The 59,096-nt window shown below is 33.4% G+C and overlaps 3 protein-coding genes across 3 annotated transcripts in view; 1 reads left to right on the forward strand and 2 right to left on the reverse strand.

Moving 5' to 3' along the window:
* LOC104887304 (replication factor C subunit 2) overlaps nt 1-8,232 on the reverse strand; it is a 15,783-nt gene extending 7,551 nt beyond the window's left edge. Inside the window, exons 1-8 of the mRNA XM_010671917.3 lie at nt 8,074-8,232; nt 7,887-7,965; nt 7,654-7,733; nt 6,939-7,061; nt 6,737-6,806; nt 6,582-6,655; nt 1,537-1,657; nt 1,390-1,452 (exon numbers count right to left, since the gene is read on the reverse strand). Coding sequence (XP_010670219.1) covers nt 1,390-1,452; nt 1,537-1,657; nt 6,582-6,655; nt 6,737-6,806; nt 6,939-7,061; nt 7,654-7,733; nt 7,887-7,965; nt 8,074-8,117 — 654 coding nt within the window. The 5' untranslated portion in view covers nt 8,118-8,232. The remainder of the gene's footprint in view (nt 1-1,389; nt 1,453-1,536; nt 1,658-6,581; nt 6,656-6,736; nt 6,807-6,938; nt 7,062-7,653; nt 7,734-7,886; nt 7,966-8,073) is intronic.
* A 10,466-nt stretch (nt 8,233-18,698) lies between these two features.
* LOC104887390 (uncharacterized) lies at nt 18,699-29,600 on the forward strand. Its single transcript, XM_010672006.3, has 3 exons — nt 18,699-19,180; nt 20,216-20,282; nt 29,022-29,600. The coding sequence occupies exons 1-3, from the start codon at nt 19,176-19,178 to the stop codon at nt 29,598-29,600; spliced, it is 651 nt and encodes a 216-aa protein (XP_010670308.2). The 5' UTR covers nt 18,699-19,175.
* Nucleotides 29,601-38,741: 9,141 nt separating this feature from the next.
* LOC104887303 (probable WRKY transcription factor 4) lies at nt 38,742-45,438 on the reverse strand. Its single transcript, XM_010671916.4, has 4 exons — nt 44,737-45,438; nt 43,303-43,937; nt 41,447-41,605; nt 38,742-39,371 (listed from the first exon to the last, which is right to left on the reverse strand). Exons 1-4 carry the CDS (start codon nt 45,175-45,177, stop codon nt 39,110-39,112), a joined length of 1,497 nt encoding a protein of 498 aa, XP_010670218.3. The 5' UTR covers nt 45,178-45,438; the 3' UTR covers nt 38,742-39,109.
* Between the last annotated feature and the right edge of the window lie 13,658 nt (nt 45,439-59,096).

Genomic DNA, 59,096 nt, shown 5'->3' on the forward strand with positions numbered 1-59,096 from the left:
CTATACCTGTAGGTGGCTTAGGATTATCCGCAAGTGCTACATAAACAAGTTAGATACTTGTGATGTCATCTTAAGTGAGCCTTGTTGTATATTAATGATTCCTTTCAAATTAACCTGGAGTCAGCACAGGCGAGGCCTTTGTTTTTCCTTCTTAGCAAAACAGTATTATGCCATATCTACCTGCTTACTGTTATTAACAAGATTCATAGAGCAATGATCCTATGATAGCATTTTTCACAATAAACTTATTATCCTGAATTTTATATTGTCACAATATATATAGGGCAATGATCTTGCTGCTGCTAGTCTCTAGTAGTAAAAGGGGTAGGTGAAGACTCTTTTGGAAAAAGAAGATACAACTTGGTCTTTCCTCAATCAAAGAGAAGAGCCTCTTTTCTTTCAGACCTTAAACTCTGAGTTGCCAGAGCGGAGAGGAATGGCAGAACTCTTCTCCTTACTTTACAAGGACACGCCCTAATTAGATTCAAATTCTTCATTCGAGGAAAGAAAGGTAAATTCAATCTTTTTGAATGAATACCAACTCGCTGTAGCAAAGGAATGAGTAGGAAAAAAAATCAGACTTGATAATTGCAATCACCGAATGGAGTATCATTTAAATATCTTAGGACATTCTTAATTTCTTATGCTCCACCTTATCTCTTTGGATTATGAGAGGATCATACAAACTGTTTCTGATTTCTTCTTCTATACATTAACAAGGATTAGTTGATTTTATTTGACTCCAGTAGTCAAACTCATAACTCATTAGTGGTCGGAGGTACTGCAACATACATCTACCTTTAATAACGAGATACATGCTAGGTGGAGGTGCTGGTGGTGGTGGTTAATGCTTGGTTGAAAATCTGAGAAAGCTTCTACAAGCTAACAAGCAGGGGAGAACCAGAAGCAACGGTCAAATATTATGCCACATCAACGAAATGCTAACTACTAATAGGTGTAATCATGATTCTCTAAGTGGAAACTTTAAAAATTGGAAACGGAAATAGACAAATCCACCTTCATGTGTAGTCAGATGCTGACATGGAGAGATGGTAATGGCACATCAAAAGCCATCAGAAATTTGGAATAGATTAACGCATTGATAGGCATCCATGTGAAAAACTCAAAGCAAAAGCAAATACAAGGAATCCAAGCTTTGTCTGATTGTTAGAATCTATGTTACTTGAACTTGGATACTCGTGTGGGACATGGGTACTTATCCAAGTCTCTAACTCTGGTTATTATATGAAACTTTCCATGAATTTGGCCTATAATGGAGTGTCAAAGTGTTCGTAACCATGTCAGAGTCTCGAGAACCAGATGTACTTAATGATAAGAAGAAGAGTCCAAGAAATGCAGAAACAAGCCGTTAGGTGAGCCTTAATTTACCTGCAAGTATGTAATGGCCCGACGAAGATCACCTTGTGAAATGGTACTCAAGGTTGAAAGCGCCTATATAAGTAGCAAGACATTTTAGTAGATGTTCAGTAATTGATAGCGAAGTCAAACCACAAACTGCAGGATACTGATTCTTACCTCAGAATCCAGATTGAGGCTTTCTTCTCTACATATATGCAGAATACGACTTTTCATTATCTCTTGCGGAAGTGGCTTAAATCTAAATTTGGCACACCTTGAAGCCAGTGGCTCTATGATCCTGCAATAACCACATCATGGTGTTGTAATTAGATTCCAAAAAATATATAACCATTCTTATAAATCCTCTACTTATACCACAAGAGCAAAAGACAATTGCTCCCTTCTAACTAACTTCACAACATATCATATATGAATAACTTTCACCTCAAGTTTATAAATCTTCACTGGTGCTTAAATACTCAACTAGTGTCAGAACCATACAAGCATTCTTCCTCCAGTCTTGTCAAATACAGAAGCTACTTAATTTTTGAGATCAAGAGCTAATTGTAGTTTTTTAAGATTATTAATGCATATTCAAGATATGGTGATATATGAACAAAGGAAAGCTATTTCTATCAGAGTTGCGAAAATCTGGAATTAAGCAAGACAGAAATAGCATCTCTCCAAATTTGTTTTGATCAGCAACATAAAAAGAATAGATACAAGAGAATACTGATCTATCTGCTGAACACCCTAGAAGAGAAAAACATGAAAGATCAATAATACACCCGTCTCCTCAAAGAAGGGGGAAAGGGTGACGCAATGACAACAAATATATCACAAACTAAGCCAACAACCAAAGACGTGGAAGCCTTCTATTGAAAGAATTAATTAGCAATAGAGAAAATATTATTACTTGGATCTGATAGATTCCCTTACAAAATAGATATTACTCGAGTCATGTTGTTTTATGCTCTGTAGGTTAGTTGGTACGCATTAAAGGTTTGTGGCATTAAAGATTGAAGCAACATGTTAAATAAATATTTCACCCATAAATGACTCCCTGAACCAGTTATTGAGCTTCCAACTTGTGGATGACACAGATTAAGATATATGTTAACTAGAGCTGTCAAAAGTTGACGCGACACGACAACACAACGTGAACCATATATGAAAGCTTTTTCGACACGTTTATATAAAACGGGTCAACACGTGTTTTACTGTTTAATATATGAGTTGGGTTAGTGTTGAGATTTTCAACACGAAACTGACACGACTGTACACGTTTAACTCTAACATATAGGAAAATCGAACATTTTAGCACATTTAAGGTATAAGTTAGCAAAACATTAATGCATTCTTTAAATCTTTCTAATACACCAGCAAGTTATTACCAAAATAAACATGGATTGATAAATATGGGACATAAATAACCAAATTATTGTTAAATTTTTTTAAGAATTTTGAATGAATAGGTTAAATGTGTGGACACGGATAACCACTTAATTAAACGGGTCAGGTTAGTGTTAAGGGGTTTCGACACGATTAGTTAAAAGGGTTGGGTTAGTGTCAAGACTTTTTGACACAAACATGGAGTAGACACGAAACGACCTATAATAATTGACAACTCTAATGTTAACGCTACACAACAACAATAATGTCAAGCCTTAATCCTAAAAGATGAAATCAATTGCATTAACCAAAAATTTATCTAAATTGATTGTCCATAAAGATTCTCTTTCTCCATTTACTACCATCTAGCGCTACTACTATATTTATTGTAAAACCAATTTCTTCATATCATTTAGCTCTCTACACCCAAGTCATTTTCAGCTTCCTTCAATTCTTCTAAGAACCCCATTATCCCAGCACTCCACTTTCTTTACCAGTGCATCTCTAATCGACATCACACAAGACCAAACCTACGTAACTCCTTTTTATCTACAGGGTAGATTATAGTAGAAATGACAAACTTGAAAGGGAATGGCGAGAGAACAGGTACTAAAAGGAAGCATCAGAATTTCCTAATTGAAAGAGAAGAAAGGGTTGACGTAATGAAGCGAGAGAGTGACCTTAACTCAAAAAAGAAATGATAATTACATATTTCTTTGGACACCACAAAAGTTAGATGGGAAGTCGAATATAGAAGTAAGAAACTACAAAGGTGCGCTAATCGTATTAAATTTAGCTAAGGCGTATGAGCACATTTAAGCACCAAAACATGTACAAGATAACTTACTATAGACATTTGTTAACTAGTCATATATAGACAAGTTGGTGCATCAATATTTAACACACGGAAACATACAAAAGAAACAAAAAGTAAACTCTTTAGCTGATTCAGACCAGCTCATTTGCTTCATATAAAGTATGCACTAGGGAGAAAGAGTCCAGGAAAAAACCACAAAATATCAAGAGAAGGGGGGATAAAACTCAACATCAGTGCCATCTCCATAAATAACATTATCACCCCACCACAACCCCCGCCAAACTAAAAATCAGGAAAAAAGAATCAGGAAAAAAGAATCAGGAAAAAGAAGAAATGAATAGAAAGCCGAAATGCAAACAAGCAGAAGCCATCATTAGAGAACATAGCTGCAGCAGCAATCAGCACCTAGTGATGACAGAAATGATCCATTCCACTATCCTGAAATTCCCCAATACTTGCGGCTTACATCATCAAAATTTTCACCTTCAACTAAAAGAATTATAGTTCACTCAAGATCTGCATCCAGGAACCACCTAAAGCAGAGCATTATCTTGGATAACAATTTTCAAGTCATGGACACGAAGCTACTTATGAATGTGGGCTACACTAGTACAAGAGTTATGAATAATGATATCAATCTGACACTGCAGTGAACTACAACCCAGTACCCACATACAGAAAGTTCTTTCCCAATGAGCTCTCACACAACAAACATATTTCCAGAAATTTGTTTATAGATAAAATCCAATCAGACTATGTGAGCACTAAAAAAGAACGAACCCTGAACGCCTTCCATATACACCACAACATATTAATAAAGGAAAGTGAAGCATTTCAGAAAAAGATTGTATGATATCCTTGAGTCCTGTCTACTTGGGCTCGTTTATAGGTACAGAAGATTACGCCTATAGAAACTTCAACAGCTAGGCTAACATGCAACAGTTACTATATCAGGGTCAAGTGCATTCAGTAAGTGACAAGCAAACTGCTGGTGAAAGAAAAAAAACCATTTATTTATGTTCCAACAAAGGGATCAACCGGTAAACATAGCTAAGTCTTACCAATTCCGTAGTCTAAAATACACAATCAAGTAAAATTTTTGTTGGTATCAATCCTAACTATATCTCTATATACTTACGATGTCAAAACAAGTGATTGATTGACAATTACAAAAGCCGATTGAATAACCAAAGCCATGAAAAAGATGGGGGCCTCCTCCTCAAGCTTCCCTATGGATTATTAATTAGATATATAGGAAAGGATACCACTAGGCATGAAAGAGGAAAAAAAAACAGGTTTAAACAAAATATAAAACATAAAACTCAAGTTATCCTTGCCTCTAAAGCTATGTCCTTTATATAGATGGGTCTATAACATATTTCAAAGAAAGACAAGAGAAAAATTTATAAAAGAAGTTTTGTAATCCACACCATTTGTACAAGGCATCAGCACGTGGATAATCTCACCTATTTTCGACCAATACACCCTTACTTGAGGGTTAAAAATGGTAGACTAGCTGGAAGTTATCCTAGATGGTGAGTCTAACAAAATAATCAATGATTTACAAGGACTTCAAATCCACGTACTAGCCAATAAACCATTGAAAGCCACCCATGTTCTTTAATGCTTAGCCTCCAATACAAGTGACCTTGGTCAAGGATATTAACATAAACAAAGTTTAAACTCTCCAAATTTAAGCTATTCACATTAAGATGTACTTCCTCCGTTCTGAAATAAGTAAACACTTCTTTCTCTTATGCGAGAGCTTTTTGAGAGAAGTGTTTCACTAATTCAAAATGGAGGGAGTATATAGCTTCTTTTGATAAAAAAAAGTTTGGGGAGAGGGGGTGATCAACCAATTCTTTTGTAAATCCATTATTCTTATGTGGAAGGATAAGTAGCTTACCTTTTGTATCCCTCACCCCCCAAAACTAAAAGGAGATACCTTAGTAAAAGAAGTAAAGAACACAAAGAGAGAGAATTAGAACCCACACCACCACCACCACCACCACCACCACCACCACCAGTCCACCACCACCCCCCCCCTAAAAAAAGAACATTTTCTCTAGTAGGCCATCTCTCTCTCTCGCCCCCCTCTTTCTCCCTCTCCCTCCCTCTCCCTCCCCCTCCCCCCCTCTCTCTCTCTCCATCCATCCATCCCTCCTCTCTTCCTCTCCCTCCCCCCCTCTCTCTCGCTCTCTCTCTCCCTCGCGCTCGCTCTCTCTCTCCCTCTCTCCCTATCTCTCTCCCTCTCCCTCTCCCTCTCTCTCCCTCTCCCCCTTTCTCTCCCTCTCCCCCTTTCTCTCCCTCCCCCTTCTCTCCCTCTCCCTCTCTCTCCCTCCCCTCTCCCCCTCTCCCTCTCCCTCTCCCTCTCCCTCCCTCTCCTCTCTCTCCCTCTTCCTTCCTTCCTCTCTCCCTCTCTCTCTCTCCCTTCCTTCTCTCTCTCCTCTCTCCTCTCCCTCTCTCTCTCCTCCTCTCCTCTTCTCCCTCTCTCCCTCTCTCTCTCCCTCTCCCTCTCCCCCTCTCTCTCTCTCACTCTCTCTAATTATGCATTTAATCCATAAAACCATCACACCATCTTTCATTATAAAACTTATATGGAGTTTTTGAATGTAAACATGAGATACCAAGTTTCCAACTCTCTCTACAAACCAAATAGGCCAAATAATAACATAAGGTTCTAAATTGAACATCTGTTTGAGAAAATAGCAAAGATTCAAATTCATATTGACTTCTATGTTCAATATGCACAGCGAGATGACACTCATTTTCGATGGTAATAATATTAATAGCACTGAAGTGAGTTTTGTGGTAACCATTTCCTTGAATTTTTTAAAATTCTGACCAACAAGTCAACGGTTTCCCTTACTTGGTCTGGAGCTTCATAATAAAAATCTTTGATACTACAAAGAGTCTGAACTATGAAAAGGAAAGGAAAAGTAAATATTTAAAAAGGTTCTACAAAATTTTCCAGAAGACATTATCATACAATGTATGCATTGATCCGAACTACCTGCTAATATAGTTGCAGATGAAAAAGAATCTTGTAACTTTAGAGGAAGTCTCCATTGTCCGACGCAGCGCATTCTGCAAACAGCAATAAGAGCAATGTCATGTGATCACTTCAGTAAACATGATAAAAGTTATAAAAAAAACAATTCATCATGCCTGAGCATCTTCAGTCATTGAATCTGCCTCATCTAGAATAATAATCTTGTAAGGTGGACAAGGATAGCCCCTGAAATATGTCAATTAGACGACTTAAGTAATCATACAGTATATATATAGATAGAGAGAATAAATTAAAAAAAAATAAAAAAACAAAACAAAGAAATAGGTGAGCTCATGGCAATATGGCCCATTTATCTACCCCTGTCTTTGAGCAGGACCTACAGCAACAGCAGCAAAACTTTTTATTTTTGTACGCACAACATTGATGCCACGGTCATCACTTGCATTCAACTCTAGAACCCTAGACTTGTATAGCTCGGGCCTGCAAAAGACAATGCAAACAATGTTCAAGCCAGAGACAAGGCATAGACCTGTTTACATAAATTAATCCGCGATATGTCACCTTTCATTTCAAATTATTCACTTTATTGTCTCAATGTTTCAAGAACCACATAAGCTCATACCCTTGTGATGATCATTGATTGAAAGAAGCAGATTATATATGTTCTATGTTCTCTACTTAAGCTCCTAAGCACATACTTCCTCGGTACTTTTTTTATTGCTACATATGAGTCTTTACCCTTGCTAATGCACAACTTTAATATCTTCAATTACATTTTAGTAAAAAAAAAATGACAAAAAGTTGATATTATAATAGTATATATCAAGATGAATCTAACAAGACCCCACATAACCATATTTTTCCTTAGGTAAAGGGTCATATGTGAATAGTGTAAATCCCATATGTTGCAATAGACTAAAAACGGAAGAAGAAAAATTACACATATAGAATTAATTTCCCGCCAATCATGTATATAATTAGTTTTAAAAAAAAGAGTACATGTTCTTACAAAATGCAATGAATTCTAGCTAAATCTCTACGTCAAATTCACAAAAGAAAAATTAAAACATACCCAAAAAGCTGATGAGCAATGGCAAGAGCCGTGGTAGTTTTTCCGGTTCCAGGTGGACCATAAAATAGCATATGAGGACACTACAATCATCAACCATGAAAAAAGGGGGGAAATTTTAGGGTTTTTGGAGTATAAAACCAAATTGAGCAATAAAAAATATAAACTACAATCGGAATAATAATAATTGAAAGTGGAACCAAAATTGTGAAATAGAAAGATTAGGTATAAATTACATTGGTAGTTTCGAGGGTGTTGGTGAGTACTCGAACGACTTCATCTTGGTGCGCGACGTCTTTCACTTGTTTCGGTCGACTGTACAAATTTTGTAGAAAGTGAATAGAGAATTCAAAAGAAAAAAAAAGAAGTAAGGAAAGCGAGTAAAAGTAAGGGAATTTGGTGTAAAGATTGAGGAATTTTAACTATTTTTCCACCCATTGTTGAGAGCTCTGCAACACTGGCGCCATTTTATGTGTCTGAATATTTTCTCTCTCTTCTTCTCGTTTCGCCTTCCCTCCTCTCTTTTCCCGCTTCTTCTCTATATGGTAACAGATGAAAATATGATATCAGTCAAGCGATGGCAAACGGGGCGGGCTAACCCAGCTCATCCAGTCCAACCCACCTCGTGGGCCGTGTGGGTCGGGCCCATAAAAAGTCTGATCCAGCCTAACTCAAATCGTGAAATTGGTGGGTACGTCGTGGGCCAGATTTCTTGAGCCCAGCCCACTAAAGCCCGTTATTAAAATTGCTCAGTCCAACCCCTGGATTGGACCAGCCCAGTCCAAGTAAATATTGAACCAAATCAATATATATATATATATATATATATATAAAAGAGGAACTTTTTGGAAGCATAGAGCGTGCAACAAAGGATAGTCATGTCATCAATTTTATTTTTTATTTTTTACAAAAATGGAGAGCTTTGGATAAGCGAAAATTAGAGCTTCGTGTTGAATGAACAACTTAAATTATCATATTATGTAATTTGTATATAACTTTTGTTACGTAATTCGGAATATTATAATTTTGTACCATTGGATAGTGCTCTAGATATGCTTCAAAATAAGATCTATATACAATATAGTTCTACAACTTATGAATAGAACGTGCCACGTAGGATTGTCATGTCACCAATTTTTATTTTTATTTTTATTTTCTTTACAAAAATAGAGTTCTACATAAATTTAAATACATATAAGTAGCTTTGAATAAGTGAAATAGAGTTTCATGTTGAATGAACAACTCAAATTATTATATATTATTTTATATATATTATTATATTATATATATATATATATATATTATATTATATATAATATATATATAATATATATATATATATATATATACAGAGGCGGATCTAGGATTTTAAATTTGGGGGGTCCTAATTAAACCAAAAAAATAGACAAATGATCACAATATACAAATGAGAAGTTCAATTTTAACGAGAAGAAAATATTATTTGAGTTATTTATTAAATATACTTTCATTATATCGATATCTCAACGCTATCTCATCTATAGTAAAATTCAACCGACTGACTTTTACAGTTATCAATAGACATGACTCTTACCTTTAATATCTTCAATTATCTATTCTTAAAGTTTTTTTTGAAGATATAATAAATTTAGCAAACATAAATAAAGACGAGTCAAAAAGCTTACATAGTAAAATTAATTTTAAGTATTTGCAAAAAGAATCTTGGTCATACTTAATATGACAATAGTATGCAAATTAAAAGTTAGATTGGTTAAAGTTAAAAAGATCGAAAGGAGAAAAGAAAAAAGAGAAAAGAAAAAAGAGAAGAAAAAAAACAAAAGAGTTGCAATTGATGAATTGAAGATCCAAAGGAGAAAAAAGAAGAAGAGAAAAATAAGAGTTGAAATTGGTATCCGCAGGAATCGAACCTGTGATACACAACACCGCATGGAATAAGATGTTGAAAACTCTGCCACTAGAGCAAAGTTGTACTCTATGAAATTATGGCACGGATATTGAACTTATCTAAGTATTAAATCTGCCTGACTTAAAATAAAAAAAGAAAACTGATTTTATTTTGGTGGGGCCTGGGCCACCCAGGCCCCTTAATAGATCCGCCTCTGTATATATATATATATATATATATATATATATATATATATATATATAATAGTTCTACAAATAGAGAGTACCATGTACGATTGTCATGTCATTAATTTTTATTTTAAATATAATAGAAAATTAGAGTTCTACTCATATTTAAATATATAAAAGGAGTTTTGAATAGGGAGAAATTTACGTTTAGTTTTGAATAAACAACCTAAATTATTACATTATGTAAATTGAATATAACTTTTGCTACCTAATTCAAAACATTATCATTTTTTATAATTGGAGAGTGCTTGAAATATGCTTCAAAATGAGAACCATCTACAATATAGTTTTACAACTCATGAAAATATATTTAATTAGATGAATGGTAAGACATTTTTTAGTCTTTCTTTTTTATAAATATAATAATAATTAAGCTATAAGTATAGTGTACAACATGTGATTATAGCGTTCTATAATAAGTCCAATTTACAGAATTAGACATATTATCTTTCAAAACTTCGGCCTTAGTTGCCCACTGAACCAAAATAATTTAGTATTGCAACAAAATTTATTAAGTAAAATGTATTGTTACAACAAAAACTAAAATCTATAGCGATAAAGTTACATATATATTAGAATTTTGGACAATGAAAAAATTATAAATACATATAAGGTTTTCCGGATAAGTGAACATTACATTCTAATTTTAGATAAACAACCTAAATTATTATACTCCCTCTGTTTTTTTTTATCGTTCTTACTTAGAATCTTGACACTATTCATACTTAGAGGGAATCTTCTCAATTTTTTTCAATCTATAAGAAAAAATATCATCATATGGGGTCTTGTTTGATTCGTCTAAATTAGTACATTATTAATATTTAATAGTTATAATTTTTACTAATATATAATGAAAGATATTTACGTTCAAATACGTGCATTGGGAGATGTCCATATGAAAGTGAGAAAGATAAAAAAAAAAACAGAGGGAGTACTATGTAAACTGAAACTTTTGATACAAATTCGCAATATTATAATTTTTTTTACCATTGGAGAGTTCTCAAAATATGTTCCGAAATAAGTTTCATATACAATATAGTTTTAAAACATATGAAAATATATTTCTTTTGATGAAAAATAATGTATTATTTATTCTTTATTTTAGTTACATGTAAAAATAACTATAAAAATAGTGTATTATATGTGGGACAAGATCAATTATATCTTTGAAAATCATATTTTTAAAACATTGAGTCATATAAAGATAAAAATACATATTTATACTTTTGAACCTATAGCATACCATGGTGGCATTACATGAATCAAATATAAGTTTGTCAACAACATTACAAAAGTATTATGCAATTCACTTATTATATCATTCATAGAAAATGTGCTCTTATTTAACTAACTTCAACAAAATATCAAATTTTCAAAACACATACTAGTATATTTTTAGATATATTAATAGTTGAAATTGTGTATTAATAAATGTGAAAAAGTTTTTTTTATTAGTAGAAACAGGGAGTTTTACATATTTCAGTAGAGGACCATATTTGGTGCAATATGCTACTTAAAATTTACAAGTGTGTTTGAGACTTTGATGAAGATGGAAAAGATATGAGAAAAAAAAGGAGAAAAGGGGAAAAATAACAGCAAAAGAACTTGGGTGATGGCCTGATGGGTTTTCATTAAAAGACATTTAACCACTTCAACACGCGAAACGTCAATATATATTATTAGTTGTTTGTTATATATCTGCTTTCCAAATATTTTTTTTCCCGGTCAATTTTTTTTAGGGGCAGCATATGCTACCCCTTATTACTTCATTTATCCGCCTCTGATTGTGTCTTTCGACCTTTAAGTTGGGGGTTCAATTTCCACTAAGGATACTTCGAGGGTAGGCATTTTCCGCTACCATCCCCCTTCTTTTAGAGTGTCTGACCCTTTAATTCTGGTTAGGTTGATCTGTGGAAAGTTTCGATCTGGAATTGTCTTACCAATCCAAAAAAAAATTGGCACCATTCATAGGCAGGTAAAGGAATAAAAAGTACTTAAATAGACCCTTTGTACACTAACTTAGTGTGCACCAAGTTAGTAATTAATATTAACTTCATATAGTTTAACATGCAGAAAGATATAGGATGTGTAGTATATATATCATGACAAGTGTTTTAATATATATAAAGATGTAGTTTCTGCATGATATAGTATGTTTCTCAGTAATATAGTGAATTTCTTCATGATATAGTGGGTTTCCGAATGATATAATAGATTGTTTAGAAATGATGTAGTTTTTGCATCATATGATATGTTTTCGAATGATATAGTGAGTTTCTGCATGATATAGTGGGTTTTTGCATGATAGTGAGTTTCTGCATGATATGATAGATTGTTTAGTTATGACGTATCTTGTTTGATTACATTGGGAAAATCAAAATATTATAGTTTTTACTAATATGTAACTAAAGATATTAACGATAGAAAACGTGCATTGGAGAATGAGACATCTATTAAGGGACAGAGGGAGTAAAGTATATACTTTAGTGGTGTCAAATAATTCTTTTGTTATAGAATCCATTTTATATCTTAAAGATACGCAATTGAAATACATTTTACACTTTGTTTTGTTAAGTTTATAGTTTGACTTTTTTGCCGTATACCCCTGCGTTTTACGAACATGCATGAGGTATACTCGCGGTTTAAAAAATGCACAAGGTGCTTGAGATTTTTGAATAATATATGATTTGACCCTGCCATCAACTTTCCACTAACTATCTTTACAAAATAATTGAAATCAACTTAATCAACCAAATAACCCCTACTTATGGTTAATTAAATCCTAATTAACGCTAGTACAACCCTAACTAATACTAGTTAATTGAATCCCAACACCAACCCCCCCCCCCTTTAGGATGCTTGGTGGCATCCATTTTAATAGAAAAATTGTTTGAAAGATCATAGTGTCGTTTAATATCACCTCAAAACACGTAAGAAAAATTAAAGTATTAGTTTCCATTTTGATTAATCTCTCAAAATTTTCACCCCTTAAGGACGCTTGGCTGCATCATTTTAAGAAAAAAGTCATTTCAAATGACAAAAGTACCATTTAAGATCGCTTGGAAACCCGTGGCTGAAAATTAAGGTATTGGCACTCAACCGCAGCGGTTTAGACCCAAAACCGCAGCAATTTATCATTTACCGCTGCGGTTTAGGATGAAAACCGCATCGGTAAATCATTTACAGATGCGATTTTGGACCACATCAGTAAATGTGCGGTTTTGGATTGCATCAGTAAATAAATGGGATCTACTGGGAGCCCACTTGATGCAGACCAAAACCGCATCAATAAGTCCGGTTTCGACTGCATCAAATGGGCTTTTTCCCACTAGTGTTTGCCTGTGATTGCAATTTATTTTTGCCTGTTGCTAATATATCAACATATTGCATGTCCGGCACCTAAAACTCGCGTCTGAAAAGATCATAACTATAGTCCGAACTTCCGCCAAATTTCAATATGTGTGCTACTGGCAGTGCGCCAAACACATTCATTTACGCCTGGCGCACGGCTCTTGCGACGCACCCATAGTCTACGCGCCGCACGCAATGGTTTACGTGGTGTGCAATGTATTTGTCTCAAGTTTATTGCCAATTTGGCTATTGTTTCAATTAAAAAAAATCTATCAATTCTCCAATTTGTCACGGTCTGCCAAAATTTGATGTCATTATGTTATGTTAGTCGTGGCATCCCAAAACTATGTAGATTAGCTAAAACATCGCCTAAATTGCCAACAAAATATGTCTAGGAACAGTGCGCTAGACGCACTGCATCTGCTATAGACGCACTGTCCCACCCCGCACGCATCATTGTTGTGTTGCTTGCTTCCTGTGCGTCTCATTTGTTTTACCAATTTAGTCGATGTGGTGGCCGATTCTGCATTTTTTCAGCTCTGCATGCATGTAGAGTTATTGATCGTTCGATGCATCTTTTGATCTAAAATTCATTTCACCTTATTACAGAAAATAAGAATAAAATCAGTCCTTTTCCTTTTTTTTTGAGTCTCACTAATATTAGGTCTCATTTAGGTGAACGGTCATGCTTAGGATTTTCCTTTTTATTTTTCTTTTCTTTTTGAAGAAAGTCGGATATTGCTATCCTCCTAACAAACTTACCCTATATATCGTATATATAAAAACTTTTATTTTTCACTTTTTTTCACAAAACCTTCTCATCTTTTTAGAAAATTCATTTTGATTTTTGAAAGACTTATTTCCAAGTCTCCATTCCATATCTCCACAAATTACTCTCATAAATGTCCAAATCGTCATATGTACATCCCATATTGTCACCACAAAATACCTCCCCAAAATAACATCCATAACCACATATATTTCCATAAACTTCCCTCCGCGATATAAACTTCCGTACACGAACATTTCCTTTTCCTACTCGTGGCACGAGTTTCGAGCAAATTAAACCCATTTATTATTTTTTTAAAATTATTATTTTCAATACATTCCCTCCTTCATTTCACATTTCTTTATTTTTATCTTGTCTATTTTTTGGTGAATCCTAAGTCAACGTCTCCTTCTAAAATAGGAGAATTGAGAAGACATACTCGATAGCTTGTACTCATGCAAAAAAGCCTCAATCTATTGATATAGCTGAAGCAATGGTCCTCTTAGAAATAAGAATGGGTGACGAAAAGATTGTTGAGCTAACTAGCATCATCGAACGATTGTCTAAGAACTTGGAAGAGTCACTCTTAGTCTGCATCAAGTTGAAAATGGTGAATCTACTACATTCACTAAACTATATGAAAATGTTGTTGACAAGGTCACTAACAAAGAGGCCTACTTTGAGTTGGATGAGAACAACAAGTTCAAGGGAAAATTGTCTGAAAAGTTTTCCATAAGTGAGTTTGCCAGGTTCAAGCCTATTGACAACCCCAAGTATCACTTGAGGAATTTTAGGACCACTATGATCATTAATTTTCTGGGCCCCAAACTATATCCATCGGTGTTCCATCCCAATGTCGTTGGAACCAATCTATCAAAACTAGTTCTATTCACTGGATCCCAAGCATGTTGAAACTTGGGGCTATATTATCAGAGAGTTCATGAAACAATATGAACATAATGATGTAATCCAAACCTCACTAAGGAAATTGGAGGTCTTAAAGCAGAAAAACCATGATGGTTTTACCACCTATGACCTACCTCAATAGGTGGAGAGAAAAGTCCACTCACATGCTCTTCAGGCCTCCTGAAGAAGACCTAATTCGCATCTTCGTTGCCAATTTGTTTCCTAAATACAAAAACCATATCATGTATCTAAGTATCGAAAGTTCTATAAATCTTTATAATATACGCGTGCAAATTGAAGATGACTTGTTGAAAAACTCCCAAAATGACAACAATTGTTATAAGGTCAATAAAACAACAAGAAGAATGACTATGGATCCACTTCTAAAGGTGGAGTGGTGAACCTTCTTGAGGCACTAAACATATCATTCCAAAGGAGGCTAGGGAGGACATAAACCCAATAGGCATTATATGCCACAACTTCTGATCGACTTTACTCAAAAGGCGCTCTATTTCCCATTGGACCAACTCCTAATCCAAAAGAAAGTAGACGGAGTCCAAAATCGAACAAGAATGCTTAATGTAAGAACCATAGAGGACATGTCACAAAACTAACGATTGTTTCAAGTTGAAAAATGCTACCCAGGACATGGTTGATGAAGGTAGACTTCCCATTCCTCCTACAGGGAAGAAACCTAACAACCAAAATGGGCCATTTAATAAAGTCTAGCTATCTTTGAGGATGAATACTACTATGATTCCTCTCTCTTGATTGCACTAATAGGGGATCATGTTCATACCATCATTATTACAGAAACATCGTATGATATCAATTGTATATGGGCCAATGATGACGAAGACGAATATGTCACTAAAGAAAGTGATTATGAGAAGGGAGTATGCATCCCTCCGCCTCTACGACTATATGATGACAGTGAGATCATTGATATTCATGATGATCCTGTATTTCTAGGAGAAGATTGGTACCAAAACACCAAAGAGGAAGATGTACAAGTGCTCACTTGAACTGGAAGATTGCACCAACCAATTCAGACCAGTGCTCCATAATTGTCAGCATATCTTAAAGAGCTTCTTCGCAAACAGAACACTCTCATTCTACAGCTCATGAAAACGGAGGCCGAAATTAATATTTGGTAATTAAGGATCCTCTCATGAACATCGTACAACAATATTGATTGCGCTAAGAAAAATGAATGTGTCACCTAACACATCCTTTGAAGGATTTGTTAACTTTCTTACTGCTGATAAGCCAATCCAAGGAAAAGTAATTTTCCTTTATTGACAATGACCTTCCATTCGAGGGCAATAAGCATACCAAAGCTCTACGTCTTATTGCAGCATGCAAGGGAATGAATGTCCCGATGACATTAGGAGATAATGGATATGCGATCAATGTATGTCATTTACGAACTGCTTGCCGTCTAGGTTTCAAGGATGCGAATTTCAGTCCCTCCATCCAAGGCATCCGAGCATACGATAATTCTCACTGTGCACCTTGGGAATTGTAGCCATAAACATCTCTGTAGGGCTTATAGAGCAGCGCAAAATCTTCCAGGTCATTGATATCAAGGCCTCATTCAACCTACTACTAGAACGACCACGACTTCATGAGCTTGGTGCCCATATTCCTTGTATCAAAAGGTTAATATGATTGTAGATGGCATTCCCATAACACTATATGTAATACCCCGATTCTTAAGAGCATTTTTATTTAACGTTATTATAATTATTAAGTTATTCATATTTCAGATATTCTTATTTTATTAAGGTTAGAATATGAATTTTTATTTGTCGCGTTTGTAACGTGTTTATTTATCTATTTTGTATAAAGTTATTATTATATATACATATTGGTGTTTTATTACCTATAAATAGTTGAGTAGTATTTACCCAAAGTGACATCAATTACTTCCTCCGTCTTTATTTAGATGTTACACTTTGAAAATTTCGGTTACCTAGGCAAAATTTTAATGAGGGATGAAGAGAAACTAAGGGTGGGGATTAAAAGGAGTGGGGAACACCAGTGAGCCACCACCACTGGGACACACCAGTGCGCCACCGTCGCGACCACCGACGCCACCAAATCGACCACCGACACCACCAAATCGACCACTGACATCCTCTCCATCCCCTTCCCCTGTTGAACGTGCAACCCCCTCCCCTTCTCCTTCCCTTGTAGTCGCGCGATTGGGTTTTCGACGGGTGGGTTTTCGAGGGGTGGGTGGGGTTTTCGACGGTTAGGGGTGGTGTTTTGAAGGATGGGTGGGGTTTTCGGCGCGTGAAGTAACGTTTTTGGTGGGTGGGGTTTTCGATGGCTGGATGGGGTTTTCGGCGGGTGTAGTGGGGTTTCGGGCATGTGGGGTGGGGTTTTCGGCAGGTGGGGTGGTGTTTCGAAGGGTTGGGTGGGGTGCAGTAGTGGGGAGGGGGGCTGCTACAGTGGTGGGGAGGGGGTTGGACTTCTAGGGTGGATGGAAGAGAGATGGTGGTTAATTGCTAATTTAAGTTTAATTTGGTTAAATTAAATAAGTTTAATTTTGATTAATTGTTATAAGTAAGGGTAAGTTGGTAATTTTACATGGCAAAACTTACTAATTTAGGAAAGAAGAAAAAGTGTAACATCTATTTTGAAACATGCTGTTTTAGAAAATGTAACATCTAAATAAAAACGGAGGAAATATTTTGTTTCTTAAGAGTGTGGCCAATGGTTGATCTAATTTGTAGAATATGAGGAGAGAGGTAATAAAATTCATTAAAGAAATAGGAGAGAGAAAAAAAAGAGGAGAGAGGGTGGATGCACAGACCGTGAGAATGATCTCAAATGAAGTTGGCCAAGGTGAGTTCATCACCACATGACACAAGATGAGAAGGGGATGAAAATGATGTGGGCCCCACCTCTGTTACATGACACACATCCAACCTTCCTTATTTCTCCAATCTAATGGCTAGGATTGCACAAAATTATTAACGTCGTAAATTTTTGCAACGGACATATTGTCAGTTCTAAAAATATATTTTAAAAAAAACCAACATCTATATATATATTTTTTCTATAAATAGAGACCAATATTGAGTTATTTCTACACATCTTATTTTTGAGCTCATTTTGTTATTGAAAGTCATATTCGTTTCCTTTGATCATTTATCCACCCCACAAAAATAAATTCTCTCATAATAAAGATTAGTTATGGATCCCAAAACTAGTAGAAAAAAAAACCCCTTCAAAATCCAAAAGACCTCAACAACTTCATATTAATTCAAATTTTAAATCGCCTAGTTCCCAAATTGATCTCAATTCTCAAACTAATCCAATTATGTACAACATTAACAAAATTATTTTTTACTAATAGTTTCTAATCACTAATATAAAAATTATTTAGATTCAACAATCATTGATTAATTCTTAAATAACTCATACTCCCTCGTCCCAAAATATAGTTCCCATTTCTTTTTGCAGAGTCTCCAAGACGTATCTTTGACCTATTATATCTTCTATTTCGTATTAGTAAAAAATATAAAAAAATTGATATTATGAATGTACACGTTGAGACAAATCCAACAAGACCCCACATGAATATGTTTTCTTGTATACATTAATGAGAATATTTGGTCAAAGATTTTAAAATTTGACTCCCAAAATAGAAATGACAACTATATTTTGGGACGGAGGGAGTAATAAATTCAAAAAATAGGATGGAAAGGAGATTGAGGAGAGAGAATATATGGTGGGATTTGGTAAAAAGGAGGAAAAGAGGATGTGAAGATCTAAAATATAGATCATCCATTGGGCAGTCAAGAGATCATAAAAATCAATTATAGATTATGAATGAGATAGAGGAGTGAAAAATAAATAAAGTAATTGATGATATCAAATTTAAGATCTATCCATCTGCCATGCTCCAAATATCCTTCTGCCGGTTTAATGAGGAAACCCCAAAACCCCAACTTCCCTTCATCTCTCTCTTTCCTTGCAGCTTCGCCTGCCTTCTCGCGGGCTTTCCAAGTTCGCCGGAGCCACACCTACCCCCAGTAATTCCTCTCTCCTCTGTTCGTGTTGATGGCGGATGGGGTGCTAGTGCACCGTTTCTCTCTTTCCTCCCTAACGGTGTTATCGTCGTTCTTGTTGACCATTGCGAGCCACGCGACTACTGGAGGATCGTGGCTGAGGTGTTGTGCGCTAGTGGCCCCTTTTCTCTCCCCTGCTCGCATCTTTCTCTCTCCCCTCGATGAGTCGATGTTGATGCTCCTATTCTCTCTCTCCTTGGTCCGTGCGGCTAGAACCTCCGGGCACCGGCGATGCTGTTGGTGTTGTTGTTACTCTGCTTTCTTCTCCCTCCTCTATTTTCTCTATGAGGTACTACATCCCTTCTCCTCTTGTTTTTTTTTTTTTTTTGATATATTTCCCTGATATTAAGAAATTGGTCTTGAAAATATGGTTGAAACAATATGGTGATGGCGTTGTTAATTTTTTCGTTCATGGCTGATTTATTATTGGTTGTACTTGGTTGAATAGTTCTGATTCTAGCTATTTTCTTCTCTACATCTTCAAGTTTTGGAAATATATGTCTGTTGAGACATGCAATGTAGAATTTGATTGAGCTATATGATGACGTTGTTGGCTGTTTGTGGTAATCTATAATTTGGAATTCGAGTTTATACTGAAATACGCGAGAGGTGTAAGTTCCTAGTGCAATCAAATCTCATTGATGCTTAGAAAGGGATCAAGTATAAACCTACGTAAGCAATTGCGTTTTGGAATCTGATAATCAAATGTCAGTAATATGTGTTTTGGACATAAGTTATGAGTTCTAACAATTGGTAGTTTTATGATGATAATACGTTCTTAAGTGCTATCAAACTAAAGTGGAATTTCACTTTTATGAAGATTTTGTGGTTTGAAAGTGAATGAACTCAATGGGATTATATTAACATTTAAGGGGATCTAAAGTATTCTATCACCCAAGTTCAATTAAGTACACTACATAAAAGTTGGAACTCTTTCTAAGGAGACCATGTATATTTAAGTGATTCATACTAAAAGTGGATTAGAGTTAGTGTATCAAACTCGAGGTAAGCTTTTTTAAAGGACGAAGAAGGTTAACATATAAACAACTAATGGTATAAAGCAAATAATATTTAGAGTTTTTTGTCAGAAAGGACCTAATAAAATACAAGTTTTGTGGGGAAGGACCTAATAAAATTTTTTTTGTCAAAAAGGACCTAATAAAATACTTTCGATTGTGAACAGGAACCACTTTATGAATTTCCGGCCAAATTTACTATTTACCGGCATTGACCCTTTTTTTTTACCCCTAATTGGCTCTTTAATGTTTGGTTCCTATTTTAACTGACCGAAACATATTGAATTCTCACACTTTCCTCGCAACAGCGCAATCTCCATCCAAGGAAAGCATCAAGTTATTCGATCTTATCCTGCAACCTTCATCAAATCCAAGGTATGTTTTACTCTTCAAATTTTTCTCTCTCAATGTTTAAGGGTTTATGAAATTTAGGGCTCCTATTATACGTTTTTCCCAAAATGGCAAATTAGAATTCTTAATTTTACGTTAATTTCTCTTCTCCTCCTAATTTTACGGTAATAGAAACAGAACATTAAAGAGTCAACTAGTGGTAAAAAAAAGGGTCAACGCCGGTAAATGGTAAATTTGGCCGAAAATTCATAAAGTGGTTCCTGCTCACAATCGAAAGTATCTTATTAGGTCCTTTTTAACAAAAAAAAATTTATTAGGTCCTTTCCCACAAAACTTGTATTTTATTAGGTCCTTTCTGACAAAAAAACCCTAATATTTAAGTATGCTGAGCTAATGTACGTCTACTGAACTCCAGGCTATGAAGACTAAGTTAATGCTCATTAGTACCTTTTTAACGTTAAACCTATGATTATTATAATTGACCTCCACTGAAGTTAGAGAGTTTTAACGTCATATACCTCAAATGGCTTATGATCACACATAAAGTATGTCTTATGTTTCTTAAATGGTCTGAAAGTATGTAAAGATGACTTCGCTATTTTATGGATATCGAAATGTGTAATTTTTACTATGAAATGTTGTTGTAGAATCACTATCTTATGAAAGGAAAACCTTGTTATGTTTCCCGAAATGATTTGAAAGTATGAAAGGATTAGTATGACATTTATGCTACGACTTTGCTATGAGTTACCTATATACTTAAGGTGATAAGGTATGTTTATAAATTTATGATTATACAAAGATATGCGTTATGATCATTCTGAAACGATCGAAAAGTACGAAAAGTGCGACTCTGTATAAAAAAGTTTATGACCCTGCAATGATTTCAAAAAGACACTTAAAAAAAAGAAACGTGATAAGGAAAAGTGAAAGATGTCTCTTGGCAAGGTATTTTGTAATGTTGGTCATGCCCGTTCCATTCTGGCGGTATTATCACCTTCTGTTGGACGACAAAAGTCTCCCATGGCACCCATGATCTGACCACCTTCTGTTAGGGGATCGAACATGTTTGCATCTATCACAAGCGTTACAAATTGCTTCCCAGTCAAAGTTTATAGATGGTAAGCCATCAACTAAATCCAATTTTCTCAATTTGTTAAGCAATCTAGCGCTAACATGTCCAAGTCTTTTATGCCAAAGTAAAGGGTTATCTTGTAGTGCACTCATGCATGAAATTATATCGTCATGTAAGGTATTTAGACAAGTTATGTAAACGTTATATAACCTCTTACCTTCCAATACTAATTCCCGAGTGTCTTTGTTAATGATTTTACAGATAATTTCATTGAAACTCAACAATATTACCCCGATCACACAATTGTGAAATACTTAACATATTGTGTTTTAAACCGTTTACCAGCATTACATTCTCGATGGAGTGCATTAGGGATTTACCAACATTTCCTATTCCAATTATTTCTCTCTTTTTGTTGTCGTCAAATGTAACACACCCTCCATTATGGGTTACTAGTGAGAGGAATTGAGATTTATCACCAGTCATGTGTCTTGAGCAACCACTGTCGAGGTACCATAGGTTGTTTCATCTCACGTTTACCTACACGATTATCACTTATTAGTTTTAGGAACCCAGATTTGCTTGGGTCCCTTTTTCTTTCGTTGAGCTTCTAGTAAATCTTTCCTAACCCATATTTGAGTTACATATTTTACATTCTTTGCAATACAATTTTTCTTGATTTTACAGTTATCAATTAAGTGACCATTGTTTCCACAGAAGTTGCAAATCAAATATTCATGTAGATCTACGTATTTTCTTTTACGAAAGTCTCTTTTGAAGTTTCTGGCACTGTGTCGTACACTATGTTGCCGATCCGAATATCTTAAACCAGTTTTGTTCACATTATTTGTTGGGTTAGTCAAGTGATTTAGAGCATTTAGTCCACTTTTCATACAACCTTCGAGCATTAGACAATTGTGATTCTAAAAATTCGACAGAGTTATTCAAATCAGTATTTCTTTTTCTCGAAAGTTTTAAATCTCTTTTAACTTTGTCAAGTTCCTCACTTATATATCTTAGCCTCACTGGCAGCATTAGTGGAATAATTTTTTATTTCAGTCTTGAATTCTTAAGTTCAACTAACTCATGATTTAGTGATTCAATTTGTTTTTCAAGACTCGATTTTTCAGCTTCTAATACAGTGTATGTCAATGTGCCATTTACGATTTCATTAGCAAAAGACTTTTCGAATCTTAGTGCGTTTATCTCAGTGTATTTTTCTTCAATTATTTTCTCTCGTTCATCAATCGCTTTCAGCAGTATTTTATGTTCTTTTAACAAATCTTTATATTCAATATCTAGTCCAGTCTTTTGTTTGGTTAAATTCTTTATCTCCTTTTTCAGGATAGAAAGATTATCATTCATATCTTGACAGTCATCAATAACGTTTCCAAGCAGAGTAACAAATTGATTTTTCGAGAGAAGATGAATTGAGAGTTGCAAAGATAGTAGGCTTACCTCACGTTCTTCGATTTCTTCTAGAGAGCTCGAATCTTTTGCCATTAGACATAGATGAGAGTCATCCTAGTATTATGCCTTTTTCAGTGATGTCTGTACATCATTCAAACATAGTTTAACTTCATCGCACTGTGCTAGTGACTGTTATTCATCCTAATCCGATTCTCTCCAAACAGCAGCAATCATTGCTTTCTTGATTTCTTTCTTTGATTGTTCTCGTTTTTCCTTGGGTTTTTCATCATCTCATAGGGGATATTCTTTAATCTTAGGATCAAACTCTCCGCACAAACAGCCAGAGTTAGTAGCACTTTTCTTAGAGTTAGAAGTAGTACTCTTACCTTTGAAGTTTTCGCTTCTTATGGAATTATTGTTCCTATTTTTTTTAGAAAATTCTGAAATCTTTTAGTGAGGAGCGCAACATCATCATCGCTATCATTATCTTCAATTTCTAATTCAATGTTCAAGGCTAAACCTTTATTCTTTGGTTCATTAGTTTTGGAATCTAAAACCAGTTCATGAGTCATTAGTGAGACAATTAGTTGTTCTAATGAGAGTTTAGTCAAATATTTAGCCTCTTGGATAGCAGTGATTTTTAGAAGTCATCGATTTCTTGAACTTCTTAAAACTTTTCTTACTAGATTTCGAGAAAAATAGGTTTTGCCTAGAGAATACAATTCATTAGTGATTAGTGAGAATCTAGTGGACATCTCTTTAATTGATTCATCATTATTCATAGTAAACAGTTCATATTATTAGACAAGTAAATCTATTCTTGATTGTTTTACCTCATTCGCACCTTCATGGACGAACTCCAGTGTGTCTCATATTTCTTTTGTAGTAGTGCAACCCGAAATTCTTGAGTATTCATCTTGTCCAATCCCAAATTTGAGAATGCTCTCTATGGATACTCAAGAATTTTGGAATAGATTTGGAACTGGACCAGATGAATAGATTTGGAATTGGACCAGATGAATACTCAAAAATTTTGGCTTGCACTATTGCAAAAGAAATATGAGACACACTGGAGTTGGTCCATGAAGGTAAGAATGAGGTGAAACAATCTAGAATAGATTTGCTTGTCCAACAATATGAACTGTTTACTATGAATAATGATGAATCTATTAAAGAGATGTCCACTAGATTCTCATTAATCACTAATGAATTGTGTTCTCTAGGCAAAACCTATTTTTTCTCAAGATCTAGTAAGAAAAGTTATAAGAAGTTTAAGAAATCGATGGCTTCTAAAAATCACCCCTATCCAAGGGGCTAAAAATTTGACTAAACTCTCATTAGAACAACTAATTGCCTCATTAATGACTCATGATGGTTTTAGATTCCAAAACTAATGAACCAAAGAATAAAGGTTTAGCCTTGAAAACTGAATTAGAAATTGAAGATAGTGATAGTGATGATGATGTTGCGCTCCTCACTAGAAGATTTCAGAATTTTCTTAAAAAAAAAAACAGGAACAATAATTCCATAAGAAGTGAAACTTCAAAGGTAAGAGTACTACTTCTATCTCTAAGAAAAGTGTTACTAATTCTGGCTGTTTCAAGTGTGGAGAGTTCGATCATAGGATTAAAGAATATCCCCTATGAGGTGATGAAAAACCCAAGGAAAAACGAGAACAATCAAAGAGAGAATTCAAGAAAGCAATGATTGCTGCTGTTTGGAGAGATTCGGATTAGGATGAATAATAGTCACTAGCACAGTGCGATGAAGCTAAACTATGTTTGAATGCTGTATAGGCATCACTGAAAAAGGCACAATGCTAGGATGACTCTCATCTATGTCTAATGGCAAAAGATTCGAGCTCTCTAGAAGAAATCGAAGAACGTGAGGTAAGCTACTATCTTTGCAACTCTCAATTCATCTTCTCTCGAAAAATCAACTTATTACTCTGCTTGAAAACGTTATTGATGACTGTCAAGATATGAATGATAAATTTTCTATTATGAAAAAGGAGGTAAAGAATTTAACCAAACAAAAGACTGGAGTAGAACTTGAATATAAAGATTTGTTAAAAGAACATAAAATACTGCTGAAAACGATTGATGAACGAGAGAATAATTGAAGAAAAAGACACTGAGATAAACGCACTAAGATTCGAAAAGTCTCTTGCTAATGAAATAGTAAATGGCACAGTGCCATACACGGTATTAGAAGGTGAAAAATCGAGTCTTGAAAAACAAATTGAATCACTAAATCATGAGTTAGTTGAACTTAAGAATACAAGACAGAAATAAAAAATTATTCCACTAATGCTGTCAGTGAGGCTAAGATAAGTGAGGAACTTGACAAAGTTAAAAGAGATTTAAAAATTTCGAGAAAAAGAAATACTGATTTGAATAACTCTGTCGAATTTTTAGAATCACAATTGTCTAATGCTCGAAGGTTGTATGAAAAGTGGACTAAATGCTCTAAATCACTTGACTAACACAACAAATAATGTGAACAAAACTGGTTTAAGATATACGGATCAATATGGGTTAGGAAAGATTTACTAGAAGCTCAACGAAAGAAAAAGGGACCCAAGCAAATCTGGGTTCCTAAAACTAACAAGTGATCATCGTGTAGGTAAACGTGAGATGAAGCAACCTATGGTACCTCGACAGTGGTTGCTCAAGACACATGACTGGTGATAAATCTCAATTTCTCTCACTAGTAACCCATAATGGAGGGTGTGTTACATTTGACGACAACAAAAAGAGAGAAATAATTGGAATAGGAAATGTTGGTAAATTCCTAACGCACTCCATTGAGAATGTAATGCTGGTAAACGGTTTAAAACACAATATGTTAAGTATTTTACAATTGTGTGATCGGGGTAATATTGTTGAGTTTCAATGAAAATATCTGTAAAATCATTAACAAAGACACTCGGGAATTAGTATTGGAAGGTAAGAGGTTAAATAACGTTTACGTAACTTGTCTAAATACCTTACATGACGATATAATTTCATGCATGAGTGCACTACAAGATAATCCTTTACTTTGGCATAAAAGACTTGGACATGTTAGCGCCAGATTGCTTAACAAATTGAGAAAATTGGATTTAGTTGATGGCTTACCATCTATAAACTTTGACTGGGAAGCAATTTGTAATGCTTGTGGTAGATGTAAATATGTTCGATCTTCTTTTAAGTCAAAAACGTTTGTTAGCACCTCTAAACCTTTGGAATTAATTCATATGGATCTCTGTGGTCCAATGCGTATAAGGAGTCGAGTTATATGAAGTTTTATTCAAGATGGATCGTACTTTAGTCCTATAATATATGTGAGTACTTGTTGATAATTTTTCTAGATTTGTATGGACCTTATGTCTTGTTGGAAAAGTTGAAACTTTTGATGTATTTCTAGTCCACATTCGAAAAGTCCAAAATCAAACGAATTACAAACCGTTATCTGTCCGAACTGATCATGGCACTGAGTTTGAAAATACAGATTTCGAGAAATTTTGCAATGACAACGGAATTGATCATCACTTTTTTGCTCCAAGGACTCCGCAGTAGAATGGAGTTGTAGAAAGGATGAATCGTACTTTAGAAGATATGTTTCGAACCATGCTATTACATTGTGGCTTGCCTAGAAATTTTTGGGACGAGGCAGTGAGTACTGCATGCTACATATATTATAGGACTAAAGTACGATCTATCTTGAATAAAACTTCATATAAACTTGTGGATGGCTGATGAAACTAAAACCTGCCCATTGCTCTGTAGGGAGATAATCGGGTGATATATAATGTAATGTGAAACTTGTGGATGGCTGATGAAATAAGCGGAAAGTGTACTCCGGACTAGTCGCAGTTATTGGCAAAAATTAAAGCGAGTGGTTGGGTGACAACTCCTACTGTCGTAGTGTAAGCTTTGTCTCCTCCGCCACATTCTCTTCCCCCTGGTTAAAAGAAAGTTATGTTGAATTATGAAAGTTATTACGATATTGGATTCCCGATAAGAAATCAAATCAGGTAATGTAATAGATGTTTATTCACTACTTGAATATGAATGACGATATTGGATTCCTTATAAGAAATTGTATCATGGTAAGTTGTTATGATATTGGATTCCTGATAAGGAATCATATTTTGATATTGGATTCCTGATAAGGAATCATGTCATGGAGTGTTGTCATGTTATTTAATTCCTGATAACAAATTGGCTTTAAGGGTATAAGAAATTGATTAATATGGTATTTGAGAATATAAGTTGGATTTCTTATCAAAATCGATTAAAGGAAATAAGTTATACAACCTATATTAGAGTTGGTTAACTTAGATTCCTCATAAGTAATTGTGATATGTTGATTGCTAATCAAATGAAGATATATGAAATATGTCTATGTTTTGTTTGTCATTATATGAACGATGGTGTACTATAAAGTGAATTTAATAATGGTATTGCATGTATGTGTCCGATAGGGATAATGCTATACTTTGTTGTGACTTGTGTGATTAATTTGAGCATGATGATTGTTGAGAGTCGTTTTCAAGTAAAAACCACCAAAGCATGTGTTAATCACGTTACGGGTTCAGTACTCAGCTTTGCTGATGTGTGTATGTCATTTTGTCATTTTTGTGGCCTGTCACTTGGTGGGTGGTAGTTTATTAAATGTTTCAGGTTAAAGTTCTAAGTTAATATTCACAAGTTGAAGCTAATACGAGCTGGAGCAGTGTTATAGTTGTTATCGAAGTGAGGACGCTCGACGTTGTAATAGTTAGCAATTTAATTAGTCATAACATAATTTTGTATTTAAGAGTCATTAGCTCCTGCTCCTGATTCTGGTTGTTGCTTCGCGAAAGCGTTGAGATTTTTGAGTTTGGAGTATTTTATAAATTGAAATTGTAAACATGTTTAAATTATTTTTCGCTTTAGGGTTGTCCTATTTTTAAAGGAAATTTTACCGGATTTTCTATAGAAATTTATTAGAACAGAGTTTGAGAATCAAGACCATGATGTTATAGTTAATTAGAATTGAATAGCATTGCGAATTGGGTTTCACACTCTCCGATGTAGTTCGGTGAGTGTGATGGTAATAGTTCGGGTTATCTTGACTAGAGTTTCTTTCGCTATGCTTAATCCTCTGTAAGTCGGTCGGGAGGATTCGGGCAATTATATAGTTATGCTATGTGTCTGTCAATGTTTTTGTTTTGTCACTATGGCCTGTCTTTTGGTGGGTGGTAGTGTTGCAATAGTTTCAGGTTGAATTTATTGAACACTTCTTCCTGATAGAAGTAGTTAACAGTTGGACCTAATATACTTATTTACATGTTTCGAGGCGAGAACGTTCTCTTTGTATTAGGTAATCATTAATCTTTAGTTTTTATTTCTATTTCTGGATGAGCGACAGTGCTCTTGATGCTCTTTTGCTGCTGCTCTGTGTAACCGTTGAGTTCTTGATTTGGAATGTTTTCATATTGAAATTGCAACACGTTTTTCAAGATTTTCCCATTTTGGTTAGTCCAATTTACAAAGGAAATCTTGTTGAAATTTCTAGAAAATATTATTCAATTATTGAATTGTTTCTTTAAAGAGTGCAAAATAAAAGTAATGTCAATGTAAGTTGATGTTATATGACGGCTTGTATTTTCCTTAAGTGGAAAGTACGACGGTAACACACCGGCTAACATAGGTTTTCAGGTGCTAATTTTGATTAATTAATTTAGTAAGGATGCATAAAAGTCGGGGCGTTACACTAGACTCTTTAATGAAAGTACATGTAGTAGGCAAGCCTCTCATTCACATAGATCCTGATGAAGAGGATGAAAATTTTCGAGGATTTGTTCCCGAAGAAATAGCCCTCGTAGAAGAGGACATATCGCCATTTGATTTTGACTACTTCAACTTAGCAGTTAATTATATCACGCACAAGAAAGGATACTTCCCAGGCATGTCATTGGGTAGTAACAAGTCCAGAGTACCTCCTGTCACTAATTCCAAAGTAGTGGAAAATCTATTTAGCTAAGGATACAAGCCTATAAGGAAGAAGCTAAGAAAGCGTATCACACAACGAATAGCGTACCACAACACCAAGGATAAGGACAATATTATTTCCTTCCCTATCGATCCACTCTGAATGGGTAATTTCTAAGGGAAGGAGAAGATTACCCTCGCTACAAATTCCCTAAACCATTTTACCAGGCTTAGGATGGAGTGATCTTACCAGGATTTGAGATATTCTTGTATTGTCACTTTCTGGAAGAAGGGACTCATGATCTCACAATTAAACAGTTCACTGAAGACTGTTTATACTACAAGGGATTAGGACTTCTATTCGGTCAAGAAAGCCTCGAATGCCCAGACAACACTGCTCACATACTAGTTGTACTACAACACGAAGCCTTCAACCCTGCTATGCTAATCACTTTCGTAAGTGGCACCATGCAAGGATGGAGGAAGACTATCAAGCTGACTACTCCAAATGGAAAGAAGATGATCTTCACCACCAGGGAAGGGTCGGTGTTTGAAGAATTCGAGTCTTTTGAGTCACAACCTGAGTATGAGTCCGAGTCTTCTGAGTCTAGCGTCCCAGTTGAGACTACATTTGAGTCTGTTAATTTTAGTGTCCAAGTAGAGTCTTTACTTTTCGCTGAGTCATTGTTCAACAATATGATTTTTTATTTTAATAGTATGAACTCATTTGCTTATGACTTGTGTACTATCTCTAATTCTTCTCCTTCTCCTTCCGATTTTAACAATGAATATGAAAAAGAAATAATTAAATCAGTGCAAGAACATGAAAATAAGACTCCAATAATCGAAGAAACGAAAAAAATTAATCTTCGGATGATAATGAACCAAATGAGCTAAGAATGGGATTAGGTTTAAATGAATGTGAACGCGCCCAATTAATCAAATCGTTAATTGAATATATTGATATATTTGCATGGTCCAATTTGCGTATGCCATACATTGATCGTGAAATCGCTCAGCATACTATACCTCTAACCGAAGGCATGAAATCTGTCGAGCAAAAGTTGCAGAAAATGAAACCTGACGCATACTTGATAATCAAGGAAGAAGTTATTAAACAACTTAATGCAGGTTTAATTAAAGTAGCTAACTGCCATGACTGGATGGCGAATGTTGTACCTGTGCCAAAAAATGATGCGAGGGTTAGGATTGGTGTTGATTATAGAGACCTCAATAAAAAAATTCCTAAGGATGGCTTCCTCTTACTTCACATAGATATCCTAATATATAGACAATACTGCTAACCATGCCCTTCTCTCCTTCATGGATGGGTACGCAGGATATAACCAGGTTAAAATGGTCGAGGAAGACCTGGAAAAGACTAACTTCATCACACCGTGGGGGACCTTTTGGACTAAAAAACACTAGGGTAGCCTATCAAAGAACTACGACTACCCTTCTCCACGACATGATGCATAAAGAGGTAGAAATCTATGTAGATAACATGATATTTAAGTACAAGGATAGAGAGGGACACCATGCCGTCCTTGAGAATTTCTTCATGAGACTTCAAAAATACAACATGAGACTTAATCCACAAATATGTGCCTTTAGGGTCACTTCAGGGAAATTCCTAGGTCATTTCATCAGTTTTAGAGGGATTGAGATGGACCCTACCAAAATAAAAAGCTATAATCACCATGCCTCCACCTAATTTTTTTTTTTGGCAATTCAAAGTTATTATTGAAAACCAAAAAAACTTGGTTGTGATTCAAGCATACAAAACCCAATTACTCAGCAACAAGCTGGTAATAGAGGGAGAGCAGAAAAACACAAAAACATCACATTGTTAGCATGTGTATATCCTCAGCTTTACATCTAGCTGCCACTCTAAACATAATATCTTTGTATACTCTGTCAGGTTGCATAAGAGTGTTACAGAATGTTTTTTGATTTCTCTGGTGCCACAGCATATAAACTGCCTCAGTGAACAACATAACATAAATTCTTTCTCTTCTAGTTTTGGTGTGAGCTTTTCTACATGCTTCTTGTAATTCCATATTGAATCCTTGCCCTCTTCTGTGAATATGAATAACTCTAAGCAGCTGGCTCCACACTATATTAGTATACTGACATTCAAAGAACAAATGCTCAATTGTTTCATTTTTATCATCACAAAGCTTGCAAACAGGATTACATTGAATGTGCCATTTCAGTAACCTGTCTGTAGTTGCCAACCTTTACTGAGTTGCTAACCAAAGAATAAACACACTTCTAGTTGAATCTTTGTTATCCTTAATCACCCTTCTCCAAGAAACTCTTTCATTAACTGCCTTCATTCTAAGATAAGCTTTATGGATGCTAAAGCTTTCATTCACTAACATTGACTGCCAACCTCCATAAGCCTGAAGTTGATCTCTGGCTTCCAGCACTTTCTTAAGAATCCAAGAGGTGTTGTTGCTTTTTTATGTAATAGGTATGGATCCACTGAACCCACAACTTCTCTCTTTTAAACGAAATAGCCCATAGGAGCTTCATGATTGCTGCTTGATTCCAGACTTTCATATCAATCAAGTTCCACCCTCCTGTACTTTTGCTATTAAATAGGATCTCCCATGCCACTGGAGATTTTTTTGAAGGAAGCACTGCACCAGTCCAGAGGAACTTCCTACAAACTCCTTCAACAACCTTAATGATCTTCTTTGAGAGGGGGAAAATGTGGCCCCAATAATTCTGCATACTACTTAGAATAGTTCTAATTAGCTGCAATCTCCCAGCATAGGATAGAAGGCTAGCCATCCACCCTTGGGCTTGTTCAGTAATCTTCTCCACTAAAGGTTTACACTGAGTGAAGTTGAGTATTTTTGAAGCTAATGGGACTCCCAGGTACTTGAAGGGGAGTTGCGCAATTGGCATATGTATAAGCTCAGCAAGCATTTCCTTCTCCTCCTCAGACACCCCAGACATGTAAATGCATCTTTTTTCCACACTTGCTTCTAACCCTGAAGCTGAAGAAAACTTATGAAATGCAGCCATAATCTTGGATATTGAACTATGATCTGCCCTTGCAAGTAATAGCAGATCATCTGCAAACATCATGTGTGTGAGATTTATCTTTTCATACTTAGGGTGAAAATTAAAATCAGGATTCAAGTGAAGCTCATCTAGGCATCTACTCAAATATTCTATGCTAAGAGCAAACAAAAATGGAGAGAGTGGATCCCCCTGTCTAACTCCCCTCTTAGCTTGAAAAGGAACTGCAGGGATGCCATTTAGCAAAATAGAATAGCTAACACTTCTCACACAAGCCATAGTCCACTAAATGTATTGATCAGGGAACCCCAGTTCAAATAACATTTTCTCTAGGAAGCACCATTCAACAGAATCATAAGCCTTCTTTATGTCTACCTTGATTAGGCATCTAGGAGACATATGTTTTCTATTGTAACCTTTGATCAGCTCAGTAGCAAGTAATATGTTATCTGCTCCACCTAAAAATTAAAAGCAAGTAAGGGGGTTCTTAGGCAAAATTCAATACTTTAGTAGGTTCATCTCCAAACTGACCATGGTGTGCGAGCGCATCTTTAGAAAGCTTAAAAAGAGTGTTGTTGCCGAATGAGATGAACATTGCCAAAAAGCCGTTGACAAAATCAAAGAATACATATCCAATCCTCCTTATTAGCACCTAGTTTACCTGATATACCTTTAAGACTGTATTTGACTTTGACTAAGACCGCAGCTGGGGCCATGTTAGCATAAGAGATTCATGAGAAAGAGTGTGCCATTTTACTACATTAGTAAAAAGCTCTTGCACTATGAATCTTGTTGCACTCCCTTATAGAAGCTTTGCCTTACACCAGTATGGGACACTAAGAAGCTTAGGCATTATATGTTCACTCACACAATCCACATAGTGTCCCGACTAGACCTTCAAATTCTTATTTGGAAAGCTATCCCTTAATGGTAGACTCTTTTGCTGGGTAGTAATGTAACACATCGATAATTCTCTCTTTTCCAAAATACCTTTTCAATATAAAACTTAGAGAATCATCAAAGCATTATCGCCTCTGTGATAATGTATCGCCTTATTTAGAATTTTGCAGTAGAAAACATAGTAAATAACTTTAGAATTAAAATTTAGTTAATAAAGTGTCAACTCCAAAAGTCAAACCAATAAAGTCTAACTTAAAACCAAACCAACTTATAAAAGTATAAACTTAAAGTGTGATAAATAGACTACACAAGCTCTCCAATCCTGAACCCAATGATGCATCATCTTCAAACCTGTAGACAGACAATGCACTATTGATCCCTAGAGACTTCTCACCAAAATGGGTCATCACAGGATCAATAAGAGATAACCATGATCAACATACACAAACAAAGCATGTGGTCAGCAAAGCTGAATACTTCATAGTAAATAAAGAAACAATCCTAACATGATACTACTACATAAGAACAGTAATGAATAATAATATAATAAACTTGCATATAACTTTTACTTAACTAAACTTCACAACCAATAATGTAATTACTTTAAATAGAATAGTCAATAGAACAAGTTGTCTTGCTAAAAATAAGCCTTCCCTTTGGAAGACGAAATACGAGCACGACTCCGTATTCCCATGACCTACAATATTGATGAACTTTTAACATAAATAGGGGAACAGTGATCAATTTGATCCCAGGAAAGCCATGGGCGACCCATGTACTCCAACTCTCTACTAGTCCATATTTCAGACGTGTACAAGTCTAAAGCTATTGCTATCCACGTTTCACTTTACATAATTTACCATTTATTACTTGTTATGACTCACAAGCAATACAGATAATACAATGATCAAACGATCACAACTTTCATTTTTATCTTAGGATTAGATAAGTGACCAGATAACTTAACAACCCAAGATTAATTCAACCTTTAATCCAGTTTTCTATATTTGTTGAACCTGGCCAACAACCAACTAACCTTTCAAAGGTATAAAATATTAACTTACCAAATAAGGCCCTTAGTCCACATAAAGTAATGAAATAGTAAAAAGGAAACAACATGATTCAATCATGATCGAAACCAATAATATATATATATATATATTATATATATATATATTATATATAATATATTATATATATATATATATATATATATATATATATATATATATATGTCCCCATGTCAATTAATAAAATAAGATTTCCAACCATATGCTTGCATCAATCTTCCATACAAACATAATATATATCTCATAATCAACATGTTTTACACAACATCACAAAACATGCAAACTCAAGACATAGAAATCATATATGAACTTAGAATAGTTGCTATACAGGTTACCACATGATTCTTATCCTTAAAATCATGATACTAAGCACGTCAACACATACGTATGTACGTACCTTGTGTAGACAAATTGGGTGCCTACTTTCAATACCTTAAATGTCACCTACAACGAATTCTCCACCTAATAATAATCAATATAACCAAGAATCAATAATCAAATAATTTCCAGCAATTTAAAAATATTTTAAACCTCCTTTAAAAGTATTTAAAATCTTTCCATCATTAAAACTTCAATTACTAATACTTTCTAGTATAGTACTACTATACTAGTCATTAAAGTCTTTAAAACTCCATCACTAATATCGTTTTTAAAATTCCAGCAACATATAATCTGTTAAAACTCCTTTTATACATGCTTAAACATACTTAGACTTATAAGAATAATCAATTCCATAGTTTATAACATACTACTATGATTTTCCAATCTTTACACCCTAAAAATCCATTTGATAGTTAAAAATCCAATCTAATTAAGCATGATAAAAAAATCTGAATATTTATTTCTTCAATACATAAATTATGTAATCTTAGATTCATAATCAAATCATCAAAGTAAAGCTTTTAACATAATCAAACTATATAAAAAAAAAAAATCTTAAAAACACAATCTTTAAATAAAAACTTGAGGATGAAGAAAGGTAATCAAACCAAAGCAAAAAAAAGAAGGAACAAAGGTGTGCCGGCGGTTCGATGAGGAGGGGAGATTACTTGTTGAAGAAGAAAGTGTTGCTTGGGAAAGAAGAAAGAAAACCGAGAGAGAGAGAGAAGGAAAGAGAGGCCAAATTTTGTGTGTGAGGAGAGAGAAAATATTGTTTGGGAAAAAATATGGATTTATTGGGTTTATATATGTTTTCCTTGTGGGCTTAGGAAAAGGTAATTGCGCTCAAATAATGTTTAATAAGAAGTAAAATTAGTGTTTGGATCTCCTTACACAACTAGAAGTCCTTTTCCTAATCTAAATAGTGTTTGGATTCCTCAAGCCCACTTAAACTCTTTTTCTAAATCCAAAAAGTATCTCAAATATTTTTCATAGCATGCCTAAACAAAATATTTTAACTTCTTCAAATCATTAAAATATTTCCTTTGACTTTCGAATAGTCACCCTTCTAAAGAAATAATTTATTTCAATAATAAGTTAATATATGTATATATGTATATATGTATATATATATATATATGTATATATATATATATGTATATGTATATATATATATATATGTATATATATATATATATATATGTATGTATATATATATATATATATATGTATATATATATATATGTATATATATATATATGTATATATATATATGTATATATATACATATATATATATGTATGTATATATATATATGTATATATATACATATATATATATGTATGTATATATATATATGTATATATATATATGTATATATATATGTATATATAGACATATATATATATGTATATATATATATGTATAATATATATATATATGTGTATATATATATATATGGTATATATATATATGTGTATATATAATATATATATGTATATATATATATGTATATATATATGTATATATATATATATAGTATATTATATATATATATATATATATAATATATTATATATATATAATATGTATATATATATGTATATATATATGTATATATATATATATATATATATATATATATATATATATATATACATATATATATATATATATATGTATATATATATGTATATATATAATATATATATGTATATATGTATATCTATATGTATATATATATATATAAATATATATATATATATATATATACATATATTATACATATATATATACATATATAATCATAGTTAATATATATAATATATATATATATATATATATATATATAATACATATATATATATACATACATATATATATATATACATATATGCATATACATACATATATATATATATACATATATGCATATATATATATATATATATACACACATGCACTAAAATATTTTTTATAAATTTCATAAATATAAGAGGGATTACAAGTAATGCTGGCTGAATTTGACTTAAAGTTTGTGCCTCATAAATCCATCAAAGGCAATGTCGTCTAGCAGATTTCCTTGTCGATGAATCTCGCGAGAAGTATGAATTTCCTGATGTAGATCTTCTCATTACGGAAGATGAAAGTTGGGCACTATACTTCGATAGTGCTTCCAACAAAAAAGGACGTGGCGTTGGTGTACTCCTGGTATCAGCAGAGGGTGGACACACTCCTCTATATGTTAAACTTGACTTCGACGTTACTAATAACGCAGCCGAATACGAAACATGCATCACATGGCTCTAGGCTGCACTATCCCTAGACATGAAAAAAAAACTATGGGTATCATGGTGATTCCTCTTTGAACATCAACTAAATCTCCAAAAGATGGAAAGTTGAAAATGAAAGCCTCTTGCAATACCAAGCCCATCTAGAAGCTATAGCCGAAAAAATACTTGAAATACAATACACATGCCTTCCTCGTTTGGCCTATACTATTAGGATTCCTCGCACCATGTCTGAAATACCCCTTGACATTGAGGGATGGCAAGAGCCTCCTTATATTCACATCTTAGACAATTATACAGATTAAACTCCCTCTGAGCCTTGGTTCACTGACACCATCAACTACATAACCAAAAAGGCATATCCACTTGGAGCTTCAACAAGAGCCCAACGTGCCTTCAGGCTCCTGGCCTTCCAATATGCTGAATATTACGGGATATCGCACAACACCAAAACTCATGCACCTCTTCTGGATAGGTAAACCAGACACCATGAAGATGGATCAAGTCCATAGTGGAATATGTGGCACACACATGAACAAACTAATGTTAGCCCAAAAGATCATTCACTTAGGCTACTACTAGACTACAATGGAGAAAGGTTGCTATCTCTATAGGTAAGCCTGTCCAAAGTGCCAACTATGCACTAATTTACAACATGTCTCACCCTCATTTCTTTATACCTTTACCTCACTTTGGACATTCTCAACTTGGGGAATTGAATTGAACTGAACTGAACATGCCTAGTGCACTATCATGCGTCAAACGCAAATGACCCGCGCCATGCGCTAGACGCACTTTTATGCGTCTACTGCACTACTATGCACTAATTTGTTCTTCCGACATTCGCTACGATGCTATTAAAATTCATTAACTTGTTTTACGAAGTATTTAGACTCCTCTCGGTCTAAATAAAAAAATGAAACTTGTTTTTATTAATTTGCTAAACAAAAAAAAGCAAAAGTTAAAACTATGTTACATAATAACTATGTGGCATGCAAGCCTATTGAAAGTAATAAATTTAAAAAAATATAAAACAAACAAATAAAGAGGCATTGTTGTAATCAATCTTGCTTTTCCTTCTTAGGATCTGTTCTCTCCATATTATTTTCAGTTCAATTCAGTTATGTTCAGTTCAGTTCAATTCAGTTATGTTCAGTTATGTTCAGTTCAGTTCAATTCAGTTCTATATAGTTGCAATCAGTTCAGTACTATTCAATTCAGTTCAGTTCTATTCAATTCAGTTCAGCTATTTTATGCCGAAGAGAACAGACCCTTGATTTACTTCTATTCAATTGCAATCACTTCAGTTTAATTCAGTTCAGTTCAATTCAATTCCTATCCAAAATGGCTTGAGTTTCTAGACAAGCCTCCCCACTTTTCCAGTCTCTCCACTTTTTGTCCTTGATGTCATTTTACTAAAGAATCCATTGGTTATTAATTTATTTTTCCCATGTTTAGGGACTCGTTTTTGGCCTCATCCAATGATTGCAAATTGGAGGCTATTCTAGTTTTCGTGACACTTTACATGCCACTTTAGACTTTTTTTAACTCATTCTCGAATATTATACTTCCTCCGTTTTTTTAGATATTATACTTTTTATTTTAAAAAGTTTTAAATTAGATGTTACACTTTTATTTTGGATAATAACTTCTCTCTATTTCTCTCCTATTACATGTTCACATGTGACCCTTTTGTTTTTTATTCTCTCAATCTCTTTCCTCTCCAAAAATTACCTAAGAGTCCGTGATTTAAAAAGTGTAACATCTAAAAAAAACGGAGGAAATATTAGATAATCGCCTACAATCTTCTATTTATAGAGTATCCTGAAAATAAATACCACTTTCTTTTTAGTGATTTTCCACCTGATAGTGATCAAGTATGTTATTGAAACTTCCATTCTTATGTCGAAAAACTAAATAATATATTATTTATAATGTTCAAGTCAAAGTTGAATTACTTTGGCCGTGTTAAATAACTAATATACAAGAAAAATTACAATCACGTTTTTAATCTTTTCGATGTAAAATTTCACAGTTTTAATTTTCATAATTTTACAAATACAATATATAATTAGAAATATTATTGGTGATAGATGTACAAGGAAGATTATGCAAAAGCATATAGATAAGATAAAAAATATTAAAGATTTGTTCACTTTAGAATTATTAAGTTTCAAGCTCATAAGTTCAAATAAATTCAGTTAAATTCAGATAAGTCTGTATTAATTATGTGAAGTTAAGATATATTTATATTGCTTTTGACACCTTATAAATAAACTTCAATAAATTTTATTTAGTTACATTAAATTAAGTTAAGATAAGTTCAGAAAAATTCAGGAAAAGAAAATTCACCCAATCTATATTATTTAAAAGTGCTTTTATATATATTTTTGCATACCAAAGTTATACAACACCAGAACCCATATGGTCTCTGAAATACAAAAATGCATGTATCACTCTATTAGCTGTAAGTTGGACATACAAGTCCTCCAGCCAATTTACACACAAAACAAAGGACAGAAAAATTTATAGTTAGTACACACTGCCCTACAAATTCTGCAAAACTTACAGCATTTACCTTGCAGCCTTGCCCCTCTTATTCTGTCCTCCCTCTATGTACAGTTTTAGTTAGCACGCCAAAAACAGAACCCCAGCAAAACAAATGTAGCAATAAAGGGATAAAATAATGCACAAGTTATCAAGCTCACATACAGTTAGTTCAAAAAAATTAATTTCAAGCAAGAAGTTGCTCTTCTTTTAGGCGAAGAGTAATTGGTCTTTGATCGTTGCTTCCGAAATTCATCTGACCAACAGAGTTATTGTGTAGCTTCATCTGCGCTGCTTGAATGTTAGCAGCACTAATGCCGCCTCGCGTAGCCGGAACATCATGGTTGTGCTTCCCCTCGTAGGTTGTTATCACTGCACTCGCGTCTGTTGATGCTCTCTCTACATGTTTACGAACTTTACACCCCACTGTTGTGCATTTGTAGTAGCTCCTGCATTAAAAATATTGGAACACTATAATTGAGAAACCTTCTTCCCAACAAAGATTTTCAATTTACATGAGTGCAAATTTGTATCTGTATCCTAGATATATATTTCTAAGTATACATTCTCATATGAACTCACATTATATAATATATATATAATATATATATATATATATATATATATATATATTATTAATATATAATATATATATATATTATATATATATATATAACTAGGTTCAATTGATCTATGTGTCATTCAAAAAAAAAATCTACCCACATATCATATGCTAACAAATCCTTCAAAATCTATTGCCAGGTGTATAAATGGGATGCAAGTTGCTGATGTCCCACCTCTACACACGTCATTAGCGTCTGGCTATAAGCATCTATTCCAAAAATAAATTTTATTTGCCTTACTTACATGATTTTGAAACAAAAGTGAATCATTAACAACCTTCTGTATTTGGAAAGATTTGGTGAAAATTTAGCACTCATGCAGACCTTGTTAATTGACAAAGTAACTTTCATGTGTTAGGCATCATACACAAGTCGATGCAACTATGTTATCTTACATTTCCTTTATTGATTTTCTTTGACATCAATTAGTTTAAGACATAATTTATACACAATACAACGACATACATAACAAATTTTTTTAGCATATGTTATTAAAAAAATAATTTGGACATGATAGACATTGCAACCTTACCATCACCTAAGTATGTGCAACCTACTACCAAGAGAATGGTAATTAAGCATGCGCAAAATGAATATGATTCTTAATATTGAAGACATACTCATAAGTAAGTGATTGGCCAATAAATTTTTATTTTCAATCATTTTTGATTAATTTTATGTTGAATGATCAGTTGGTTTTAGTGAATAAATTAAACTCAATGATAACTTATAAGTATGTTAGTTGTACATTGTCTTTGAATACTCTTTTATAATAACATGTATAATTTTCTAATAATCAATCAAACTCAATAATATTGTTAGGGTAGTTTTAGTGAAATACATGCATCATATAATTTATTTTAAATTCTTATTTTTCTATATTGTATGTTTAAAATCTTATTCGACTGAATATATATTTCAATTGTGTATATGTGACATTTTTGTTGAGGTGGCAAAAAGTCATACGACCCACTAACTAAATAAGAATCCAACACGAAATTATTATCTGGTTGTTTAATTTAGTTTATTTTGGTAAAATATTAGTTAATAAGAAGTGTGTTAAAAAAATTCATGAGAGTGATTTGTTTGGGTTATGCATATGTTCAAGCTTGATAAACGGGTTAATAAACGCGTCAGATAAATAAAATCAACTAATAAATAAACAAAACAATTTACGTGTCTCAATATGCATGCGTTTAAGTCATATCTACATAAAACATCCGATGCATTTTTACACGGGTTCAAGTTAAAAGCTAGTAATGAAATAAACCACAGTGGATATTCAAGAATGATCCTAATTTTAGTGGATATTCTCAAAATAATTAAAACTCTCAGTTTTATTGTCTTTTTTTAATCCATGTTATAGGAAAACCAAAAGGTTCAAATTAGGTAATGCTATGTTTGGATAGCAAGACTTCATTTCAAATCCTGGACTTGGATGGCATGGAATTTGAAATTATGGAATTTGTCCAAATTCTTATCAAAAGCCTATATTAGTAGAATTTCAAATTCAAGCTATTACCTTGTCATTTGAAATTCTCTCCTCATACATATCCCAACTCCATGAGTAAACCCATACTTTTTTAATATTTAATTCTCTCCCTTCTAGTAAACCCACACTTTTTCTCTCTCCTCTATCAAACCCCCTTTAATTTACAAAACAGTGATTAGAAATTGAAATACAAACTTTAAATTCCAGATTTCAATTCCATTATTTGAAATGAAATACAAGTTTCCAAACACTACCTAAGAGGATTTCCAAAATTCCGTATAATTCCAAAATAATCAACTCGGGGTTATATTGATGAAGGTCGAGATTATAGATGTCAATTTTTCCTACATATTAATAATAACGAGGATCGATATAGATAAGTAAACACCCCGTGAAAATGATCTCATACCTCGGATTAGGATTGCCTTTAACAACTTTCTGGCCATACTTACGCCATCTATAGCCATCATCCAAAAGATCAACATCACTTCTTGTTTGCACAACAATTTTTGGCTCAGTCACGGTTCTGTGTGTAAATGCAGCATCAGATTGTCCTGCTCCAGCATTCCTGCTCACACCAAAACTATATAGATCAGAATATAAACATTTTGTAGAATTTTTAGAGGAGGAAAGAGAAACTTAGAGAGAATTAAAAACACTACATTTTTATATATTTTTCATGTACATAAACAATTAAATAAAACAGCCTTTAAATAAGCATGTAAAACACTACTAATAACATGCCCACTACTTAACCCACTACTTTTGTCCCACTAAATAGACCATTATGTAGACCACTAACTAATTATTTGCAACTAGTCCTAACTATTAGGAAAACTATTTGACTAATTTTGGAGCATAATCCAACACATTTTCTTAGTAACTTTATTTCTAAGAATATGAATGAGCTCTATATTATTTCCACCATTATATTGATGGTATCAGATACACCCTTTGCACGAGGATACTTACTCTAACGGAACCTTTTCAAAATGACATAAGAAACCAACAATCCAACATGGTCCACTTTTTGCCTGATAACAACACTAGGGATAATTTGTAACAAAATATGTACTTGATATAAACAAAAAAAAGCAAGGAAACTAAATATATCATGTTTTAGGTAATGTTATGTTAACTAAAATGGTTCTTATAATAGTTGTTTATTTATCTCTATTATGTAGGCCAAGAGGGGAGCTATGGTGTCCCCAATAAAATGACATTTTTATCCGTAGCTAAATATATATACTTAATTGGATATTCAAATTTTGTACAATTATATCCTTTCCTAATTTAAAGATGGGTCAAAAATTCCAATAATAAACTAAATAAGCATTAACAAAGTAACTTAACAAGATGAGAAAAATGGTTACTCAATAAAAAAATTACAAATTTAATTTGCCTACAAAACTTTACATCTAAATGTTTATCTCAATTTCTAAAAACTTTATAGATTACAATAGTTTGTATAATAATAATTATAAATCATACTTCTATAATCATATTTTGATGAAATTTATTAAGAATATACCCAAACAACCGACGCACACATCGTGTGCATAGAAGACCATTTAAGTATATAAGGTAGGTCTATAGAAAAGCAGCATATATAAGTTAACACTTGACAATTAAGTTTTGTAAATAATAATGCAACAATTACTTCATAATACAATTAAGTTGATTCATTCTTTGGTTAGCTACTTGGCTGTTCAAGGAAAACTTCAGACTACCACAAGGCTAATTCAGATAGGAATTAGACAATTAGTAATAATCCCTTGTGTCTTACATGCAACAGCGATAATGAAGATCATCAGCATTTATTTTTCAAATGTCATATGAGTGCTGTTTGTTTAACTGAGTTGAAAAGGCATCCCTCAAAATATGAAGTATATGAATATAAAGTGTATGAAAGGAGTTAGTGGGGCTCCACATACGTCAAAGAGCTGGATGAGTTAGTCTTTTCAATTAATGTTATTATAAATTTATTTGTAGACTGTTCAAAAACAAATACAACAAACTTATTTGTAGAAAATATACACATATATATATAGTTTAACTGGACATTACTACATCTACCCACCGGGTAGACTACCCGCTACTAATAGATAATTAAAATATTAGTATTTAAGTCTAGTTGGATTTCACTATCATAATTACCACAACATTATATTATGGGATGGGTAGTCTATCCGGTGGGTTAACAAGTTTTTTCCAGTTTAACTCCATTCATAATGTTATTTAACACTAAAATAAGAGAGTACTTGCCTTCTCTTGGGATTAGGTTCATCATTATAATCATAATCATCCCCAAATTGTTGAGAGTTTTCACCAGATTCTTCACTATCACTTGGTCCATTTAATTGCATAGACGTTGCTTGAGCAGAATCAAATTCTCTTCCAACACCACCTGACCATATAGCATTACCAAAACCATCACCAGGAATCAAACCATGGCCACTGTTATCTTTATTAGCTGGTCTTCGTCCAGTTTGTGGCCGCTCATGGTTGTGCTGGCCTTTGTAGATGATCTCAGTTATATGACCATCAAACGAGCGTTCCACCTTCTTCTTAACAGGACAATTAGGACTAGTACACCTGTAATAACTTCGCGGATATTCACTTCCTTTCACTTGCTTCTGCCCATATTTTCTCCAGTTATACCCATCATCTGCTGGCTTATCAACAGCTATTGGGAAGTTATTACTCGGAGCTCTCCGTTCTAGCAGATTCGGGTGCTCCGATAATTGCTGTCGAGATGATGCATTGAAGATTGAAGGTTGGTAGGTTGCCATAGATGGTGGTGGATTTGTGTCTGGTTGAATGCTGAGATGAGATTGAGATATTGCAGCCTGAGCAGTGAAGTGAGCTAAGGTTTGTTGCGGAGATAGACCTAATGGACTCTGCATTTCATACATAAAATACCTTTTATAAGTTTATTCTACTCTACTAGTTAATTCAAGCAACAACAATTTCAAATTACTCCCTCCGTCTTATAATAACCTTTCTTTTTAATGTTTGCACAATCTTCGATACATACATTTATGGTACTGCACCTATTTCTTATATGTTGGTGAAAATATATGGTCAAAGTTTATATAATGTAATTTTAAAGAGCGAATAAAAACTTCATTATGGGACAACGGGAGTACCAGTATTAGCATACCTTATAAAATAGAATTTGCCCGTTTAAAACTTGTAGCTAAAAGCAGATTTTCCAAACAAAAGATTTGCCCTTATTTTTTATAGAAAATATTGAGAAATCCATTCACCATGATCAAATATTTAAATTATTTCTTCACCCGACGTTGTCCTCCATTTATCGTGTTATTTGAGAAGAGAAACGTCGTGAGAGGGATAACTAGAGAGACTAACTAGATTGATCATGTTGATGAAAAAAAAAAAGTCAACGACCCTACCTTCGAACACGATTCCCTAAAAAATCAAAACTAAAAATTCTAAAAAATTATGATTTTTCATGCATATATATAGTATTATGAAGATCAAAGTATCGAACATGAAGGCGATTCTCATGCAGAAATTTTTTAACAGTAATATTTTCATGTAATAACCAAAACATTTGTAATACAAATATTCACAGCCCTATGAAAATCATCATAAAATTTAGTCATACTAAAAAGAAAAATATGAAAATATTATTATGACTATATATTATGTTTTAGAAGCTAAGGAAAGAAGTACCAGAAATGTAGGTGAGGTTAAGAAAGCAGAGGGACTAAAACCAGGAGAAATGTTGAAAACCGGCGCAACTGGTGGCAGAACCAAGTTTCCAGGCCTATTTTGCTTAAACCCAGAACTTCCACCACCATTTCCATTGCCATTTTCTCTCCTATCTCCCAGCTTATTGTCATTCCCCCAGTTCTCGGACACCGAGTTCAGCTCTCCGGTGGCCGGTAAATGAGTAGCGATGGCTCCAGCGAGGAGGTCGGAGAAAGACCGGAAGTCGTTGTCTGGAAACGGGTCGGAGAAAAGGTTTGACAACGAACCGGGGCTCGGAGACGGAGCCCCGGTGTATAAGGAGTGATCAGCTGGTGCTGATTTTTGTGAGATGGTTGTTCTTGGCCTTTGTTGTTGGTTTTGTTGTTGCCCAAAGAATTTATGTATGTCTTTAAAATCACTCATTTTTTTGGAATGGTATGTAATTCCAAAGATCAACTTTTTGGGTTTTTTAAGATTATGTCAAAGTTTTGAAGGTTGGATATGGAAGTGGTTTTTTTGGCTTTTGAATTTTGGTTGGGTAGTTTTGTGGAGAAGTTGGAAACAATCAAGGGCACATTATATAGTAGGGAATAGTATCCCATTCTTAGATTGGATAAGGAGGAAATGTTCAGCTAACCAGCTTTATCTAATTAGTATATGTGATACATTCAAATAATGCATATATGAGATTTTTAATATTGGTTTTTTCTGTCTTAAAATATAGTTTTCATTTCATTTTTCAAGGTTAACTAAGCTTTAGAGCTTTAGACCAAATATTCTCATTATTATATACAGAAAACAAACATACTCATGTGGAATTTTGTTGGATTCGTCTCAATATTTAGTTTATAATGTCAACTTTTTATTAATACGAAACTAAAGATATCGATGGTCAAGGATACTAAGACTATACAATAAGTAACAAAACTATAAATTTTGGGACTCAGGGAGTAATATATTGGGCACATCCTATAAGAAGAAGGTTTTTGAAAAGTTATTTTCAGTTAAATTAAAAAGCGTCGTTAAAATATGAATATGATGCATACATCGGATATATTTAGGTGAGATCTTTGGTGATTTGTAGTTAAGGAAAGACATATTTACGTGAGATCTTACATTCATCTAGTGGTGTCAAAACAGGTTAGTAAACAGGTTCTGGGTATACCCACGGCGAACCAGGTCATACCCGAACAGGTCAGGATTCTGATTGTCAGTACCCCAGGTCATGACTGGTCAGGTTTTGTTCAACTGGGTCGAACACATTTGAATCATTGGATTCCCAGGTGCCGGACAGGTCTGAACGTTCCGTTTACAAGTCGATCCATTCTCGAGTATAATTGCCCTTTGACATTTTTTAGCCGGGTTTGCGAAGATCGTATTTAGGTTCCATGTGCGGTTGAGTTAAGTGAAATGTACTCGGGTTGAATTAGTAATGATCTTACTCATCTTAGTTCGATCCTTGTGAAACATCGGGTCCATTCGCTGTTGAACGCCAATTCAACTTGGGTAACTCCTGATCGGGTCATCTTGATTTTGTTATGTATTTTGTAAATGAATCATATTAATAAAAGTATTAAGATCGATATATATATTATATATATATATATATATATATATATATATATATATATATATATATATATATATATAATATATATATATATATATATATATATAATATAAATATGTGTGTGTGCGGTAAATATAAGGATGACAACGAAAAATCAATAAAAACACTATATTGATTACCGTGATGTTTAATGTAGTCTTTTACTCGACTCTTATTTATCAACTGCGTAAAACGACTCTAATGAGTAAAGGAGTAGAACGACTATTCATATGTTTTAATATTATATATTATAACCAACGACAATAATAACGAGTATACGATCAATTCCAAATTTATATAAATGATTTATTATTATAAGCATTATGATTGATATATAAGTTTGTAAATAGCTATGATGGTAATGAGAACAATACTACAAATAAACATCAAATGAAAATGATAATAGTTAATCAAGAACATGTAACAAGTAACAACCATAAGTTAAGTAAAATAGTTAATCATAACTTATTAAACAAGTAAAATATAGTTTAATACTAGTATACGATTAACAACAATAACACTCCCTTGTCTTTATAAGTATAATATTATTTAAGTTAATGTTTTTATATACTATAGTTTAATACTAGTATAATATTTGTGGTCTTCTCTTAACTTTGATATATATGTAAATGAATCGTATATAATAAAAGTATTAAATAACATATACATACATATGTGTGTGTGCGATTAATATGTGGATAATAACGAAAAACCAATAAAAACACTATATTGATTATCGTGATGTTAGTGTATTCTCTTAGTCAACTCTTATTTCGACTAATCAACTGCGTAAAACCACCCTAATGAGTAAAGGAGTAGAGGCGACTCTTCATATGTTTTAATATTATATATCATAATTCATAACCAACGACAATAATAACGAGTACAAGACCAGTTCCAAATTTCATATAAAGGATTTATTATTATAGTAATAAATACGAAGAGGAATAATAACAATAACAATAACAATAACAATAACAATAACAATAACAATAAATAGTATAACAAATGATAATCATACATTCATAGATTTACAACGACGGTTCATATGATTATATGAGGTCTACCGCCTACGTGATTATAACGCGGGTTCATATGTTGCACAATACTAATAATAGTAAATTATATCCCTATATCATTACCCCATATAAAAGAAACTATTTTATCAGTAGGCTTAATGTATTAGGACGATTATAATATTTGAACCATTATAGCGAATACGTGATTGATTATTTGATTATTAACGAGTATGAGGAGCATCGACTCTTAATATGCTCTAATAACTTAACTACCGATAACATAATGAGAATTATATATTAACAACAAATATACGATCAATTACTAGATTAAATATTATTGCTTGTTAACAAGATCTTGATATGAAGCATACTGTTATACTATAGTTCACGTAAATAACTATAATCAAAATATTAATTGAGTAAGTAACAGTTGTATAAGTAATTTTTCAAGAAGTTTAGTTTCATAAATAATGACCTTAGAATAATATAACTAGTATAACTAAGTCATAACCGATTAGTGTTTATGCTCTTTGTCATTCCTTAATCAATTCGCCAAAAAATGAGATAATTGACACGAGCAAATTTCGGTTAAACAAATAATATAGATTATGAAAATTTTAATTATTACTTTAGATAATTATGATTATATTTGAAAATGTTGTTAATAGTATGAGATTTGGGGTTTAGTTGTTGGTAGGATTATTGATTTTCTTAAGGCAAAATCCAAAACCATTTAATAGGCAAAATCTAAACCGTTAGATGATTAGAATCAAGGGCACATAAGAAAACAATACAAAGCACATGGATCATCAATATTACCCGTTGGATGCAAACCACAAAAGAACTAAACCGTTAGATCGTCTTCTAACCTATCACCTTTTCCCTCATCTCTCTCCAAACCCATATTTCCTGCCCAGCCTCCCTTCTAGTTCCTACTTCTCTCAACTCATGTTATCATCTCAAATGTAGTATTTTTTCGTCTGTAAAGTCGAGTTCAAGATGGAGGGTTTTGGAAGCGCAGAGGTGGTGCAATACGGCTAGATTGTATGAAAGCTTGAAGCGCCAAAGAAAAGAACATCACATATGTAGATTCATATGTTACTGAGGATTATAATAAATTAATAATAATCCAATGATGGAAAATATAGTTTTCAGTCTGATTTTTGATTTTCTCTCTCTTCGTTGCTCGCTTCATCATCTTCTTATTCTCCAAACATACATAAAGTCGAGTTCAAGATGGTGTAAATTATGGTTATATGATGAACTTTGTGTTTGTTTGCTTCTTCTGGATCTCTTTATTTATTAGCAATTTGATTTTAAAGCTTAGATTTGTATTTAAACTTGACTGATATATATCACCGGCAATACAAGATGCACCACAATACAAGATGTTGAGATCGAAAAAAAGACGTATCGATTTTGATTTTTCTTCCCTTCCTGCTTCATTGTTGTTAGATGGTAAGTTACTCTTTAGCTCTCGTTAATTATGGAGTATCAACTTTGGTTTTGAGAATTTTGTCTTTCTTTATTTTTTTCTAATTTTCCAGATCTAAAGACCAGGTTATGTAGAAGATTTGAGCTAGAAGTTGAAGAAACATCTTTCTTACAAATTTTTACGTGAAGAATGAAGATGCAATTTCAAGCACTAAATTGCTTTTTTTTTTGCCCAAATTTCTGTAAATTACTTAATTGTAGATTCATTTCTTTAATTTTCTGGATGTAAAGTTAAACAATCAATTCAAATTTGCTGTAACTTTTACTTCATTGTATATGCTTTAACTTTTACTTCAATAAGAATGAATTTCATATTCATATGTTGTTCTTTAGTATAGGGTTATGAGAGTTTGATATATTATTTGGTAGCAAATTTGGTAGAATATTAAATGGGATAATTTGGTAGAAAAAATGGAGAAATTTTGGTAGAATACTAAAATGGATTATAAATTTGGAGTATAACTAGATATTTTTTAATATTATTTGAAAATGAGGACATTGGGTAATTAAATGAAAATATAAATAAGTACATGATATTCCAAATTCTTAAATTAAATTAAATGTAATTTAATTAATTATTTATTTAATCATTAAATATAATAAGTTTTATAAATTAACATATTTAAATGATTTTGTAGATATAAAAAATTATTGAATTTTAATAATATCTTGTTTATTATGGTCGGGTTCGGGTTTGAGAGCAGGTCTGTCTGAACAGGTCAGGATATAATCTTGCCAGGTGCCGGTCAGGTCTGGGTAATCCCAGGTCAGGTTTCGGTCAGGTTTGGGGACTGACCCTCACAGGTCGAACCAGGTTCAAGTCAGGTCAGAATCAGGTTGACCCAGCGGTCAGATCTGTTTCTGACACCACTACATTCATCTCAACTTGTATTTTTTGAATATATAATTTTTAATTATTTATAATTAATAATATGAATGGTTGAAGTTATGCATTGACATGAAAATTAAACAATTGCAGGTAAAAAGGAATATATGAAATATATATTTGTAGTTTCAATATATTGTTGGGAGGCAGTAAGAGGAAAATGATATTAAGAGGGAGTGCCGTGGATTAAATGCTGTCGTTGTGATCAAGTGGGGAACCTCACGTGGATGTTCTTTTGTTGTGTGCCTCCCCACACAGTCACCAACTTCCAAATGTTATTATATAGTATATATACTCGTATGATTGGGTGTTTGTGGTTACGCCCAACATGTTGAATGATGAAGTCACTAAAGTAGAAGGTAGTGAGGGGGCACTTCACAAACCAACAAGTTGGTCCTTTTTGGTAAATTGGGCTGGGGACTTGATACTTCAGAGTACGGCTGTGTATAGTACTTCAATTTAGAGAGCTGAAGGGCAGGCGGTTTCCGAGGGAAAAAAGCGAGCTACTTAGGATGGAGAGTCAGAAATAGATGTGACTGCTAGATCAACTTGATTCTGATTTAATTTGAACGTGGTTGAATTTGTAAAGGTCAGTTTCCAGATCTGACCGAGACCTAACCTAGGATTACCCAGACCTGATCGGCAACTGGCAAGATTATATGCTGATCTTGACCAAACAGACCTGCATTCAAACTCGAACCCGGTCGTACTCAATCAGATATTACTAAAATTCAATTATTTTTTTATATCTACAGAATCATTTAAATATATTAATTTATAAAATTTATTACATTTAATAATTAATTAAATATAAAATAAAATAAATTAAATTAAATTAAATTGAAGGGTTAAACTTTTAATATCATGTACTTGTTTATATTTTCATTTAATTACCCAATGTCTCTATTTTCAAATAATATTAAAAAATATCTAGTTAAGCCCTATATTTCAAATTTATTATCCCATTTTAATATTCTACCAAACCCCATTTTTCTAACATTATTTCTACCAAATATTCTACCAAATTATCCCATTTTAATATTCTACCAAAATTTCTACCAAATAATATCTCAAATTCTCGTAACCCTATACTAAACAATTTAAATAACCAAATTAAAACTTACAGATTCACAATATCCAATATGCAAAATTAAACGAAAGAAAACAATTGCCAAGCACGAAATCTCTTACACATTAACATGAGCAATAGAAAAAAAAAATCCAAACCCACATGGCAAACATAGAAAATGCAGATACTAAAACAAACTAAAATAAAATTACGGATTCATTTTTCTTTATACTAAAGAAACCCATATGAAAAATTCAGATAAAACCTACTTCAATTTCATGACAAACAAAATAATAAAATACTGCAAAAATAAATATGTTTATTGAATTTGAGAAATGTCAAAAGAAAATTACAATCCCAGATCAAAGTTTATCAGATTAAAAAAATTCAAAATAAAAGGTAAAATAAAAACGAAAATTCAGTTATCTTACAAACTTTGTCGCGATCACCACATGTTTGGCTTGAGTTTTTTTTCCCATCAGATCTAAATTTTACAACCCTAACATTGGATCTTGAAAAGAAAAAAAAACTATAAAATAGTTAAAAAATGAAAATGGAACTAATAAACTAGCAACAGGGGAGTTGAGTAACAAACGAAGTTGAGTGAGGATGCGAGATAAGCCACAACAACAATGACGACGTTGGTGGAGTCGAGCAAGGATGAGAGATGAACGAAGGTGACTGAGGATGATGAGCGGCGACGATGACGACGAAATTGGTGGAGTCAAGCGAAGATTTCGTCAATGTGCAGCGAGAATGACGTCGATGCTCAACGAGGATGATGAGAGGCAAACGAAGAGTTCGTCGATATTTAGCGAGGCTATAGAAGACATTGGTTGTGGAGGATGAGAGAGGCTAGCAGATGAGAGTGAGAGATGAGAGAGAAAGCGCAGCGAAAAAGGAAGGAAGGGTGATGGTGGCTGAATTCATGCAAGTATGATGGAAGGAGGGAGCAGCACAGAGAATGGAAAATAGCAACGAGTGTATTAGGATTTTTAGTTTTGGAGGAGAGATGGGAAAAGGTAATAGGGTAGGAGGCGATCTATCGATTCAGTTTGTTTTATGACATGTATCCAACGGTTAATATTTATGATCAGTGTGCTTTCTGTTGTTTTCTTGTGTGCCCTTGATTATGATGATTTAACGGTTTAGATTTTGCCCATTAGATGATTTTGGATTTTGCCTTTAGAATACAAATAATCCTACCAAATTATTATTCATAACAACTAATCTCCATGTTCCACATCCCTAAACCCCAAATCTCATACCTTATAACCCCATTTTCAAATAATAATATAATTATTTATTGTAGTAATTTCATATCCACTAATTGATCGTATATTCATAGTTAATATATAATACTCGTTATTATTATCGTTAGTTATACTATTAGAGGATATTAAGAGTCTATACTCATTAATAATCAATCGCGTATTGGTTAGAATGATTCCAATATTATTATATCGTACTAAAATATTTAAGTATATTGATAAAATAGTTTGTTTATAGTCACTATATACAAAGTTAAGACATATAGCTGAAGTAGATGGTTTTTGTTTCAAAATGCATTTCTCATAAAGACGATTAACTCAAATATTGTATTTTTATCTTAATTAGCCTATCAACGACGATTGACACATTTAGTATAATATGTAATTTGAATCATTCAAGTAGATTTTTTTTTTGTTTATGAAATGCATTACACTCGAGGACGATTATCATAATGATTATTCACTTACATTAACTAATCTACACACTAATCCATTTGTATTACTTTGTGTTTATACTAATGTATACTAGCTAGAAATGCAATACATTGATCTATACATCATCTATACATTGACATATAGTCGAAATGTATGCAATACATTAATCTATATACTAATCTAGTTTAGCCTAGTGATTACCCCCCTACATTGGCTTCCGTCACATTATACTCGTATTAGCTTGTGTTGATCGGCTTTAATCATCATTATGACCAATTATGATCACATTATACTCGTATTGTATTTTGGTCAATGATATGAGATTTGAGAAATGATAATGGTTTTGGACAAGGGAGTAACCAAGTAACTGACTAAGTGTTAAGTTACTATATGGTTGTGCGACATATGAACTCTCGTTATAATCACTTAGGCCTCATATGAACCGTCGTTGTAAACATATGAATGTGTGATTGTCATTTGTTATAGTATTATAATGTATCAAGAGTCGTTATACTAATTTATAATCAAAAGAGTACTAGATTGGTTTTACAGTTATTTTGATACCAATTTTATACTAAAATGATTAAACATATTGATAAAATAGTTTGTTTATACTTTATCATATATATATAGTCACAACATAATATATATATGTCGCGTTATGTTTGTTATTGTTATTGCTATTATTAGTATTATTGCTACTATGACTACTAGTAGTACTGCTGTTATTATTATTGTTATTCTTAGTGTAAGTTTTCCTGTTCTTATTTGTATTAGTATTGCTATTGTTAGCATTGTTACTATTACTGTTACTCTTATTATTATTATTATTATTATTATTATTATTATTATTATTATTATTATTATTATTATTATTATTATTATTATTATTATTATCATCATCATCATCATCATCATCATCATCATCATCATCATCATCATCATCATCATCATCATCATCATCGCTTTTATGTTTATTATTATTATTATTCTCATTATCATCATAACTATTTCCAAACTTATATATCAATCATAATGCTTATAATAATAAATCATTTATATAAAGTTTGGAATTGATTATCTACTTGTTATTTTGTCATTGGTATAATATATAATATTATAACATATGAAGAGTCGTTCTACTCCTTTACTCATTAGAGTGATTTTACGCAGTCGATTATTCAAAATAAGAGTTGACTAAGACAATACACTAGACATCATGGTAAACAAATATATTGTTTTTATTAGTTTTTTTCGTTATCATCCAAATTTTATCATACACAAACATATGTGTATATATATATATATGTCGATCTTAATACTTTTAATAATATGATTCGTTTACAAAATTCATAACAAAATAAAAAATGATCCGACTAGGAGTTAATCGAAGTTGATGGATTGATGTTCGATCAATAGCGAATAGACCCGATGCTTCACAATGATTGAACTAAGGTCATTAGTGATTCAACCCGAATACAATTAGCTCTATCCATGTGTACCTGAAACCGAAATACGGCCTGCAAAAAATCCGGTTAAAAATTGTCCACAAGTGATCATACCCGGGAATAGATCGACTTCTAAATGGAACGTTCAGACCTTTCCGATACCCGACAATCTCGTGATTCAAATGTGATCGACCTAGTAGAACAAAACCTGACCAATCACGACCTGGGGTATTGACTGTCAAAATCATGACCTATTCGGAAATGACATGGTTCGCCGTGTGTATACTCGTAATCTGTTTGAGAACCTGTTTTTGACACCACTAGGTTAAATACAACGTTTATTTTGCACTGATTTCTATCAAAGAACTCATTGAATTTAAAGGTTAAATTTATAAATGAAATCCTATGAATAGTATACTTTATCATGCCCCCCCCTCGCGCGAGAACAAATTGAGCTTGAATTACAGATGCAACACCTGCCTCCTTTATAGCTGGCACTAAGTACCTGAGGAGAGTCATAGTTAATTTATATCTAGGAATAATTTTATACTCTATCAAATTCAAGCAAATAAACAAAAAAATTAAAATTTGAACTTTTCAATTCATTTAAGGTATGTGTGGTTAGGTTTTCCCGGCCAAAATTGGGTTGGGGTGGTCGATCAACCAACTTTTATTAATTATGATTATCATGAGTTGCAACAAGAAAAATAAATATATATCTTTTTCAAATTATTTATCAAAAGAAAATTTTAACACAAAAATATCTAATTATATTTTAGCAATGTTCCCAAACAATTTTATAAATGTAGTTAAGCTTCACATTCTATATATCGAGAAGTTTTATCATCTTATTATTGAGTCATACTTATTCAATGTATATGATTTCTCCTAATTAGTTGTATATGCCAAATTTAATCAAGCTAATAATTGTTACCGAATTCTATTTGTTAAACATACAGAAAATGACGCTAATAAAGTCTTCAGATTTAATCATACACTTATTTTACAAATATAGCAATTCAGCAAATATAATTGTAAATTCGAAATCCATCCACACACAATAAAGATGTTTTCCAATTATTCCAAGCCAATAAAATTATGCCTAATTCAGAACTATATGACAAAACCATAAGAATTACGAATTAGTGATAGTTCAACCTAACCAAAATCTCTAATAATTATATATAAACTTGCACATTATATCATTTTTATTTCTTCAAATTTAACACCTTCTTCTTCAAATGTAGGTCTACACTGAAGATAATCATCTGTTATAAATTAATGCTATATAAGATGAGCTAGGGCTTAGATATGGCAATGGATCTAGGACCTTGATTACACAGTTCTTCCAAATCCTAGCTACCCTAATTTAAGGGTATGGATTTTAATTTTTCGAACCTTATGGGTAAGAGTAGGATATGTGTTTTGACATTATGGGGTAAGGGTAGGATAAGGATCCACTTCTCAAATACTCAGACCTTACAATACCCTACCCATAGACCCGCCCAAACTAGAATATATACATATATTTTTAAAGGTAAATTAAAACAAATAAATATATTAGATATAACAGATATAACATACTCTTCCAATCAAAATAAAATCCTTAATCCCTTACCCTAGCCGCACTCTCCTAGTCACATCTTACCACTATCTTACTCTCTCCCTCTAACTGTATTCTTTTTTCATATTTCGATGTCTGAGACTTTTGAAACGTGGAAAAGAATTATGTATTCTTACATTATGTGATATCTTGTGTGCTAATTGACGGCCTTATATATTGAATTATTCTTAACAATTATATATACATGTGAAAATGTAAGCAGGATTATTTTTATTAGACCCATTTTAGACCCTAGACCCTACTCCATATCCTATCGGACCCTACGGGTACGTATAAGGTCCTAAACTTTTACCTTATAGTTATAGGTCTACATCCAAAAATTAGGGTATGTGTTGGGTAAGGGTCTAACCTCACCCTACCCACACCTCACTCATTGCTATCTCTACTAAGGTATAATATCTCGCATGAATGCTTCAAAGGGATTTAGCAGGCTGCTCATTATAACAAGATGCAAACTTTGTTTAGAAAGCTCATTTTCTTAATTACTCCATAGTTAAGCGTGCTTAGGTGGGACTAGTCCAGAGATGGGTGAACGCATGAGAAATTTCTCATGGTGCACGTGAGCGAGGAGAAAATGTGTCTGACTAACTGGTGTTGGTTATTCAGGACAATTGGTGGCCCTGTATGCACATTAGTGACAATAGACTCGAAGCGCAGGGGTCTGATGTTATATAGGGTTTACTAATTAATTTCACCAACAACAAATGCAAAGTTCAAAATTTTAAAGAAGAAGAGAAGCAATAAAAAGATGACACAAAGGATTAACGTTGTTTGATTAATCTTGACCCACATCTACTAAAAGATAGAACCTTAGCTTGGAGCTTTCTTTAGCCTCTCGAATGGATGAATTACGTTGAATAAGAAGAAAGAGGAGAAGAGAGAGATATAATTCTACTTGAAGGATAATGTGAATCTTAAGTTTACAAACAAACCCAAACAAAATTGAACTAAAATTGGATTAAACTTACAAACATCCCACAAAATCGAGTAAAAGAAGCAGTTAGCATAGTTGGGCAGAACACTTGCTTGTCTGGGGGAGAAAATCTCAAACTTTGTGCCTTCTTGGGTGCTCTATGGAGCACGAGTGCTTGAGGATCGCTTGTCCGGGCTGATAGATATGCGAGTTTATATCAATGCATTTTTCTTCTTCTTGAGAAATCCAAGGCACAACAATTCTCCTCCTTCACTTGTCTATATCTAAAAACGTCAAATAACATAAATGATCCAAATAACACAAAGGTTCCACCCTATTAGACCCTACAACAAAAAAGAGGAAATACCGACCAGGTTCACACATAAAGTGAACTTAGTGGTTGGCAATAGCTTCGTCAACATATCACGAGGTTCTCCTCAGTACGAATTTTCATCAATGTCCACTAGTGGGGAAAGCATCTTTGGATCAGATAAAAATCAGGGTTATTGGTCTGATTTTGGGCCTATCAGTTGGGCTCGGATGAGTAAACTTATCTGTGTCAAGGTTAAAACCAGATCAACAGGTTGTAAAACCTGATTCAGTTTTAACCCCTGTCATAATCAGTTGAGGTAATATTATAACAAAAATAAAACAATTAATCCATCAAATAATATTCCATCCACATACATCTATGGAACCCTTAAATGAATAGGCAACAAGCCAAAGAACGAATAGGCCACGAAACTAACCAGCCAAGGAATGAAATCAACCGAAAGGAAGCAACTTAAAAATTCAAACGAACCAGCCAAGAAACGAAATTAACATACACAAAATTTATTGACTTACAAGATAAACAAAATTTACAAATTTTAAATTACATAATATGAAACTTAAATTAAACTAAATTTATAGTTTATGGACGAAATTAAATGAAATAATTAAACCTAAAATAATAAGAAAAAAATCAAACGACCCTAAAAATGACGTGTTACTAAATCTAAAATATCATAACTAACATATAAATTGAGAAAAAAAGAAATAAACTAAATCTGGAACGAACCCTAAGTTTGGAGAATTAAACAACAGTGAGAAGAGAGGTGGTGAGCGACAAAGAGAGGAGAGGTAGTTTGACTGCGTGACAGAGATGCGAGCAAGGATGATGACGGTAGAGATCTGGTTCAGCAAAGACGCGAGATCCGATCGAAGATCAGTTTTTGCTGAAGATGCGAGCAAGGAAGCTTTTTTATTATGTTGGTGCTGAAGATCATTATCCCATCTCCAATGGCGTTTTTTCTTGCTGTGCAATTAATAAGAAGGATGTTGTTGTTGATGATGGTGGTGGATTAAGGAGAGGGGTAAATGAGAGAGGGAATAGGAGGGCATTTAGGGTTTGAGAGATAAGTGGGGGTTGTTTTAGAGAGGATTAGGTCGTCGGTTTGAGTGAGGAAGAGAGGAGTTGGATTGGAGCAACGAATTAGGTTGCGTTAATATATAAGGTCCAATTACTGATCTGATTCCTTATATGAACCAGATCAGTTAGAAAGTCACATTTTCAACTAATGCTAAAGAATCTGGTTTTGGGCTCTAACTAGATCAGTCGATTTTAGCTGATCCGGTTTGGGCCTAACGGGATTAGTTTTCCTATGTTTGACCCGCTTTTCTCCACTAGTGCTAAACTCTTTCTTATCAATGACATTTCAGATGAAGTTATAATTCACATCAATATGCTTCGTTCGTCTATGAAACATGTTTTAATTCTTAGCCAAGTGAATGGCACTTTGGCTATCACAGAATATGGACACCTCCTTACAACACAAGCTAACCTCCCTAACCGCACCTTTGAGCCACTTTGAATGCCTCAATAATTTTCATAAACGGCTCCCCTAATTGAAAGAGCTACAACATCTTGTAGCAAAGATTGGTAACTTACGGTCTTACCGCCCAAGGCAAACACATACCCGAAGTTGATTTCCAATCATCTAAGTCTCCACCATAATCCAGATCACAATACCCAATTATACCATTTGTATCTTCGCCAAACTTCAAGTAAACATGTGAGATAACTTTTGAAGTACCTTATAAGCCATTCCAAAGCTTCCCAATGCCCCTTCCCAAGCTCAGGCCTTGACATATAAAGGCTCACCATGCTCACTGCTTGAGCAATGTCTGACCTAGAATATACCATGATATACTTCCTCCATTTCTAAATAACTGCAACATAGAGAAGTGGCACACAGAGCAAGGTATCTAGATAGAGAAAGTTGGGGACTACACTTAAAAGAGAAATTAGGCAACTTAATAAAACACTAAACTAACACTAGTGGAAAAATAAGGAAGGGCTGCGGTCAAAACAGCCCTAAGGGCTGCGTTTTTGGCCAGCAGCCCTTTCCGTAGTAGCCTTTCAATAGAAAAGAAGGGTTGCGATTTTTGACCGCAGCCCTTCACAATGAAGGGCTGCGGTTTAGGCTCAAAACCGCAGCCCTTCCAATATGGAAGGGCTGCAGTTTTGGCCTAAACCACAACCCTTTTAACATAGAAGGGCTGCAGGTTTAGCCCAAAACCGCAACCCTTTTG

Source organism: Beta vulgaris, chromosome 2 (assembly GCF_026745355.1).
Source record: "Beta vulgaris subsp. vulgaris cultivar EL10 chromosome 2, EL10.2, whole genome shotgun sequence".
Lineage (NCBI taxonomy): Eukaryota > Viridiplantae > Streptophyta > Magnoliopsida > Caryophyllales > Amaranthaceae > Beta > Beta vulgaris.

Excerpts from the sequence above, each read along its gene's own strand:
- LOC104887390 (XM_010672006.3), top strand. Across the intron at positions 20,283-29,021 it reads CAACCTTCATCAAATCCAAG|TTCACTGAAGACTGTTTATA; the intron begins GTATGTTTTACT and ends ACAATTAAACAG.
- LOC104887303 (XM_010671916.4), bottom strand. The coding sequence starts at position 45,177 with ATGAGTGATTTTAAAGACATACATAAATTCTTTGGGCAACAACAAAAC. Across the intron at positions 43,938-44,736 it reads TAACCTCACCTACATTTCTG|AGTCCATTAGGTCTATCTCC; the intron begins GTACTTCTTTCC and ends TATGAAATGCAG. Across the intron at positions 41,606-43,302 it reads GAACCTAATCCCAAGAGAAG|GAATGCTGGAGCAGGACAAT; the intron begins GCAAGTACTCTC and ends TGGTGTGAGCAG.